Source organism: Acartia tonsa, chromosome 5 (genome assembly GCF_053477335.1).
Source record: "Acartia tonsa isolate MP-2025a chromosome 5, ASM5347733v1, whole genome shotgun sequence".
NCBI lineage: Eukaryota > Metazoa > Arthropoda > Copepoda > Calanoida > Acartiidae > Acartia > Acartia tonsa.
The window spans coordinates 6,527,480-6,599,568 of NC_137264.1; the positions used below are offsets into that span (position 1 = coordinate 6,527,480).

The 72,089-nt window shown below is 31.1% G+C and overlaps 1 protein-coding gene across 1 annotated transcript; it reads right to left on the reverse strand.

Moving 5' to 3' along the window:
- Positions 1 to 9,597: 9,597 nt before the first annotated feature.
- Positions 9,598 to 40,711, reverse strand: LOC145320231 (signal peptide, CUB and EGF-like domain-containing protein 2). Its single transcript, XM_080162664.1, has 16 exons — positions 40,651 to 40,711; positions 33,407 to 33,505; positions 33,135 to 33,250; positions 27,517 to 27,563; positions 23,430 to 23,465; positions 21,942 to 22,001; positions 21,451 to 21,512; positions 20,523 to 20,596; positions 17,461 to 17,491; positions 17,025 to 17,093; positions 16,445 to 16,529; positions 15,221 to 15,307; positions 12,149 to 12,241; positions 11,735 to 11,820; positions 11,138 to 11,220; positions 9,598 to 10,289 (listed from the first exon to the last, which is right to left on the reverse strand). The coding sequence occupies exons 1-16, from the start codon at positions 40,654 to 40,656 to the stop codon at positions 10,229 to 10,231; spliced, it is 1,095 nt and encodes a 364-aa protein (XP_080018790.1). The 5' UTR covers positions 40,657 to 40,711; the 3' UTR covers positions 9,598 to 10,228.
- Positions 40,712 to 72,089: the final 31,378 nt, after the last annotated feature.

Below are 72,089 nucleotides of genomic sequence, written 5' to 3' on the forward strand. Positions count from 1 at the left end.
TATGTCTATACATCTATAACATGATAATGGAGATGACTTTTCATTAGACTCATCATTTCAATGAACAAATAAGAGAATGATTACATCAAGTAGATTCTTTTGTTCAAATAACTAAAAAAATATGCCTTTCTGACAATCATTGTAAAAAGTTTAATTATTATAATATTTCATCTGATTTTGTTGTTGTATTAAACCAAAGTAAACTTAAAGAAAGGGGAGAAGACCTAAGCATAAATTGTGGCAATTCAGATTTGCCACGGAAACGAAACAACAAAGAGAGGGGTAGGTTTCTGGTAAAATCCGTAAATGTTATGTGCTATAAGTTAAAAACAGTAGTAGAACGATAAAAATTTATGTTAACTTTAAAAAAAAAATTTGTCTATAGTTCTTTTCAATAAGAAATACACATATTTAGTGAATATTATCGTTCTACTACTATTTTGAAGCCTTAAAACACACACCTTTACGGATTCTACCAGAAACCTACCCCTCTCTTTTCAAATAATAACGAGTATAAGATGCATCATGATTAAATAGAAACATAGAGATTCGAACAAGGACTTTTTTCTATAACACATTAACAACAATTTAGATAAAAATTCTCCGTCTAGTAATATTTACAAAAAGAATTGGTTTAATTTTAAAATGTGGCTTTTTGCAAGGGTACTCGATCGGGCAGACTGTCATAATAATGAATTGACGGACGCTTGGACATAACCTTGTTGTAGAGTAGCTTTGCTATAAAGAATTAGTTGAAATGTTGCAACGCTATAATTGAGTGGTCTAAATATCTAAATATATTGAGATATAAAGTTTACAATAACAAACACATGACACATCACACACTTATACACACACATACACACACACACACATACTCACACACACACATACCCACACACACATACCCACACACAAACATACTTACATACATTTGTTTACACTTTAATATTAGACCGATTATAGATAGACCTACACTTTAATATTAGACCTATCATAGATAGACCAATAATAAAATAGAAGAATTTTTAAGTAAAAATTGTGGCTATTCCTATATGTTCAAGATCTTACTTCATTGTTACAGAAATCATCATGCTAGATTTATAATCAAGAAGATCATTTTAATAAGTAAAACCTTATGATGAGTTACGAAAGATAAAAAAAAATTAAAGAAAGCTGTAATTTTAATATTACTTACTCTATTATAATAAATCGCACACAGATAAACACACACACACACAAACTTAATATAATATAATATTTGTTGGTCAATATGTTTAGTAGTAAAATTTGAACAATATTAATATGGCTTTGTTCTACTAGTACCAAGGACAAACATACTTTGCCATATTTTATTATGATTTGGTCTTGAATTTAAGGAATAAAGATAGAATAAATTATATCAATACCTGAGCTGGATCTTTAAATCATTTTAGTGGTGAGCCAGATCGGGGTAAGCCAACTTTCCACCAATGAGAGCACAGCATTTTATGAAATGCCGCGCTGTGATTAGCTGAAATTCGGCCTACCCCGATCTGGCTTACCACTAAAATGATTTAAAGATCCAGCTATGAAAATTGTATTTAAATAATTATAAAAAGATATTGATCATCCTCATGTTTGGTTTTAGATTGGTAAGATGATTCTACATTTAAGACCAGCACCTACAAGCCTCGCTTTAAAGAAATGTAAATAACAAACGCTTTACTCAAGTCAAACTACATTAAATTAGTATGTTGCATTAGATCATATATCAATATCTATTTAAATTTAAGTATTAGATAATTATTAGATATTACAAAAGTATTCAAAGTTTTGAGCTAAAGAAGAAGAGAGAGCATATTTAAAAAAATTAAAGCATAGGTCCAATTTCCCTCCCGAGACAGCGTAAAGTTTCACAAAAAAATGACGTCATACGATAAAATAACAAATGAGAGGCCAGCATAAATTTTACCATTGGTCAATTACAGTGTATACTGGCCTCTCGTTGGTCAACTTTATAGTATGACGTCATTTTTTGGTGCTTTCCCTCCCCTCCCTCCATGGCTATTAGAATCCGTTTATTTTCATTCTTATAGCTTCATTTGAACTACAAAAACACATTACACACAGTCAAACACATGCACACACACACACACACACACACACACATTCAAAATATCAACTTAAAAATGTTCCAAAATTTTTGAATTATTAAAAATCCATTTGCATACATTTTACATAATTGAGATACAAGAAAACAATAAAAGACTTTTATAGCTGTGAAAAAGGGGTTAACATTTAAATTCAACATTTTAAATTGCCTTCTCTTGTAAATGTCTTTATTCCAGGATTTAAGGGAAAGATATTTATCTAAAAATTTTTGACTTGAAATTGTTTTAAATAGTAGGTTTTTAAAGCTAGTAAAAGTGGCTGACTCAGTTTATGAAGTCAAAAAAGATTAACTAATGAGAGGCCAGTATATACTGTAATTGACCAATGGTAAAATTTATAGTGGCTTCTCATTTGTTAATTTTTTTGACGTCATAATCTGAGTTAGCCACTTCTACTTGCTTCTAGAATTTTACTTAAACAGAGTGACATACGGACGTGTGGACGTGACTATTTTCAGAGAAACTACAAGTTAATAATATAATTCAAAATTTTCCGGATCAGCAAAGAAATTAAGCAAAATTGCACATTTGAAACCATAAATTATTAAGTTATCTAGCAAATAAGTCATATTTACCAGTTTATACCAACAACGAAATTAATTCATGAAAAATAAAGAAACCTTTACGTGATTTTCAGCTGTAGTTGCGGGTCATCACATAGTAGAATTGACGACCTTTTTATCTGCCCCTCAAATATTATTTGGATTTATTTCGCTTATACCTGTGTTTATTTACTTATCAAAGCTACAAAAATTTGAGTTGGTCCCTCCATTCAGAACGGATATAGCTTTCTCGTTAATTTAGGCATGTTAGAATTGTACTATCGATTTCAATACTGATTCTTAGGACAATAAAGTACAATGAAAATAACGAAGCATCAAAATAATTAAGTCCTAAAAATGTAAGTATGTCTTTAGACATTATCCTCTATTTAAGATGTTTTTCAACAACAGTTTTATTTAGACTTTTATACATTTATACTCTGATAATTCAGTTCTGATACTCTACAAGTGTTATTGTTTGTTTGTGCTATGGATGTTGTCATCCTTGTTCATAATATAAGCTTGTTATTTCTGAACATAATTGTCCTAGTCAAACATAATTTTAACTATTCCTTTATTTCTGGTATATTGAAAGCGAGCACAACACCTATTAGAGACACACCCAGGGTTAAAGGTATAGGTAAAAGAAAAACTGAACTAAATTCAAAATCAAGCCTTGGTTAGTTTAAAACATGTTGGGGATAAATCTGGAACAGAATTATTTATATTTTATTTGCTAATTAAATTTATTTGCCTTAGTTAAGGGATAAGTTTAAGTAATACGGACAGCGATAGAGTTTGTATTGATTTACAAAGTTTGTACGTTGAAAATTGTTGTTTGTATTTTTGGTCTTAGGAATTTGGTATTTGGAACGCATATCTACGATTTTAAACTTTATGATGTGATTTGATCAAACATTTTGTAAGTCTTCAATCTGGCATGTTATCTGTAATTATCATTAAATTGATTTGAAAGATTTAGAATTAGCTACATTATCAAGGCTTTGAAATCAAACAACATTATTGTCCTAGTAATCATTTTTCTAAAAATTAGATAAATAGGAAGTTCAGACTTTCTGGTAACGATTATAGATTCTACCTTATTGTTACAGGACTCATCATCCAAAGTGTGAAATAGAAAGGACGGTTCTTGCTTACATGTGGTAGACTGGAGCACCGGAACCCCTCCACCCGCTTAATTTTGAAAAAAAATCAAAAATAAGGGGGGAGGGGGGTAGTTCCCCCAACCCCGTAATTTTGAAAAAATCAAAAATTCTAATATGCTTAAAAAACGAAAAGAGCTAACTGTCAATGACTGATGGAATTACAAACCCTAATTATAGCTTTTAAAAACAAATGCATTGCCCTAAGCGATCCCGTTTGAATTTGAGGGTATAATTATATGAATGGGGCAATAAATATCTCTTATTGTACATAATAGTCTACATTTAAATCCATCCACCAAGATTTCTCTAATCTAATTGAATTCAGGAATCTACGGATTGGTAAAAAACAAGGTTTAAAAAAATAAATATATCTATAATACAAAGTAGCTTGATGTCTGTCCGTCCATCTGTCTGTCAGTCTGTCCGTCCCTAAGGATCTCGGTAACCACTGAACCGATTGGATTCTACTCTTCAGGAAATATACCTACAGGTCCTGTGGTGGTTTTAGGCTATTTTCTTCAGGGATGGGACACCCACAACCCCCAAAAATAAAAATCCTCCACCATTAAAAATCTCTAATTCTTTTTTTAAAATTACCCAAAGCTCCTAGAGGTTAAGGGGCGAAGCCGCTAGTATTTGTTTAATCTCTTAAAAGCTTTGCTTTACTGGGAAGCTTATGTAGCGTGACAGACTAACCTTTAGAGTAGCTGAACTCCCCAGATTATGATTTTTCCTCGTATAATATTTTGTTGTAGTTTTATTATTATCATTGTAATTTATATTTAGCGTTAATGCTTATTCTTTCCCCAAATATACCAAAGAAAGGAACATTCGTTAACACCTTTTTAACCCAACCTAACTATTGTAATCTGTATACATCTAATCTAATATTGTTTGTGCTTGCCTAAAATAACATACCACTCTGTAACCTGTGTTATTGGTTTGAAGCTAAGCTTCTCTAAAAAAAACTAGCCGTTAGCGATTACCGTACAGCGTGTCCCCCATCACGCTCCTGACATTCCACTTAGAAATAGTCCTTTTGGGGCAAAGTTTTTTATATTTTCAAGAATTGTGAAAAATTTGTACTTTTGATCTATCTGTGTCCGGCTGACTGTTTGTCGCAAAAGATCTCAGCAACTTTTTTACCTAGAAGGTTCTCTTTTGGCAAGAAAGTTATTTTTACTTGCCCTGTTATGCTCTTTTGGGGATGTGACAATGGACTTCTAAGAAAATACAGTTTTCAATAAAAGCTGTGGACGAGGCTGTTGAAACATTAAATGTATAATTAATCAAAATAACTACCTTACTACAGTGCAGTGTTGAAAACCTTTTTCGTCAGCTAGCAAAATGCTTTCTGCTCTTTTCTATCAACTTGGCTGTGTGAATATTCCCGACGCTATTGGCTGATTTTCAATAACCCAATTTAAAGCCTAAACAAGGTCAATGAAATGGGAAAATACAGTTATGTAACTCAATTTTTTTACTTTAAAGTTGAATGACTTTAAAAAAAATTTAAAACTAATCTAGATTTTAATTAATAACTAAAGTAGAATAAATGTTAAAACTAAAAGTTTTACACCATTAAAGATATAAAGAGTTTCTTTTTTTTACATATCCTTTTTTCTCATTAATGAAATTGGTCCTTACCCTCTCTTTCTCTTTAAAACCAATCCAACACTTTCCTGTAAACAATAAATATAGAAGTCTAGATGAACATTGCCTTTATTGGATCAATAGTGTCACAGTTAAGGAACAATCCAACAATATAATTGGTAAAAGGTGTACATATTTAGGAAACTACGAGCAGATTTTAAGTCAGCTATAAACTATTAGTTTTTAAAAGCGAAGCTTTTCTATAATTGTTAAAAGTTAAGCTTTTCTATAATTGTTAAAAGCTAAGCTTTTCTATAATTAGGGTCGGTCAGTCCGTCCGTAAGTCATTCCAGAACGGATAGCTTTTTTCATTAATGTAGTCATGTTAGAATTGTCATATCGATTTCAAACTTTGCATGATGATTCCTGTAGTAGTTAGGTACGATTTAGAAAGCGTAGCAACTCTATACTCGTTACCAGAATGTCCGTACGTCCATTTTAAACATGTTGATTTTTTTTATTGTTTTAACAACAAATTTTTATGTGATCTAATAATCCGATTGATCTGATTTTTGGATTTTTGATTCCTATTACAATAAGGTACAATATTTTGAGCGAAGCATCTCTATAATCAATTCCTAAAAATTAAATAAAAATTTCTGGTGCTGCCATTTTATGTGAAGTTTTTTTCCAAACGTTTTTTTTGGGGGGGGGGGGAAATTTTCATTTTTTGAGGGGTTGGGGTTGTCCGACCTCCCAAGAAAATAGCTTAAACCACCACAGGACCAATAGGTATATACCCTGAAGAGTAGAATCCGATCGCTTCTGTGGTTACCGAGATCCTAAGGGACGGACGGACAGACATTAAGCTACTTTGTATTATAGATATAAGACTTCGTCTGCTAAAATATGTAATTTAGACAGATTGTTGTTTCTGATTAAACATCTTGGGTAATAAATCTATTTTGTGGAATAAACACAGTAGAAAACAATAGAGTTTCCTTAAGTTACTCTATAAATCCAAATTTTCTGTATGTTTATTTATCAAAACTATGTAAGAATTTCAATTTTCTAAGCAGTATATTCGCTGTTCGCTGTTCTAAATGAATAAACGAAAAACTACCCCCTTGTTTTCCAATAATAAAAAGCGAGGGGGGGGGGGGGTGTGTGATCAACAGTTACTTTGAAGTAAAAATTCTTAAGTTTGTTGTTGTTTAAATTCTGTTTTTGTTTTATTTTATAACACTGTGATCTTTGACAGGGAGGGAGGAAACATTAAACTATAAATTATACTTTTATTCTCTCATTCATTGGCTTAAAAATTGTGTATAATTTTATTATATTTTGATTAGTATTTTCATTGTACATTCACTTTACATGTAAACCAATCAATCCTCCATTGTCTTATCCCTTGATATTCCTGGATCTATGCACAGCCACCACTTATGTTCTGTTCTCATTTCAAATTGAATATTCTCTCCCTCTCGGGGAGGTATATTCTACAAAGAAGGACAATTTTGTTCATAGTAAAGTAAATTAAACGAGGGGCCAACAGCTACATTTTATTTTTACCCTCAGCCGCCTTTAAAACTCAGTGACATCGACCCTTTATAATTTTAAAAATCAGCTGAAATTTTAAACCTGGCCAAAATATGGCAATTCCTTTTTTTAAAATTTGTTCAAAGCATACAAACGTTTTTAAATTTAAGGCTTAGTCTCTGCTGCTGAGCCCTACATTTACCAAATGGCAAAGAACCTGTTGTATTGGGTCATTAGTATGTCAGCTGATAGCTACTTATACATCGATTAAGTTCAACCTAAAAATTTTTTTATAGGAAGAAAAATAGATTTGAAAAGCAATCTTGAATTATTGCATCTTTAAATCTTTCTAATTACAAACAAGAAAGTTTTTTTAGAAAATGATCGGATTAGTCAGGATTAATGACATGGTGATGTAAAGACGTACAACCAGACCCTAAGAAACTCCGCTTCTCTTTAGTCACAACACAGGAATGACATAGATTAAAATCATAATTGCTCCAATCTACAAAAATATGATCACAAATAAAAGCAAACAGGTTGCCGTCACAGGGAATCTTTATAAGACTTAAGAAGCCCATCTCAATTTGTGTTCAATTGCAGCCTATTAATCTTTACTTTATGTGTCAAGAACCTTTATGACTGCTAAAATTAGATTTATGAATACATCTTCCTTGCTCCTCTATGAAATCTTCATTATACTTTTTATTTTGCCCCCATGCATTAAAACAATTCTGGTTTTAATCATTAATTGAAATTTAGGTTATAATTTGTGTATATTCGTTAGTATGTTAGGAGGTTATTACATTATTGATTTGAATATGCTTTAAAAATTAGTCTAAACAATCCTTTCTCTATTATAAGCCACATTTTTTATTCACAACAAAACAAAAAACAAACTTAGATTTTATTTTAATTTACAAAACCTTTAAATGTTCAGTTTTGTAATAAAGTACATTATATTTAATTAGTTTTATTCAAAAAAGTTTTAACTTACATGCTTTGTAAACTATGAGTCACCTAAATAATTTAGCTTAATACTGATTGGTTATATAAAACAAACTTTTTGTATTTTTTTAAAAGCGAAGTATTCACTAATTAAACCTGCTTCCGTTCGCCGTTTTGTCCGTTTGTCCGTAACAGATTACGACAAATTTAAATAGGCATGCTAGAATTTTAAACACCATGACAATATAAAACAGGATATTAAAATGATTTTAACAATATAATGTTATTTAGGTACATTGACTCCATAAGTATTATCAGAAAATCTGAATTTTTATTTTTTATTTTTATTTAAGTTTGCCTTTAGAAGCTTCGAGTTAGTTTGTTCTATGAACCTAGAGGCAAATATAGAATAGATCTGATTATAAATATTCGCTCTTAACACGAAAATGATTGTGATTATAAAAGTTTTTTGTTATAATTACTGGGGATCAAAGTTTTCGGCTAATTATCTGGGATTCAGGGATTAGACAATGGTAGCAAATTACAAATACAAATTAAGTACAAAACAGTAAGTACTGAGTAAAAATATTTTCAATTGAAGAAAAATATCTTTCATTGGCTTTTCCCTGTATTCCTCACCATCTATATTAGTAATTAAAATCCGCTGGATTTCAACCGGTTCTCAGCTATACTGAAAAATCATGTATAGCATCGTCTTGCAGACGATTTGCTAAAAATATTCAATAAAATCGGGATTAACTAAATGTTATCTTATAATTTTTATTTTAATATCCGCGGAAAGGTGTCTATAATACGATGCCATAAATAACTATTAAAATACCACTGACCTATCCCTATATTCCTCACTAATTCTCTGTTGAGTAGCAGTTATATAATAGACAAACAGGAAACAAGTACAAAACACATAAAACAAGGAGAACAATATCTAAAGGTAGCAAAGCACAAAAGAAATCATGAATAGATAAACAGAAGTTATAGAACAGAGGTTCAAGTGCCATGACTAGAAAAAAGAGTTGGATAGTAAATATGTAGATATATATGTCTTTTGTAGCGTAACCGACAAACCAACTCTCATATACTGGATGCAAATTGATATGGGGCATCATATAAAAACTCAGCAGCCTATCTTTAATAGATCCTGAGATAATCATGTTTACTATAAACTGTTTGGACGGATAGACGGACGACATTTTGAACTGTAGAGTTTCTTCTCTAAGAGATAGACTAAACTACATAACTTTTGTGTCACTTTTGAGGAAGACGATTCCTATATGACGTCATATAAAGGGAAAAGAATAAGGGAAGGGGAGAAGAAAATCTTTTCAAAGGGGATGGGAGAAAAGGGAATCGTCTTCCTCAAAAGTGACAGAAAAGTTATGTAGTTTAGTCTTTCTCCTTCTTTAAAAAGTAAGTAAAAGTTCAGCCTACCCTCCCACCCTCTACACCCAATGCAAAACTGATCATAAAATTTCTAAAATGGAGACAACCATCTCCACCTCATCTTTCAATTATTTTCAATTCATGGTGACCTGTTTGTAGCCAGCCCCCCGCACAAACTCGAGATAAAGGGCTTGAATAAAAAACTATACTATCAAAATGACTGTTTCATAATGATTTATGTAACCTAAAAAATCATTTAATTAATAATAACTTTATTTATTTATTTACTGAATAACAATCGTAAATAATTTAATATTTATTATAAATAATATTCATCCTATTTATTATTTAAATGTAACTTTGCTTTCAAAACAAAATAAAATTATTTTTAAACAAACACTAAATAATTTGAAGAGATTCTTAGTAATAGATAACATTTTAAATAAAATATCTACTTATTTACATATTTTAGTTAATTTTGTTTTCAATTGAAAAAAACCCTAGAATTTATTTAAATTTTGATAAAACAAATTTTTTTAATAGAAATCAATTTTAATATGTACATAGTATTTAAAATAAATTAAGGTAACTGTAGATTATTTTATTAATTTCTCATGATAGATTCCATATGTTTTTTTTCATCAATTTCAATTTTTACAGTCCAAAAAATAACATATATTTGAAAAGGAATTTATTATAACAAACTATTTGATCTAATAAAGATGTTTTTTTTACTTTGGCTCAAGATTTAAAAGAAATTAATGAGTAATTATAAAGTAAATTGTTATTATTAAAAATCTTAAAAGGCAGCATATTAGAATATTATTTTAAAACCCCCAAAAATGTTAAAGAACAATACATTTGATTAAAATTAAATGCTTGGAATTTAACTTTTAAGTTTGTTTGAATTATTTTCTTCTAAAACTTCAATCACTGGTTTGCTGTGCCTAGAAGAAGAATCAATTAATTATAAGTAAAGATAATTTCAATTTTTTTATTTTAACATGTTCTATTTTGTTGGCTTAAAACTTTGGGAACTTATATTAAATTTTAATTGGTTATTATTAAGGAAAAGGGAATGTAATTCTGACAAATAATTCTAAGTGAAAATTTCCCCACAACCCCCGTCCCTTATTCTCTCCTTCTTCTTACCCACTTCCCTTCAGTTAAATAAAAAACAAGTTTTACGCCAAACTATACGCCAACAAAATATTTAATTTTCGGCAATTTCAAATGGACTGAACAACTCCTGACTCTGGTTATTACGTATTTTGGAGTCAAAAATCAAACATGTGACGTCATAAAAATGAGGGAGATAAGAGGAGAAGTGGGAAAGAAAACCCCTAAAAAAGAGATGGATAATCACTCATTTTTTTATGACGTCACATGTCTTATTTTTGAGTTACACTCTCCGTTTACATTATTAGAAACCAGAGGTGGATTCTTAAAAAAAATTTGCCCCTCTAATCACTTAGTGGGGCAAAATTGTTTTCGTGAAAAATCCACCAAAATCACATTAAAAATCTACAAAAATGAAACAAAATCATAGAAGGGTTATTAACATATGATTTTGTTTCATTTTTGTAGATTTTTAATGTGATTTTGGTGGATTTTACACGAAAACAAGTTTGCCCCACTAAGCAATTAGTGGGGCAAATTTTTTAAAAGAATTCACCTCAGCAGTGCCTAAACTTTACTACCCTACTTTTAGCTTATATTTAGGATTATTGGAAGTGTACAACACTTTATTGTCCATTGTCTTAACCCTGGCTGCTGGAGACCCACCAGACCTTACCTGTTTTGTATGGAGGCTTGTTTTTCTTCCTGAGAGCTGGGATATGTTGGATTTAACAGAAGTAGCAATCGGGATAATAATATCTTGAAACAAATAACAAATGTATTTCAAAGTGGTGAATTATTTTAGGTAGCATTAATTTGTTGCTTTTCCTTAAAGTGTCAATTTAAAATAGCGGAGTGGGGTCCTAGGCTTAGCCCCTTCGAAGGGGCTCTAACCCTGAAGGGCTATACCTGCGGTGGCCTAACTCTATTAGGCTACCTATTACTCAATATAGACGACAAAGCCCAAATTGCGTCAAAAAACATCCATGTGACGTCATAAAAATTTGGGATTATCAATCTCTTTTTTTAGGGTTTTTTTTCCCACTTCTCCTCTCATTTTCCTCATTTTTATCACGTCACAAGGATCATTTTTGACACAAATTAGGCTTTGTCAATATAGACTAACCTTTCATGACACAAATCAATAAATAAATAAAAAACTACCCACCCCCAATATTTTCTATTTTTTTTCAAAATTAGCTTTCTATGCTTCATTAAGCACTTTGAGGGACACCACTGGTATGCCAGTCCATAAGCAAAATATATATTTTACCTTATCATCTGGGCTCAGAACTTTGTCTTGTGGGTTATCAAAACTTGATATCTCTCCTGTACTAATCACGGCATCCACTAGGTATCCTGTAATAAGATATCTAATTATCTATCTGGGTATCAAAACTTGATATCTCTCCTGTACTAATCACGGCATCCACTAGGTATCCTGTAATAAGATATATAATTATCTATCTGGGTATCAAAACTTGATATCTCTCCTGTACTAATCACTGCATCCAATAGGTATCCTGTAACAAGATATCTAATTATCTATCTGGGTATCAAAACTTGATATCTCTTCTGTACTTATCACTGCATCCACTAGGTATCCTGTAACAAGATATCTTTAAGTATATCAATCTACAAAACTATAAATCTATCCATCTAATCATAGATCTATAAAATTATCTACCTAATTCTTCATCCACAGAAAGTGCAGTTAGTTGGAAGCCAGTAGCAGAGGCCTCACCACTTGAAAACTCCACCCACAGGTTCCCAGAGTGACCTTAACAATCAATCAATCAAGTTTCTAAGTGAACACTTCAAAGGAAACTTCTAGACATTAAGCTTTAGGTTTCCATAAGCAAAAATGATCAAAATTTTCAATTGTACATAATTTTAAAAGGATGAATTTATCTAAACGGACATACAAAAGGAAATTGTTTTACATATTAATTGTACTTTATTGATTATGAAATAGAATCTTTCAAATAATGACTTTCGTACTGTCCCATTTAACAACTAAGTATGTGGAAAAGTTTTTAAAGTAGAGAAAGCGCCCTGAGTAGAATACGGAAAATGATATCCTTAAACGCTGAAAATACAAATCTTTTCTATAATATAAGCTTTAGTATAGATATGACAAAATTATCCATTAAATCTAAAATTTGTCGACTGCCATTAAATGTGCTAATTGATTTATCTTTTAAACAAATTTAAATTAAGGTGAAAGGGTTAGTTGCGGTGCTACCCTGTACCAAATATCACCTAACTAACCCTAAGTTAGAACTACCCCCATCCTAAATTTTTGTACTCGAATAGTCACTTTGAGGGAATTAGCCGATTAATTTGAACCTATTAGAATATATCTAAAATAATTGAATAAACTATAAGCTTCATGTTCTTAAATTTAATTAATTCAATGTTCCTAATTATATATCTCTGTGTGTGTGTGTTTGTGTGTGTATGTGTATCCTCGCATTTAAAGTGCAAAAAATAACAATTTTCTGCAAAAGTGTTGCTTCAACATGAAGAGCAAATATGGCATAGGTTTTTTTTTTAAATTCTGCAAAATTATAAATTAGCGAAATAGCACTGGTGGCTTAGCTACTAGACTTCAGGGGCTTGCCCAGAATGTAAACCCTATAATTAATAATTGATAAAAATAAAATTTTGTTTATGATTATAGATCTTACTGTCAATATGTTCATTTTTAGTCGATAGGGAAGCAGTTCTTTTGGAGAGATATATCCCCTCAACATCAAAGAAGTGCAGACTCGAGTCTAGAGGTTAGTAAGATCGAGGTACTAATGGAATGTCAGACATCTTTCTATTTTGGAAAATAGAAATGCTTCCTTCTTTTCTTTTTTGTTTTTGAACCATTATATCTCTTTTCTTTTTCATTGCTCCTTTTTTTCTCACTCTTTCTCTTTCTTTTCTCTTTTATTCTTCAAATATCTCCATTTTGTCTTTGCTCTCTTCCTTTTTTTCTTCAACATTTTTGTTTTCCTTCCTCTTATTCATATTTTAAACTATTGCCCCATTTTAACAAATTGATTATGATAATTGAAAATAATAACTTTACTTCTTTACTGACCTCTAATATAATCATATTACTAATTACTAGTTATGCACTTAATTATAATTATCTAATTAACCTTTCATATACTTTCTTTCAATATTAATTTTACATAATGCAACCTTTCTCGAGGGAGACTGAGCTGCAGCCTCCCGTTTTTTTTTCAAGACATTCCATAGCTGCAGTCAAAAAGACCTTTTTTGTTAAAAAGCTACTCTATAATTCACTTTTTCTGTCCGTCCTTAAAGCTACGGATGAAATGTTATTTCCTCGGCTGCTATTGAAGGTAGACAGCTGTATTTTTTAGTTAAGATTCCTAAGACGTATGCGTATCTTATCTATATATTTTTATAATTGGCTGTCGCTCATGCTTTAAAAGACAAAAGCCTTATTTTTTAAAGGTTTCGTGCATTTCTTTGAGGTATTGCATATTCTCACTTTTTTCTCTTTGTTATGAGACCTGAACATCTGCTTTTAAACCTACTACGTCCATTTTCTAATTCAATGATTTTTCAATACTTCGCTAATTATGGATGTTGTCATCCCTGTATCTCTCTAAATTTCGCAGCTTCACTTCGATGAACGAAAATAGTCAGCTGCCAAGTGAAGCTTTCGCTGTTTAAGTTATGCCCCTTTTTCTCTTGCTAAATTTTCCATTCTGCAAGATGCTTAATACTTAGTAAAGATTTTTTATAAAACCACCAATCATAGATTTTAAAAGATAAAATTTATTTGTACACTCACGCATTGCCATCGTTCCAGACTAGTAAATACATATACATACACACACACACACACACACACACAAACACACATTTGGAACTGTATTTTTGTTACATACATACTTTAAAAAAGCTAGAATAACAAAAAAAATTCATTGTTGTTGTTCTTAAAAATGATTTATATTGTTATGTCCATAATTGTCTTTTTTAATATTATAATTAACATTCTGTTGTATTGTTTTGACACTAATTCTTAGTGCATTGCTTCAGCTCATAATTAAAGATAATTAATCAAATTTTCTTCATAAAATAATCTCATAGCCCCTTTTTCACCCAACATTGTTACCCCTTTTTTTGCATTACCCCTTGTTTTCTCTTTATATCCTTGAAATTAATTAATATGACATGATTGCTTTAGCTGTAGACTTCACAAGGGAAGGGTGTGTTGGTCAAGGTTTCAAGATCGAAAGGGTTAATTATATTGAGTTAACATAAAATTAAAGCAATTATGTTTGCAATTTAAATTTTTAATATAATTGTGCAGATTTGATAGAAATCCATCAATAAATAAACTACATATAATGTAATATAATTAAATTTCTTCATATAATTTTTTTGGCTACTCCATTAATATAAAGAAAAAATGAACATTTTGACCATTTAAACTTAAACTAATCTGCACTTTGATCTTTTTAATTTATTGTTTTCTATGTTATAGTTTGAGAATTTTAATTTATATTATATTATATAGAGCAGTTAGAGCTTATCAAAGCCTTTGATAGTAAATTATTCACAATTTTTTTAACTACTTCTGAACAAAATCTAAGAACTGGGAGAAAAAAGATATCCCAGAATTTTGATAATAAAAAAACAAATATTACACTTAATGTAAGTTTCTGTCATTTTTTTATTTCTGTTTTTCAGAGAAACATTACTTTGGTCATGAATTAACAATTAATTATACCTGTAACAATATAAGGTTCCTTTCTGGAGCTACACGAGTCCAGAACTGGTTTAGAGTCCTGTCGAATTACCAGTTTAGCTGAACAATCTGAAATACAATTTTTGTTACTTTAAAAGGTTTAAACAAACATACAAAAATTTAAATAGTTAACAATCTTTTTTGTCATTAGATTACAAAAACTTAAGTGATACATAAAAGTTATTAATTCTTATTTTCTAAAAGAAAAACCTTAATCCAATAAAACTTCCACCCATTTCTTATCCCTCAAAAAAAACTATATATAACAAGATTAATGCTTTTTACTCTGTTGTAAATAATCAGTATGTATATTTATAAGTATATTATCGACATATTTATAATCCCACTTAGCATCACAACTTTGGCACTTTTTATCTTTTTATATACATACATAATACATATTAGGTAATATTACTGTATATTTTTTAGAAGTAACGCTACTCTACAAGTATTTTAGGTTAGTCAGTTAGTTAAATCCCAATCCTCAATTTTATTTACGAGAAAGCCTAAGATACTGCTAAAATGCGTGTGACGTCATAAAAATTCACCTCTTTTTGGGGGGTTTCCTTTCCCACTTCTCCTCTCATTCTTCCCTTTTTATGACGGCACACGTGACATTTTAGTAGTATTTTAGACTTTTTCTTATTTACTTTTATTTACATTTTATTTTAGGTATTTTACTAAAAATAAATTTCAAAACTTTAAAAGTCTAAAAATTAAACCCATAGTCTTCTATGTATATTAACTGCGTTATTACTAAGCCCTGCATGCGTTTACGTGTACAATTACTGGTTCTTATTATCAAATTTATGCTTTTGTTTCTGTCTTGCATATTTTGCATATCATTTCCTTCTAGCTAATCCTATGGGTATCCTATTTAAGTACTAACCGAACCTTTCTTTTTGGAAGTGAAATACTGCTCCCCGGAGTCATAAAAGCCCTTAATTAATCCTACAATTTTTCTTCCCCCAGCATCAAACAACTGTCTACTTACAAAACGACGCATACATACTCGACATACTAACCCAGTAAGACGTTAGTAGCATCTGATTTTCATTGTAATCAACCCCACAGAGCTCCTGGCTTTGTTTCCATATACCATACGGGGTTATTAGCTGGACTTAACCAACCCTGCGGGGTTCTAAGCTGTATTTTAACCAACCCTGCGGGCTTAGCTGTGTTTTATAAACCCTGCATGAATCCTACCTGGTGGAAGAGAAAGTTGTGGTAGAATGAGGATAACCCGTTTGCTGTGTCCAGGTCTCACCCTCCACCGACATGATATTGTTGACTATAACAAGAACAATTATGTCTACAAGTAGCACAGCAATAACAAGCTGATTGTAATATTGTAATAAATAAATAATTAACAAAATGACAACATCAGGATCAAATGTTTAGATGTCATTAAAAAATCAAAAAGTGATAATGTGAGGAAAATAAGAAACTTTAATAAAAAATATTTATGTGTGTTTTTGAAGTTATTTTTTAAAGAACAGTCGATTATTATAAATTCCTTGGCCCAAAACAGGCGCAATTCATTACCATCCACAGCTAGAACTTTAAATCAAAGAGTTGGTTGTCATCTAAGAAGTTTGACCACGTAATAATTCACTGTATTTTCAGAGATACATCAAAATGAGACTTAAAGGTGTATCCTATCTTCCATAGGTTATCTAATATCCATGTCGATCAAATGTTAAAAATAAAAGTTATAGGATCTGTGTCTGTCTGGGTCGACTTTCACCCCACCTCTAATGCCTCTAGTGTTAAATTAATTACTTACTGGAAATTCTCTTGGAAAATTAGGGGACTCCATTATTCCAACCCCTTCTCGTGTATAAAATGGACACTCCTAAAATAGCAAAATAATGAGGGTAATTCAAACAGGAAAAAACAAAACAAATATTATACAAAAATAAGAATGATGAACAAATGTGAAACATTGACTTAAAAATCTTCCATTTTTCTCGCCAGTTTTCTGTCAACTTTTACATGCTTGATAATTATTTCAAATTAGCAACTTACTCTTAGGCGTAATGTTCCTTGAGTTTAAAATAAAAATAAACGCAATAAATAAAGTTTCGTGATAAACTCGCCATAAATAATTATTTATCACATCGTCTTATAGACAGCTTTCCGCGGATATTATAATTAAAGGATTAAAGCTAGTTTTTTTGTAGCTAGGGGCGGTTTCGAAGCCATACTGAAAAAAAGTTTACCTGACTTTTACAGTCGGATAGTTTTGAAGCACCTGATTATAAAGAAGACATCAATAATAATATACGTAATTTTCTATTTATCATCAATTTTAGGATTTTTTTCTTTTAAACAATTTGTCTACAATGAACACGAACCCCAATTGGTTACGTCGATTTTGAGATGTGAAGGGGAATAATTAAAAGACAAATTTACATCCAAAAACCTTTTAAATTAATGTTACATATTTCTACATTATATTTTCGTTTTTTTTCTTTTTCTTTTACATTTTTGTTCTTAAGAAACTATTTTTTTGTCTAAGTAGGTAATTGTAATGTTTAATTAAAATGTATCTTTTTGTTCAAAATATAAATTATTCTTTTTTAAATATGCACGCACACACATTCATATTTATTGATAAAAAAAAACTGGGGTTTAGTCTTTTGTGCAATTCCCAGTGCATATATTTTACCAGGGTTTAAGGGCCAGGAATGTACCTAAACATGTCTACATAACTTTTTTTAGATTTGGTCAAGCACACAACAACCTAGCTTCCTTTTTTTAGTTCATTTATATTTGCAGTAAGAAAGAAATAAACAAAAAACAACTGGTTTAACAGCCTTGTTAAACAAAATATTTAATCAAATACAGCCACTTTTTGAATTTCAAAATTCAGCATCTGGTATGTTAACTAAGCCAGCTTTACTAACACAAAATTTTTGTCATCTACAATTATTTCGAACACAGAGCAACGAAAACTAATTTACTAATTTGAATGTTATGGTATTGCTTTTACATGATTGGCTAAAATTTACAAGGTGGTCTTTAAAGATAGGTTAAAGAATAATATAATGCTGATTCTAATTTGATAATTTTGTTGATGATTTTAAATGCCTTATCTTATGTTATTCTGCCATATTTAACACCTAATTGGTTGATATCATAATTATTAATTTTAAATAACTTTTGCATTTCCCTTTATCCACATATTTTTCTCTCTGTCTTTCTCTGTACCATCTCTCTTTCTCTTTTTATTCCATCAGAAAAATGATGTATGTTTGCTTTCACCTTCAGCTAGGCTTCTTACAAAATAATATCTGTGCCGTTCAAAATCTCTTAAACTACAGGTTTCGGGAATAGTCCTGTTCGTGGCAACGCCCCTGAAGGGGCGATTCGTCGTATTTTTTAAATGGGTTTTGATAGGTTATTTTAGGTTCAGGTGATTGCCCCACAGGATTAGCAATTGGCTCCGCAAGTTTAGATCCCCCCGCAGCGGCTAGAAATAGAAGAAAAGCTACTGTGAAAAAAAACTAAAAATCGCCCCTTAAGGAGCGTTGCCACGAAAGGGACTATACCCCAGGTTTCAATTTTTAAAGAGGTTAGATGACTAATTCTGTCCTATTTTTTAAGATCTAGGGCCCAACAACTGATCGTAATCCAACTGAAAACCGAAAAAAAAATTAACGTTTGATAACCTAATATTCAGCTGCAAGTATTGCATAAAAAGTATGGATTTTATGTGATGTTCTTATCAGTCTTTGTAAAAAAAGTATTGATTTATCATTATAAACCTTAACTGTTTTATAAATCTTTTTTTATGAAATTCTAAAATGATTAAAAATCTATTTTCTGTGTAACAATAAAAATCATAATCTCATTTTCTTAGAAAAGTTTTAATATTTTAATTTTCAGTTAATTCACATAATGGAATTTTTGCAAATTTTTTAACGAGCTAAACCTAAAATTAATTTCCATTCTTAAAAAGAAAATTCTAATAATTTTTATACCTAAATGATTATCATTTTTTAACTTTTGAAGTATAATAAAAAAGGAACTCAAAAAAGGATTTTTTTAAGGTTAACAAGTGATTATATTTGAAGGGAAGAATTGAATTAGGTAGGCATGTTAAAATTATCTTATTGATTTAAAACTTTGAAAGAGGGCTCCTGAAACAGTTAGGAATAAAGTAGCAAACCATTTTTAACCATGAAGTCTGTGGGTTTTGGACGAGTACATTATTCAAACCCAGAATTTTGTAAATCCAATAAATTTGATTTTATACATAAAGAATCCTGGAGTGAGTAGGAATAATTGTTCTAACCCTATTCAAATGCATCCAAAATATTGAAATAGAAGTTTAGAAATCAAAACTGAGGATAAACTCGGATAGGTAGCAAGAAACAGAAAAAAGTTGATTCCTTAAAATAACTAAAATTTTTAATGCTACAGTAATGAATTTATTTTTACAAGTTTCTTACACCAGATTAACATATACTCTAATGAAGAGAAACTTTTAGCTGGCTAAAATAACTATCCCCTCCACAACCTTTACCCCATCCCATCCCCCCTTACTGGATGAACGAACTGACCAATGAATTAGTCCATGTTAGGAAGCTACATTCCTGATTAAAAAACAATTTTTATAAAATCATATCTCTGTTTTTATAATGTAAGAATATGTAAATATGTTTAACCTTTTTTTTACTATACACAATTCCTTATTTTCTTTTTATTAAAGATTATCTTAACTGTAAACTTATTGGAAGTATAGTATACAATAAAACTATAAAAATACAGAACAGACTATTTTATCGTCCATTGTATTATCCCTTGATACCTGTAAGAGTTAGTCTTCCATCATGTTAAATATTCTGCATATGACTGAAAAGTTTGAGGCTTTTTATCTACAATATTAACTTAGCCAAATCAGGTCATACAAAACCAAATTTTATATAAACCCATGAGACCCTTTCTTAAATTTATTTGGATTCTAACAAATGTTTTTGCTTCTAATATAACTAATCTAGGAAGAATTTATCATTAATCTGTGTTCTTTTGAATTAAACCAGGTGATTGAAAAACAGACCGAGCACAGAATATGTAAAGAAAAGGCAAGCAGTTGCAGATAAAATTCTGGTATGCCATATAATGTCTATATATTTGCGGCGGTAGCTGTTAAAAGATTGACCATTTAAGGTTTAGACTGTGGTTGTAGGGCTTGTTTTTTTGTTATTCCTGTAAAATAAAATCTACATTGCTTCATATTTCTTGTTAAATTGGGATTAATAACGCAGTTGATGTTTTTCCTTGTGAATCAGTAGTGGTATTAGCAGGACAGGGCCAACAACTTGTCTGTCCCCAGTGAGGCTGGTAGCTTCCCTGATAAATAGAAATAGATGTAAGTCAATGGATATATTAATAAATTAATTTATGGCTAGTCGGAGAGATAGATGAATTCCTAGTTGTATAAATTTATGGACTTATAGTTAGATAGATGGATGGATAGGTAATGTTAAAGATATAGACAGACAGACAGGTAGATAATTTACGTAGGTGGATAAACAGAAACAAGTATGAAAAGTTAGAGGGATTTATAGAATAATGAACAACTATTTATTTATAAATAGATAGATAGATAGATAGATAGATAGATAGATAGATAGATAGATAGATAGATAGATAGATAGATAGATAGATAGATAGATAGATAGATAGATAGATAGATAGATAGATAGATAGATAGATAGATAGATAGATAGATAGATAGATAGATAGATAGATAGATAGATAGATAGATAGATAGATAGATAGATAGATAGATAGATAGATAGATAGATAGATATATAGATAGATAGATAGATAGATAGATAGATAGATAGATGGATGGATAGATAGATAGATAGATAGATAGATAGATAGATAGATAGATAGATAGATAGATAGATAGATAGATAGATAGATAGATAGATAGATAGATAGATAGATAGATAGATAGATAGATAGATAGATAGATAGATAGATAGATAGATAGATAGATAGATAGATAGATAGATAGATAGATAGATAGATAGATAGATAGATAGATAGATAGATAGATAGATAGATAGATAGATAGATAGATAGATAGATAGATAGATAGATAGATAGATAGATAGATAGATAGATAGATAGATAGATAGATAGATAGATAGATAGATAGATAGATAGATAGATAGAAAGAAAGATAGATATACCTGTGGACAAGGACGACACTCAGCATAGACGCAGTCATAGAACTCTCCAACTTTACAAGGAACTGAAAAAAGAGAAGTATATTCACAAGTAGCGTAGCCATGTAAGAGTCCCAATACTATAAAGTTGTTTGTTTATTGTCCACTAAGATTTCGTAAACGCCTTGAATGATCGAGTCCAGGACAGGTTTTTTTGGCGAGAGGTCACCCAAGGACGTCCAAACTTTTTTTGGGGTGGGGGGAGCCAGTGTACAAAATTCAAGTTTGGGTGGTTAGTTCAAATTTTATTTGAAGGCGGGGTAAATTTGAGATATTTATAAATTCACCCCAAAAAATCATTTAGTATGCAATTGGTTTGTCAAATACTGTGAAAGGTTTTAATGGATGATTTTTAAAAATGTTTCTTGTTTAGGATATTTTCGACTGTCGGTCAGTCAAACATACGGACAAATGGATGCAATTAGATAGCTGCGCTGAAAGGACAATTTTGTTACCTGCAACTAAACATGGAGTAGTGTAGGAAAAGCCTAAATTCTTGTCTTTTATAACAGGCTCTAAAACAAGAACAGATTAATATAAGCAAACCATTGTAAAGCTTTTAAGTTTTGAGTTGTACTTGAGCGTTACGGACTGACGGACGGACAGTTACTCAAAGTGGATTTTTTTAGCTTCACTAAAGAAAAAATATAATAAATTTATTATTTATAATCTTAAAAACACTGAGATAAAATAATTGTTATTACTTTATTTCTCTGTCTTAATTCTTTTCTTTTATTCTTCAGAAGAAGAATTGTATTAATCCATTTACTAACAATTTCCTCTTTTTATTAAGATTTTATAAACTTTATTTTATAAGCCCAGCAGTGTTTTTTCTCGTTTTCTCTTCATAATTTTTCCAAATTCATTATGTTAAAATCATTTATTAACCAATATAATGAAAAGAATATACATATTTATATTCAAATTTTTTAAAATGTTTTTTAGAATTAAAATCAATGATTTTTCTTATTTTCATTTAATTAGGAAAATCATAAAAAAAATAATTTTGAGAATCGTATAAAGTACTATATGGTGGTTCTTTGTGCAGGTATTAACTATAAATTGCTTTGTCATATCTAGTGTTTTTTTCATAAAACATATGTATATAAGAAATAACCAGGAAGGGAGAGGGGGACATCGGACCAAAAATGACACTAATACCCTTTGTAATCACGTTATTACATTCGTTGGCTCGTTGGCACTTTTTTGAATTTTACATTTTGAATGGTTGGTTTCAAATTTTTCAACTTGTAATTTTAATATTTTTTGCTTATCGTCATTTGGGATTTATGCCAAATTATAGCGGCTTCGCCCCTAGCCTCTAGGGGCTTTGCCCCAAGAGGTTTAATCAAACCAATTTTTCATATTTTAGATTTAAAGATAAAAATATAAATTTTTTTGGGGGGGTGACAAATTTTTTTTTTTTGGGGGGGGGGGGTAGTCGACCCCACTATTTTAATTTTAGTTTTAAAAAGAAAAAAAAAATTGAGGGGGTTCGGGGTGTCCCACCCCCTCAAGAAAATAGTTATAAACCTTCCCGGGACCTATAAGAAGCTACCCTGTAAAGGAGAACCCGATTGGTTCAGCGGTTAGCGAGATCCTTCGCTACAAACAAACAGACAAACAGACACACAGACAAACACACAGACAAACAGACAGACATCGTTCTACTTTGTATTATAGATTGTAATAACCCTTAAAATCCCTGAAAATAACAATACTCACAAAACTTTAATTGTAATACTGTTGCCGATATAAACCCTTAAGATTAATTATTAACATAATAAGTCTTTCCTATCCACCTCTCCTCTCATTTATGACGTCACATGGCTGATTTTTGGATCACTTTGTCCCACTACGCTTTTAAATTTAATAACATTTAGTATGGATGTACCATAGTTATAGAGTAACTAAGCTCCAAAAATAAAATAAGATCAAGTTACCTTTTTCGGAGGTGGTGGATTGAAGAAATGGAAAATCTAATCCAATATTAAACACTCATAAATCTTTTTCAAAATTGAAAAATTAAATTTTTTCAATTTCTTATATCGAAAATTTTCTTATTGTTTGATCTGGGTTAATCCTATTATAAAATAGATCTCTGTAACCGCTAAACTAATTCATATATATACCTTTCTGGAAAATTAGAAATCCTTACCTAGGCTTCAAAAGCAAAAGAAAACTATTTAGATATTTCAAATTCAATACACTTTATGTGAATATAAAATAAATAGACTTGTAATTCCAAAGACAAATAGCTCAGTATTGGTCCAGGTCAGGTTTAATATTCCATTCATCACCTAAACAGAATGAACAGGACAATGTAAGGCATATACTAAAATTAGGGAGGGGAAGAAATTCTTTTCTGTTTTTTACTTTAGATTAGGTTAGTTTTCATTGGGTTATTGATAGCTCCGCAGGGTGAAGGCAACGTTGGAATAGGCCACACAAAGTTAGGTTCCTCGCAGAAACGTTAAAAAACTAGCCCCCTCCCATTTTCCATTTATATAAAAATTTAAGGTGGGTTTTGAGTGCTAGTTAGGAGCTTAGAGAGAAAACGCCAAAATATTTGTTTTTTAAAAGATGCCAGAAAAGGATTCTACTTAGAATTGCTGACAGGGTTGTCCAACCAATTGACATTCATGAAAACATGGTTTTTAAACTTTGGGCACTAGATTTACAAACCATTGTCCCCTCCCTCCTTCCCTGGAATTTATGCATATCTTTTAGTTTGTTTATGATGTGCATATAATATAAACATATAAAACATCTTCTAGATGAACTCAATGGCCAGAGGTAAACAGGAAACAGGCATGAACGAATAGTCAAACAGGTTTAAAATTAGTTTTTAAAACCAGCTCAAAATTTATTTTTTTAAATATAAAAGTAGACATTCCACTCAATAGCTGACTTTTCTGTCTGTCTGTAATGCTACTATCTCTATATAACTCATATCAATTCTTTATTTTTAACCTCTTTTCTCTCTCAATTACATAAAATCATCTTAAATTTTTTAACTTTCTTATTCCTTACCCCTGAGAGGAGCAAGAGAGTAAATTAACTTGATGAATTGATGTGTTCCTTCAACTTTACTAATATACTTTATTAGATTATTATTTATAAAAATTATATAATCAGGCTTTTTTACATTTGTCATTGTGTGTGTCTTTTGGAACTTCTTTTCCTGGTAGTATATTTACTAATATTGTCATGTTTAAGTATTTTGAAAGTTAAGAAATCAACCTCCCCAAGAAAAAGAGGGATTTAACACTAGTGCATAAATAAATAAATATCTGAGAAAATTATTATCTTTACATAAATGATTTCCAAAACGTACAAAGTTAAATTTTTTACTGTTTCTTTTAATTCCTTTAAACTTTTAGAAAAAAGGTTGCATTCTTGCTTTACTGTTTAATCAAATATTTGTTTTTTGTTTGCTAATAAATAATTATGGTTTGATTTGATGATATAATTTGATGGATCTAAACCTGGGGACCTTTCTGTCATGCAAACATTCATTTACATTAAAAATAAAAATAACTTTTTCATAATCTTTTTTGTGTACTTGTACTTTAAAGTTTATTCTATACACTTAAGTAAAAGGATGTTTGTCTATATGCCACATTGTCAATTAAGATATCATAAATGGCTAGACTGATTGTAGAAGATTATTATCATTAACAAATGTTTTTTTGGGGGGATAACTTGCCTTTTTCATAACAAAACAAATTAGTTTTGAAGATTATTGAACTATAAAAAAACAACACTTATTAGGAGTAGTTATGCTTTTTTTTACTTATTGTTAATTTAATTACTAACAAATTTAGGTTTTCAGCAATGTCTTTTTTTGTTAAAGCTAAGACTCATTAACAAGTTTATTTTTCATAAAATAAAAACAATATATTTTCTTCCTTTATAGACATTAAGTAAAAATTTTTGCCACCAGCTAATTATTTAGACACATAGCTAGAAAACTTTATGGAGGTCCCAAGGGTCATATAAATGATGAGAAATCATGAAAACAAATTTTAATAGGTTAAAAAAGTAAAAACTATATACATTTATTTTTTCAAAAAGGTGTAAAAAGTTTAAAAGAATCAATTTTTTATGAATAAAAGGACAAAGTAAATAATTGTAATGTAAAGAATGGAAGGAAGAAAAGATGACAAATTTGATTATACTACTCAAGCAAATCTGCACTAGGCACTGTGTTCATTCAAAATTACAAAATATTTCAATCTAATTTTATGCTAATAACATATCACGATTTCAAACTTGACAAAGCCCAAATTGTGTTAAAATTGTGTCAAAAATGACCCATGTGACGTAATAAAATAAGGGAGATGAGAGGAGAAGCTGGAAAGAAAACTCCTAAAATAGAGATGGATAATCCCTCATTTTTATTACGTTACATTGATCATTTTTGACACAATTTAGGCTTTGTATTCATTTAAACTTATTTTATTTGCATATTAAATCACTTGCGGTTACGCCCATAGAGGACTTTAGGAGTAATTGAGGAAGAATTGGTAGTCGACCCTTCGCTTTTAATTTTAGGGAAAATAAGTAAAAAAAAATAGTTTGGGTCTAGTATTTTTCTTGGGATAATAAAAGTTCCCTTTTCCAAAATAGTTATAAACCTACGATTGTACCTATAAGAAGAGGTTAGGGGCGAAGCCGCTAGTGTTTTATATAAGGATAACTTAGACATATACAGAACCACCCCTCCCTCCAAACCAAAGACTAACATTAAGCTTCTGTATAAAAGTAAAGCTATTATTCCAGCTGTATATTAAATCTTACTAAACACACATACACACAACTATATATCCTTTTTTGTCGCAAACCGGTGAAACGATATGGTTCTCCTTTACAGTGATTATTCTGATAGGTCTAGAGGCTAATTATTTTAGAACTAAGTCTGGGTATAGTTTTAGGCTATTTTTCTGCCCTTCAATATCCATTCCAATATAGAGCCCTTTGATGCTAGGGGCGCAGTGGCTAGTATTATTATAAAGTGTAATTATTTTTGTAATGAAATTGAAATTAAATTTTATTTGTTGTCAAAGTGAAAGAAATTATAGTCACATTGCAAAAACACTATGGAAATCTAAAGGGGAGGAGCGAAGCAAATATATACATTGCAATAATATACTGTGCAAAATTTCCCACGAGTACAATTCAGGTTTATAGACCACACACAGTGGTGTGTACACAAGTATGCAGAAAAATTTCTAGAAAAAAATAGAAAGCTTTCTTGCCAAGAATTTAAGTAGTCAAAACTTTTTTCTATTGTTATATTAAGATGTACTGCAGTTATAAAATTATTGAACCTTCACTTTGACAGTAAATCAGTTATGGCTACGTTGAAAATAACAGCTATGACAAATTTAAACAGACACTATAGCTAACAATTTATGCAACAAAGTTTAGTTTAAATACAGGAAATTATCAAAATGAGAGTAACTTTAAAAATAAGCTTTTTAAAGTATTTGCTATAATTTTCGTTTGGTTGGACTGTAAGACCACTGAAATATCAAGGGATGACAACTTTATATTGGTCTTGAAAGAACTTTTCAATATAAAAAGATTTACTTTTTATTCAAAGATAATTTTCAGACGACGCTTTTCCTCTTTTTATATTAATTTTAAATTAAAAAGAAATCCACGATATATGAATTAAGTTTAAATAATAAAAACAACAAATAAAAAGCAAGAATTTTATGATTTAAAAGTAGAACTTTATTTTAAAACTAAGTTTGGTATCAATTCCAGAATAATTTTTATCAATCTTTTCAATAATACAAGAATTGTTATTTATCGCACCGTTATAGATAGCTTTCTGCGGATATTAGAATAAAAATTATAAGATTAATACCATTTTTTAGCCGGGGCCTTTGTGGAAAATTGTCTTTAATACAATGCTACAAATGATTGTTTAGTATGGCTGTGAACCGGTTCTCATCCAGCGGATATTAACCGGTTTGGAAGCCATACTGGAAATTATTTTATGTCTTGTGTTTAAAATTCCTGTAGTAATTTGTGCATCAACTGGATTGTTCCGCGTTGGGGGTTTCCTAAAATCAAATAAATTAATTTCTCGTATTCATTTGAATCCAGTGGATAGGAACCGGTTCTCATGAATACGAAAAAACTATGTCTAGCATCGTATTATATCCAGTTTTCTACGAATATAGAAATGTACAATCATAAGATTAAAACTAGTTTTTTAGCCGGTGCCTTCGGCACCACGGGGATAAAAAAAAACTAGTTTTAATCTTATAATTGTACATTCTATATCCGCGGAAAGCCGTTTATAATACGATACGAGAAATAACTATTCTCGTATTCATTCGAATCCGGTGGATAGGAACCGGTTCTCATCAATACGAAAAAAACTATGTCTAGCACCGTATCATAACCAGTTTTCTACGAATATAAAAATGTACAATCATAAGATTAAAACTAGTTTTTTTAGCCCGTGCCTTCGGCATCTCGGGGCTAAAAAACTGGTTTTAATTTTATAATTGTACATTTTATATCCGCGGAAAGCCGTTTATAATACGATGCGAGAAATAACTATTAAAAACTAATATGAAGTTTGTTTGGCTTTTATCATCTTATCGAGGTAAGATCCTCTTTTAAATTCAAAAGATCTTTTAATTCTTATGAATGTGTTGGAAGCTTTTTATAGTGAAAATAAAAATGACGTCATACTGACCTGCCATTGGTAATTTAGTCTGTGTATTGGCCTATCATATTGTATGACGTCATTTTTTATAGGCACTATAAAGAAAAGAGCTTAAATGTTTTGCTTTAACACTTAGAAATATTAAATTAAATAACAATCCACCCTTTAATTGTATGACCTTTGTCTGGAAGTCGTAACTACGTATAGTATTGAGCTGGGCTTGTTTAGGGTTAAAGCATTCCCCTCCGCTTACTCTTACAGCGTCTAGTATGGCGTGGCAAATCAAGACTCGAACTTAATACCTCCCCGACGACAAGCAGGCACGCATCCATTTACAGTAATGCTGCTTGTCTTTTTTGTTTGCAATTTAAGATCTCCATTTTAAATCGTTTTGGTTTAAATAAATACAGAATTTATTCTATACCTACTGAAAATATGCATTTATTTGGATCTTGAATACATAGAAAATCTGAGATATTTTGACATTTATTTTATTTTATTTTCCGGGCTTGATTGATTAGAAAATCAAAAGGTAGAAAATCTATCAGGTGGAATTTAAAAATTTAAGTTTTAAGAGATAGAAATTACAAAAAGGAAATAACTAAGATATGGCTTTATATATATACTAGTGGCTACGCCCCTAGAAGCCTCTAGGGGCACTGGTAGGAGGGGGAAAAGTTGACCTTATCCCATTTTAAATTTAAGTTTCAAAAGAGTTAAAAAAAACATTTTTTTGGGGAGGGGGGTGTAGAACCCTCCCAAAAATAGTTAAAAACCTTCCCAGAACCTATAAGAAGCTTCACTGTAAAGGAGAACAATATCGGTTCAGCGGTTAGCGAGATCCTGTGGGACAGACAAAAAACGTTTACTACTTTATATAATAGGATAGATAGAGAGTTAATGAAAGAGAGATTACGGGAGGGAGAGAGAGAGAGAGAGAGAGAGAGAGAGAGAGAGAGAGAGAGAGAGAGAGAGAGATAGAGAGAGAGTGTGTAAAAGAGAGATAGCGAGAGATAGGGACATAAGATAGATAGCTAGATAGATAGAAAGAGAAAGAGGGAGATAGAGATAGATAGATAGATTATTAGATAGATAGAGAAAGAGAGGGGATATATAGAAACTGTAAAGATAGAGAGAGGGATAGATAGATAGATGAGGAAAAGAGAAAAAGAGAGTAAAATAACTAAACTAATATAGCAAGTTTTGACATTTAAATACAGAAGTATTGGTTAAATTCACCAATAATTGATAGTATTGTAATTTTAATTTACTACAGTTCATTTAGTATTATTTTGCTAAGAAAATAAAAATTTAATCAAAGTTAAGTAAGATGATATTAGTTATTTATTGTATCGTGTTACAGACAGCTTTCCGAGGATATTAATATGAAAAATTGTAAAATTAAAACCAGCTTTGTTAGCCCCGAGGGTCAGGGGACCGGCTAACAAAACAAATTGTTAACTTTAGGATTTTCATTTCATAATTTGTGTAAAATTGCCTGTAATACGAAGCTATACATAATTTTTTAGTATTAGTGATTTCATGTATGTAATTTTTATATAACTCCACTTTATTCTCATTTCAGATATAATTTTTAGGGAAATCAGTACAATAACAGAAGCAAAACATTTGACTATGTCCTTATTATATCAATTTTACAACCAAAAATATTGGACAACCTTTAATGTGGTTTGACTGGCCTTAACTTGACAAAAATATACCCCTCCCCTCCACCATAATTAATAAACAATTATGCCCTTGAGTTGTGGCAAATCTGACCTACTTAAACACACTTGAAACTATGGATAAAGAAAGATATTCATTTTATCATTGATATTTTGACATCGAGTGATTTACATAGCAAAAATATAGAGAAAATCTGATCCCCATATTCATAAATGTTATGGTTTTCAATCTTACAATCCTTATAAAAAAGTAACAAGATGTGTGTTTGTGTGTATGTACCTAAATATCTCGCTAACCGCTGAACCGATCGGGTTCTCCTTAACAGGGTGCTTCTTATAGGTCCCGGGATGGTTTATAACTATTTTGGGTGAGGGTACCACCACCCTTTCAAGAGAAATCGTCCCTAGAAAAAATACCCCCAATTTTTTTTTTTTAATTTTTTGTTTAAAATCTAAAATAAGAAAATGGGTTATCAAATTCAACTCCCTCCTCCTCAAGTGCCCTAGAGGCCTCTATAGGCGTAGCCGCTAGTAATGGATAAAATATTACTTGGATGTTACACCAGATTTTCATTTCTAATAAAGTGAAACACGCAGTGGGCTAGAGCAACGAATTTCCCCCTTCCATTTCGTTACACCATCCCCTACTGGAAGAACGAACTGACCAATAAATGAGCTCCATGTTAGCAGGCTAAATTAACGACAATCTTATCCCCTGTCACAATATCCAAATTAGAAATGTTCAAAGTTAATAAAGCCAGAACTATGGTTTTTCCAAAATGTACTTGTTGATTGATTAGCTATAGTTTCTTAGAGTTTAGACCTAAGTAGACACTTTTGTATAGCCACTAGGGATATCAAATTCCATGTTCAAGCACATTATGACTTGACCAACTGTCTCATGAGAGCTCATCAATATTACTTCACTCTCGCCGATTATGACAGGTGTCCCAAAGTAAGTCACCGTAATGAATGACGCTCTCCGAAGAGAAGCTTGGAATAAGGGTAGTACTGATACTATGTATATGACTATTGAGTATCCAAACTTACTCAATAATCCCCTTCTTACAAAAACAGTGGAAGTTGCGTGATTATTATTGCGAATGAGAAATTCGAGTCAACACATGGAGAATTGAACTCGAACTCACACCACTGTAGCTCAGTGTACTGCCACGACGCCTTTAAAAAACGTACTTGTTCTTAAATTTACCTAATCCCTTATCCCTGCATAACACACACATGTTGTCTTCATCAACTCAACACGTCCTTTGCTTACTTGGCTACTTCGATGCTGTGGCCAACTTTTAAAGTTTGGTCGCCTCATACAGATTTTACTTTTATGTACTTTGTCTTAAAGCTACATTGGATGGTGGCTACTCAAACTTTAGTTATATATAAATTAATTGGATTGCAAGGAAGTACTAATTTCGGACCATGGAAAGAAAGCGAAGTAGCGGGTTATGTCGTAGTTTACAGTAGCTTTTGATAGTTTATTTTAGATTAGGTAAAAGTTAATTATTGTCCCACAGGGATAGATCCTCCCGCAGGGGCCAGAAATAGGAGAAAAGCTACTGAGAAAATAAGACGAAACACGCTACGTTGCTTTCTTTCCATGATCCCAAAGTGCTTTTGAAAAGTTTAAATTTCAATGTAAACTAATTTTAAAAAGCATACTCTAATTGCTTATATGTACAATTAATGTAAAAAAAAGTCCCTTAAGTGACTTAATGATATTTACTTGCTTTGCTTAAACAATAGTAATACAGATTTTAAAATTATAAAATTAAGTTTGCCATGCACATTCTGTACAAAATATAATCTTTTGTGGTTGATTGTTGTGTGTAATGCTTGTTAGTTAACTTTACTGATGTTGCTAACCAAAATAAAATCTTAATTTACAGGAAAAAGATTAGTTGCAACTACAAGGATAAGGTATAGTTGCTGTCAAATCTAATACTAATTTAAAAACTTTTCATAAAAAAAATATTCTTAATTTTTTTTTGTTATTTTTGTTGATAAAAAAGAGATGATTATATCATAAGCTTTATAGTAATTTTGCAATACATATATAATACTAGCGGCTTCGCCCCTAGCCTCTAGGGGCTTTGTCCCAAGAGGTAATTAAAAAAAAATAAGTATTTCTGGTGCTGCAATTTTATGTGAAGTAGTTTCTCAAGAAAATATTTTTTTTTTTTTGGGGGGTAAATTTCAATTTTTGGGGGGGTTGGGGGTGTCCCACCCCCCAAGAAAATAGCTTAAAACCACCACAGGACTAATAAGTATATACCCTAAAGATTAGAATTCGATCGGTTCAGTGGTTACCGAGATCTTATGGGACGGACAGACAGACGGACAGACATACGGACAGACGGGCGGACAGACAGACGGACATACATCAAGCTACTTTGTATTATAGATTAATTAAACAAAATCAGTAGAATGAAAATAAAGTTGTATAATGCAATAATCAAATTATGCAATGATGTCCTGTGTTGAAGATTAAAATTTAAAGGCTAGAAATGAATGTTACCAAAAACTATGAAAGAAACATTGACCCTAAACTATTTATAATAAAGAAATCTTTACTTTTGGTCTAGACTTTACTGGTTGCACTTGTAATTCTAGTTTATAAAACTTCACAATCATATTTTTGGTAAATTATTCAGGTTTGATACATAAACACGCTCATTCAACTTAATTCACTGTAAAATTTTTTTATCTGTGAAAGATCTCTTTCTTTCCCATATAAAATTCTTTCTTTTTTCATCAAATAAAAGGTTCTTTATATTTCTTTTTTTTTATTTCCAGATACTAAACAATTTGATAACAATTTGCAAATATATAAATTTAAGGATTGAACTGAATGTTAAATCAGTGGGGACTAAAATTGACCAACCCATGAGCACTCAACTCCCTTGAGAGAGATCTAATAAAAAACTTTACTATGTGTGAGTGTGTGTGTGTGTTTGAAAAGTTACCCTAAATTGCAAACTCAATTTTTGTGTTAGCTGTGTTTAAGTGTGAGAAAATCAGTGAAAAACAAGGATTAGAGGTTTCATTAGAAGCAAAGTAAAAAGAAATATTTCATTATCTTAATTGTCTTTTGGAATTATTTATGAGTTAGATAGTTTCATTCTTACATAAAATTGATAATTTGTAATTAAAATTCTTTTATGCGCATATAATTAATAATTAGGACACAAAAAGAATTTATTTTGTAATTTTCTTAACTTTTGATGTAAAATATTAATAATATTATTCAATTTCTTTACCTTAATAGTAAAGACACATTTAATGAGAAAGAAGCCAGAAGTCCCACATAGAGTAGAACTATGACCACCAAATACCACTTTCTTCCCAATCTTTGTCTGTGCAGTTCTTGTTCAAGCTAAAATTAAAAAAGATAAATTAAATATTCATAAAATCAAAGCATAATTAAGATTTATATGAAGTCAAATTGTATTAATATTTTTCGGAAATAACCCAAAATTTCATAGATTTTTCAATATTTATTTATATATTAAAAATATTCCTAAGATGTTACCTCAAAAAGTCTTCTGGTAAGCTGTGCCCTCTCCTCGCTCCAGGAAGGGGATGAAGAAAGGTTGGCTGACTCCTCACCCCACAAATCTGGAGATTTCACCTGAAAAAAAAGTAGACTCTGAGGTTTTAAGTTTGAGTCTGCTAGAAAATATAGACATTAAATGTACTTACTGATGTTATGGCAGGTGCTATATATGAATAGTTATCGTAGTTATAAAGATTAAATTAAGAAAAGATACATTAATGACATACAGACAAAAGTTAGCAATCAAAGGGTTGATTGACATTAGATATTACTTTACCTAACTCCCTTTGGTGATAGGCCAACCCTAACAGTTAACTGTGTGATTCAATTCATTGAAAAAAGTTTTCAAGTAAAAAAAGTTGAAATGGTCATTGTTGTTCAATATACAAGACAGATAATACTTTTTCTCGTATTCATTCGAATCCGGTGGATAGGAACCGGTTCTCATCCATACGAAAAAACTATGTCTAACATCGTATTATATCCAGTTTTCTACGAATATAGAAATATACAATCATAAGAATAAAACCAGTTTTTTTAGCCGGTGCCTTCGGCACCTCGGGGCTAAAAAAACTGGTTTTAATCTTATTATTGTACATTCTATATCCGCGGAAAGCTGTTTATAATACGATGCGAGAAATAACTAATATAACAATTTTGTAACAAGATATGTTATCTCTCAAGAAAATTGTATTGTTGAGTATTACATTACTGTTTTGTGTTTTCTGGAGTATAAAGATTTAAATCTTAAATATTTGAAGATAAAATAATATTTGTTTTAGAATTCACTTTAAGAAACTTTTAAATATGATGACTTCTCTTTTAATTAAGCATTAACACACTATCTTTATATAAAGAATTGGTAATTAACAAAAATAAAATGCCTAAGATGGAATGAAAATAAATTGTTTTTGGAATCATTTTGAAGTTAGACTCTTTATAGACTAAAATGCATTGTAAAACATGTTTATTGCACTCCAAAATAGGAAAATAGTTATTTCTCGCATCGTATTATAAACAGCTTTTCACGGATATAGAATGTACAATTATAAGATTAAAACCAGTTTTCTTTAGCCCTGAGGTTAAATCTTATGATTGTACATTTTTATATTCGTAGAAAGCTGGATATACTACATAGTTTTTTAGTATGGATGAGAACCGTTTCTTATCCACCAGATTTGAATGAATAAGATAAAAATATTTTCTGTTATCTTAATAAATGACTTGAATTGTTAAGTTGTATCCTTGACACTTCCTGTGAATTATGATCATCATCTTAGTCTCAAGTTTCAGTCAATTCAGGAATATTAGGATAGGTATACAAGAATAGTTATTTCTCGCATCGTATTATAAACAGCATTCCGCGGATATAGAATGTACATTTTTATATTCGTAGAAAGCTGGATATAATACGATGCTAGACATAGTTTTTTTTCGTATGGATAAGGACCAGTTCCTATCCACCGGATTCGAATGAATACGCGAAAGATGATTAAAATTATAAATAAAAGAAATAGTATTAAAATATCAAAATTGTAAAGGTTACAGTCTCTCTTTTACATCACAGTTTTAGGGTAATGATAATTAGTTTTAGAACAAATCAGTTACTGAAAAGGTAAGGATTTAGACTAATACCGGTCCTAGGACAAACGCAGGAGCCGAGAACGTCGGAGTGGACAAACATAGGAGTTGACACTTAACCTAACCTAACCTATTTTAGACCATCTTATAGGTTTTTAAAATACCTAACCACTGCGGGGGGCTTATTTGTACATTCATATCTTAACCTAACCTAATCTGTATAGAAATACTTAATTAAATTAAAAATTTAACACTCCTGCGTTTGTCCACTCCGACGTTTAGGACTCCTTCGTTTGTCCTGGAACCCTAATACCTTCCTAATTTAAACCTTTTAAGTACAAGGTAAATAAGATTACTTAAGGTAAAATAAAAATTATAAAACTTCTCCACTGCCAAAGTGTTTTGGGTTATACAATTCTTTGTTTTTTTTAGTGTAGACAAGTCAAATTAAAATTTTTATCAAAATGCCCTTTGTTAGAATTGACCTAAAGCCATAGTATAATTATTTATTCCATTTTCTAAATTAACCGAGAAATGAAAAATGTATTAGTTACTTATCGCATCACATTATAGACATCTTTTCGCGGATATCAAAAAACGAAAAATTATAAGATCAAAACTGGTTTTAATTTCATGATTTGTATTTGATATTCGTGGAAAATTGCTGTAATACGATGCTATACATGATTTTTTAGTATGGCTGAGAACTGGTTCTTTTAATTGGTTTCAAAGCCATACTGGAAATGTTTATTATATGGAGTTTTTTATTGTGACCCACCCTCCCTGTACACCATGTAAAGTCTCACTAGTCTGATGTAAAAGACTTTGCAAAGAAAAGAAAACTTTGTTTCTGTGCACAGGACATGAAAAGGAAAGTTTTTTTCTAAACAGGACGATTATGTCTTAAAATGGTAATTTTTTTTTTAATTCCAGGTTAAAAAGTGGAGAAAAGGGCAAAAATAGTGCTGAAAGTTTGCAAAATTAAAAATATTGGGATTAACTAGTTAGTAAAATAATTATTTAAATTGAATATAAGAGAGTAAAAAAAAGTCAAGAAATGGTTGTCAGGAATGGTTGTCTAACTTTTTATGTTTGTGACGTAACAAAATCCATCTCTTTTTTTAAGGGTTTCCTTTCCCACCTCCCCTCTCATCCTTCGATTTTTGTTACGTCACAAAGTAAAAAAGTTAGACACTATTACTAGGTTCGTTGTCAGTCTTAAAATAAAAAAGGTCATCATAATTAAAAATTAAGATTATAATATGAAATAAGGAACTTTAATTGTTGTTTAGAATTGAAATGTATGTCACTGTAGAATACTATCACACCATTGTTGAACAAAGTGTAAATGACTACCTTATCCAAGAAAGCAAGGATATGGGTTCTAATAAAAAATAAATACAACTCTAGAGAATTGAAATATAATATATCACATTGCATGTAATTTGTTGACCAACTCCAAATAAAGATTAGCGTTCATAACCGGAGCTTAATACTAATTACTATAACAATATTTAAGTATGGCAATTATCCTACCTCTATCTCAATAGTTTGACTTGTAGAGAAAATTTTTGTATATTTGTCATTAAGACAGCCATAAATCTAAGAATATTCAATTCAAAGCTTTCATCCTTATAATAAAGTAACAGGATGTGTGTCTGTCTGTGTGTCTGTACCGAAGGATCTCGCTAACCGCTGAACCGATCGGATTCTCCTTAATGGGGTAGCTTCTCATAGGTCCCGGGAAGGTTTATAAATATTTTGGAGGTGGGTACCACCACCCTCCCAAGAGAAATCACATAAAAATAAAATTTTTTTTATCTAAAGAGACTTATACGCAACATAGCTAGGAGTCGTAGAAACTACATTGATAGGTATCGTATTATTAAAAAAACATTTAAAGTGCCACTAGAGGCTTCTAGGGGCGAAGCCGCTAGTAACTTAATATTGCATTAATTTCCTTTTCATTGACGTTTGCTTTTTAAAACTTATTCTATAAATATACCTCTTTCCTGGTCTGCTAATTTTTCTCTTTTTTCATTTATCATTTTTTTACTATTTTTTACTATGCACCTTTCACCTTCTTCTTTAACTTTCTTTAAACTTATTCCTAGTTGCAAAGATTGTATTTTTCAATTTTATAAATATATACATAATATGCACTTTAAATTAAGTTAATATTCGCTATTTAGCAATGTTAGAATGGTTCTAAAGATTTCAAACCTTGTGTAGAGATTTTTGAATGTTGTTTTTTAGAAATAATAGATTTAATTTTGCAATAGTAGCATTCATTTTTTCTCTTTGAAACATTTTCAAAAAGATGAGCATTATTCTTTTTTTTTACAAACTTAGAGTTTTCTATTTCTATTATATAAAAAGTGCTGCCAAATCCAATCTATAATTGTTAATGTTCGTTTGTATGATTCTTTTATTTTATGAATGAAAGAAAATAAATTGTAACTTTATTAAAATGATAAAAGATTTGTCATTTTTCCTAACTTCTTGTAATATATGTGATACACTGACGGACTTACTGTGGTTATAAAGTAGCTACGCTACTAAATAAAAACAAGGATGACAACATCCCTAAAAGCAAAGCTTTGAAACGGTAAGTCAAACGAACATTAACACTTGTATAGTGTCAGAATTGAATAATCAGAATATAAATGTATAAAGGTCAAAGAAAAATTGTAAGTAAATTTGTTGAAAAACTGCTTTGATACGGGATAATTTTTATGGACATACTTACATTTTCAGGATTTGATTATAGAGGTGCTTCTTTTATTATAACATTGTACTTTGTAACCTAGGAATAAGTATTTTAAACATCAGACCAATCGGATAATTTTATCTCAAAAAAATTTGTTGTTAAAAAGTTAAAAAGCAACATGTTTAAAATGAACGTACGGACTTTCTGATAAAGATTATAGAGTTGCTTCTAACTCGTACCTAACTTCAGTAGCAATCATCATTCAAAGTTTGAAATCGATAGGACAATTCTAACATGCCTAAATTAACTAAAATAGTTATCCGTTACGTACGAACGTTCGGACGTACGGACGGAGCGACCCTAATTATAGAAAAGCTTTGCTTTCAAAAAATTTTATTTGTGTCTAAGTTGTTGATATTTAAAAATGTGTACATTCATAAGTTTAGACTCTGATACTAGTCAACTTCTTTAGTAAAAGTTTAATTTTCCCATTGAAACTTAGTAGTTTTCAAGGAGGGAAGGGATTGGTCAACGTTTTTCTAATTTTTCATAATTCTTTAATTTTCTTAATTTATTTAAGAAGATTTTAATGTTTTAATGAAAGTCTAGGTTTTTGTAAGTGTAATTTATTGGCTTCATTGTGGGATTTCCAATTCTCTAACATAATGCACAAGAGTTTTTGTAGCTTAAAATGTAAAATTTGAATCTATTTCCCATACTTTTTTCTCTGATGTTTCAGAAATATACAAAACAACTTTTAGGAATAAAACTTAAAAATTTAAGCTATTCATTTCATGTAAAAACTATATAAGCAATAAAAAATTATTTTGGTTTAATGAAAATTAAAGTTAAAATTATGTAAAAGCGACATATCCCTAAATTTAGCTATTTTGCTTCGGGTTAGAGTTAAGGAGAGTGTTTATACATTACTGTACTGCAAGTTTTTACACTAGTTAATATACTTTTGGCAGTCAGGATTATTTACATTTTAGACTCTTGCTCCAAATATAAAGTTGCAGTTGGTTGCTGTTTTAGTGTCATTATTTTAATTAGCCTAAAATATTACTTAATTAATTAACAGGAAAACAAGAATGACAACATCCATAAAAGCGAAGCTCTGAAACGGTAGGACAAACGAACATTAACGCATAGGGAGTGTTTAAACTGAATAATCAGAATATAAATGTATAAAAATTCGAGATAAAATTGTAAGCAAATTTGATGAAAAACTTCTAAAATGTAGGATAATATTCAATGACATACTTACATTTTTAAGATTTGATTATAGAGATGCTTCACTAATAACATTGTACTTTGATGTTCTAGGAATCAGTATTACAAAAATGAGATCAATCGGATGATTATTGATTATATCACATAAAAGTTTATTGTTAAAAAAGTCAAAATCAATATGTTTAAAATGGACGTAGGGACATTCTGGTAACGATTATAGAGTTGCTACGCTTTCTGAATCGTACCTAACTTCTAGATAAATCATTATGCAAAATTTGATATCGATTCGACAATTCTAACATGCCTAAATTAAAGAAAAAATTTTCCATTCCGGACGGACGGACCTACCCTAATTATAAAAAAGGTTCGTTATAAAATTCTAGTTTTTTATTAGTATCTTCTACGTACTGGCAGGAATAAAGGCACACCTTCAGATGAAAAGTTTATAAGAATTCAAGTTGATGAGACAGAAAATTCCTCTTTCATCTTAGCAGCGACTAGGACACAGGGATGAGTTAATATAATATCTTCTTTAAAACCAGTTATAAATAATATTTTGATACTTTGATCAAGTAATATTATTGGTCAAAGGACCCCGCTGAATTAAATGTAAATCTAACCAAATATTTTTTGCTTTCTGAATTGCTCAACAATTACATAACTTTTCATTGACATATACCTCCATCCTTGCTTTTTAGCAGCATAAGATTTTACAAGAAAAATTATGTCAAATCTACCAAGAAGTTAGGTATTAAGAATCTGTAATATTTCTGGCTTAAATAAAATCTAAATACTAGAGTCAGTTCATTTTTTAGGCTGAACAATATTTCAAAAAACTTTATTAGCTTTTTATGTCGGAATTTCTTTGTCGGTGCGTCTTCGGCTTGAAAAGTGTGAAACACAAATAATTCAGACAAACTTTTTAGAAACCACTGTTTTGGAGTTAAATTGGACAATATGAATGACATAGTATCATTAAAAAATTCTAAGCTTTAAAAGAAGTAAAAAATCATGATTTTTATTTAAAAATTTTTTTTAAAAAAATCAATATGACGTCTCTTATCCCTGATAAAAACTTAAATATTTTGTTGAGCAACTATACGCATTAATAAATCCAAATATGAATTTCAAACTTTTCAACAAAATTCATTTGAGGTTCATTTTGATAATCTGACAAAGATAAATTTAACTTTAAATAAGTGAAATAAAAAAATGTAATATATCCTAATAATAAGTAAAAGGTTGTCTTTCTGTACCGAAGGATCTCGCTAACTACCAAACCGATACGGTTCTCCTTTACAGTGTAGCTTCTCATAGTCCTAGGAAGGTTCATAACTATTTTGGGGGAGGATACCACCACCCTCCCATGAGAAATCGCAAAAAATAACTAACCCCGAAAATATTTTTTAGTAAACAGTTGATCTTAACATATATAAATTGAAAAGAAATCATTTTACATGTCTCAAAAGGCCACTAGGGGCTTACCCGCTATTGTATTCTTATATTAATAAAAATATTTTCCAATAACAAAAGAGTTGTTTTGGTTGAATTTTTTCTTGGTCCCATTTGACCAATCAGAAGTTTTACTGTAATGAGAACCATATCTGTCCAGTGGTTAGTGAGAAACTTCGCTGTACAAAGACAGACAAAAAGACATCCTTTTACTTTTATTGATGGTATAATATGAACAACCTACCTTCATAATTGCTAGTCACTTGGTAAAGGGATTTTCGTCTATATCTTCCATTTTATTATCTGAAAAATATGAATTTAAGTTTTATTGAAAAAAAAACATTGTAAATGTTATTTCATATTAAGTGATTTATTTACTATACTGACTGAATTTTTCTAAAGTTAAAAATTAAACTTGATTTATCTATAAACGTTAGATATTTTTTAGATAAAATAGTTTTCCTTCAGATGCACCATGACCAATTTAGGAGGTGCGGAAAATGTCATGTGTGACGTCATAAAAAATCCATCTCTTTCCCACTTCTCCTCTCAGCCTTCCTTTTTAGACGTATTTTTATGACGTCACACATGACACTTTCTGTAACTCCCCAATCTACAAATAAGTTTATAAGTTTATGTATTATAAAAATTACCTCAAGACTTGCATAAACATGATTGATAATCATAGCTTTGGCATCTGACTTTGACTAATTATATTATTACATAAGTAAATAGTCTGGATTAATATCAAATATAGTTATGAAATTATATATATTTATAGAAACAGATATAAACAAGAAGACAATATTAATATTTCGCGCAGCTAACAGAAAAATAAAAGAAATGCATGAATAGCAGTGAGGAAAGGGACATTTGGCTGTGAATTACGCTGGCATCCAAAGCTTTAATAGCCTGATTTCTTATTGGATGGCTTGAAAGCATTGGAACTTTTTAAAAATCTTGATTGATTGGATCAAACAATCACTGTCTAAACTTTTTTACCACTAATTTTGATCTAGAGAGGAGTAATTTCGTGATTGATCAAAATTATATCGTACACTGTCTATCCCTAATTAAGACTAAGACACATACCTAATTGTAGAGTAGCTGGAACAAAATATCATCGAATATTTTACTAATATCTAACTACTAACATGAAGTACACATTTGCCCATTATGTAATTTGTAATTAGGCATTTGATTCTACCATTTCAAAATACTTTCACCTTCCTAGATTTTTGCTTATTTCTTATGTTTTGATGATACTATAATACTTTATGTGAAACTGTGTTTATTAGTCAGGCTAACAATGAAAACAAACATATTAACAAAATTGTACAGAAAAGCATTGCTACCTCAAAATATTAGTTTTGATGGGCTTTAAAACACTTGTTCTACGTAAAACTTAAGACATAACTTAATTTTTCATATTGATTTTCCTGTATCAATGATTTTACATTAATAAAGTTGAAAAAAATATAAATCAGATAAATCATAGGGAGTAGAATATATATACATCAAACTTAGAAAACTTTGAATTAAATTCTTGAGAACTCTAATAAACAATATTCCTGATTTTCATCTTTTATTGATTAGTCTAGCAATCACACAGAAAAATGGATAGACAAATTACCAAAATACTATGAATTCGATTATATGAACGATTACTTTAAATTACTTACTAGCGGCTTCGCCCCTAGACTTTAGGGGCTTTGCCCCAAAAGATATAATTACATCTTTTATTACCTAGAGATTTTTTCAGTTTTTTGGGGGGGTCGGGGGTGTCAAACCCCCCAAGAAAATAGCCAAAAAGCACCACAGGACCAGTAGGTATATTCCCTGAAAAGTAAAATCCAATCAGTTCAGTGGTTACCGAGATCTCTTAAGGGACAGACGTACAGACATCATTCTACTTTGTATTATATATTACCACGCTCCACCACCAACCCTAAAAATAGAAAAATATTTATGAGGAAAATTATGAAAGGATTATTATGTACATTAGTCAACGAGTTTTTATATGAACAACATGCCAAAAACTGTATAGATAGCATACGCCTTCAACAGTAGGAGAAGTTATGCAGATTTTGCTTGTCTGTTTAATGTTGGATTATCTAATACATATCCCTTTACACCTGCTAAAATACTTAGTATAGCTCCATATCAAAAGTTTGGAAAGTGTCCAAACTGATTTTCCCACAGATCGCTCTTCACCAAGAGTTCAGACGTGGAGGGGCAGGTACAAGTTTCAACGAAAACAAGTTCCACCACAAAGTTTAGTCAAGCACAAATATAAATTGAAAATAATGGGGGGGGGGGTGGGGGGTTAGGGTCTGTTTTCAGTGTTTTATTTTAGATTAGGGTAGGTTATACATATTTAGGGTACAGGGTAGCCACCCCCACTGGGTTAGGACCCCGCAAGTATGGGCACAATAAGGTTATATTTTCTCGCATGGGTCAGTTATATGAAAAAAATAATGGTTGAAGAGATTGTGCCACTTTGAGGAAAAGCAAAAAATTTTTCACAATATTTGTACCTGTATTCATGTCTCTGTCATTCAGACATTCTTCGAGACTTAGGCAACAAATATTTATTATAGGTTCATCATAAAATATTTACATTAATAAAGTAAAAAAACGTTTCAATCCTTTACCAGAATCTTTACTACTGGCCCTATAGAGTTGCTACGCTTCTTTGATGATTCTTTATCTAACACAACTAACAAACAAACGACTTTTAACTAGATGTTCTAACTGCAGATGGCAATGAGTTGTTCCTTTTTTAGACCAAGTCATTCCCCCTAAGAGTTAAGACTCTAGGGGCTAGGTGACGCTTCGGGTACTAGACCTCCACGCACCTTGAAACATAAATGCAATACTTATGATTGCGTTGTAAAGCGTCCATTCACCCATCAGACAACCAACTCTCTGAGATGCACGACCTTTGTCTGAGAAGTCCAAACTGTGCATGGTAGCGAGTTGCGCCTGTTTTGGGCCAAGGCATTCCCCCCACTCTAACTATTTACGTCACGCAAATGACATAGTAGCAGTGGGAACCATTTTTAACGTTTTTAGTTATGACGCGGTGTTGGACCGAGATTCGAACCTATCACCATCCCGACGACGAGCGGATGCGCTACGTATTAAGCCACTGTCGCGGGTTAATTCCCCCTACTTTACTATTAATGTCGCGCATATGACAAAGGTGATTTTAACGCTTCTAATTATGATGTGGTATAGGCCAAGATTAGAATCAATCACCTCCCCAACGACGAACAAATGCTATAATCGATTGTATTTTTCTAAATAACTAAATGATGCTATTTATTTTTTTTATTGATTTATATGTCACAAGAATTTTTCTTAAATTCCTTCACAAAACTTTGAACAAAAATTAAACTTTAAGTTTTTGACATTTTAACTTTTTCTCAAAAATGGTAAATTCGAAAATAAATATTTTAGATATTTCTAAATATAAATATATTTCTTGCATCGAAACTACTCTGTATAATAATTTGGTTTTCCATGTTTTCTTTTGTCATCTTGCTAATAGCGTAGCTACTCTATACTTAGAGTATTTCTGTCTGTACGTCTATTTGTACGTCACTCAGAGAAAAAAAAATCACCCCAACAAAAAAAATTAACTTTTCATCTGAGGGCGTAGCCGATAGCACAAATTTAAAGTAGCTTCCTTATACTAAAATAGGTTGACTTTACATGAGAATACAATGATACATATTTACTAAAATGACCCTAATAATTCTTTTTATTTGAGGAAGAATATCTTATTTATCATTTTATGAATAGAACACAGATAAGTAGAAAAAATACATTTAGGATGCTTTTTACATTTCATGTTTTCTGTCTGTCTTGGAGATCTTTTCCACCATACGGTTATCAATGAAAGTCTTTAATATCGTATTGATTTAAATTTTATTTAGAATTTAAATAATTTGGGCGATAAGTAGAATAGAATTTATAGAATAGAATTTATTAACTAATGCAATACATTTAAATTGTTAAATATACATATAAAGTAAGGTATTTTTTTAAGTGGAAAAAGGGTATATTTATGTCTTGAAATACAATCCTTCTTTGATTTACATTTTAATAATTAATATAAATAAAAAATATAATTCAAATATTTAAGCTTTTTTATGTCATTTTCATTCATTCAGTTTTGTAAAGAGTCCAAGCACCTCTAGAAATCATATTTCTGTAAAGTGACCAACCATCCAAAGCTCTGAATATTTAAATTTACAATTCCCCCCATCTTATTCCTGATTGAACATTCTCATATTATTCGTCCCATATCCCGGAATTACTTATGTTTTTTTTTATCTCTAATCCCTGAAAGGGGCAAGTGTTAATGGAGTGAGGTCCATTATATTTTCCTCTCAAATAAGAAATATTTTATCAGAATTGTAACGCCAGATCACAGAATCAAAGTTCTACAAGAATAATTTTCATACAAATATTTCTAGTCCTCAATGTATATCCTATTATACATATAACGTGGAATTTAAGATATCAATAACTACTCAACCGATTAAGTTCTCCATTTAAAGAAAGCTTTACATAGGTCCCGGTGTGGTTTAGGCTATTAGGCTACCTTGAGATCCACGGGGCAAAGTAGCTAAAAATGACAGGATCCTTCCAAGAAAAATCACCCCACGAAAAAATGCCCCTCCCCCCCCCCCCGAAAAAAATATGGAGTATAGTCCGTTTCGTGATAACGCCCCTTAAGGGGCTTTTCATCGTATTTTCACAGTACCTTTAGATAGGTAATTTTAGGTTAGGTTAGGTGATCACCCAACAGGGTTTGGTAATTGGTTCCGTAAGGTTAGAGCCCCCCGCATGGGCTAGAAATAGGGTAAAACCTACTGAAAAATACGACTAAACGCCCCTTAAGAAGCGTTGCCACGAAAGGGACTATGCCCAAAATTTGTTCTTTTTTAATCATCGGTATCTGTCGTTCTACAACTGATGAATATTGGATGAAATGAATCTATAGTGATTATTATTTTTACCATTTTCTTCTTTTTATTCAGAAATGATAACATCATTTACATATAATACTGGGAAGGGAATATAAACTAGGATGGGAAGGTTATTGGAATCTTCAAAACTTGTTAAATACATAACAGTTTTTCGTATGATAGGCTACGCCACTAGAGGTCAACATGGCCTTAATGGGTGGGGGTTAAGTCGACCCAACCCCCCCATTTTTCAACTTTAGTTTTAAAAATATAAAGTAAAAACAATTTTTGGAGTAAGGGGGTGTTTTTTCTAGGTGCGGTTTTTATTTGGAGGGTTGTGGTAGCCTGCCCCAAAATAGTCATAAACCATTTCAGAACCGCTGAGAAACTACATTGTAAAGGAGAACCATATCGTTTCAGCGGTGAGCGAGATCGTTCGATACACACAAATAAAGTTAATTTTAAATAAGTATCAAACTATTTCTTCTCTTTTTTGTTAAAAATCATAGTTTTGAAGATACTAATTTTTGTAATCTATTAAAATTAGTTTCCTATTCGTCTATTCAAAGAAAATCAGCAAAAGTGTAAAGAAATATAACTAGACTTTTAATGAGAGTATTTGTAAAAGAACTTTAATGTACAGCAAAATGTTAAACGACAGCTACTCTTTAATTTGGAAATGTAAGTAAGTCAGTAATCTAATTGGAACTTTAGATTAATCAAACGCTTTGCGAATATCATACTGATTTTATACAAAATCGAAAACTTTTTACATTGCGAACGAGGAAAAAAGACTTATATTTCAAGCCAGAAAAAGCTAAAACAAGCCATTTGAGAGATGCTATGGTACACACAACCAGAACGATGCCATATTTTCCTCACTTTCTACTTGAAGAAATAGGTGCAACATTGAAACTAAAAGTATTTGAAAGTTTTTATTTGGATATTTTGCCAGGAGACATATAGAGGCACATTTACATTGAAAAATAAAACTATTTACAATTTTAACAAGGAACAAAACATTAAAAACAAAAAATCAAAAGAAGTTGATTATTTTATTACTGAAGGAAAAAGGCATTTCTTTTTAGATCAAAATAGAGTTCAGTTAACCATCGGAATTTAAATTAATCCTTCAGCTGGGCGTGAAAATGTTACGCAACTAATAGTAACCCCCAACTTGTATTTTTCTTGAAATGAGGAAAGATGTTATTTTTGGCAGCTCTGCAAAAATGTTCTCAAAATGCCAAATTGAGCACTAGCCACTCGCCTCACTAAAATAGAAATAAGGAGGGGGGGGGGGGGGGAGGTGGGATATTTCCCGCTTGTTTCTTTATTATATCAAGTCAGGTTAGGTTAGGATATTTTTGGTGCTGAGTAATAAGTAATAGAAATAAGGAGGGGGGGGGGGGGTGGGGGAGGTGGGATATTTCCCACTTGTTTCTTTATTATATCAAGTCAGGTTAGGTTAGGATATTTTTGGTGCTGAGTAGCCCCGCAGGGGATAGCCAGAGGAAAAAAATTCAACTCTTCCACTCATTTTTTATCAAAGTAGGGAGGAGGGGGGGGGGGTTTCAGTGCTCTATATGCACTTTGAGGGAAAGAAATGCATGATTATTATGAAAGACTCCTTGTTTCTTATGCTTTAATTTTCTTGATATAAGAAGAGATTAGAATTGTAGAAAAGGTTTGGTAACTGAAAGTATGATACATTTACGACTTTAAAACTTTATTTACATTGGTATTGAAAACTTGGTATTTTGGAAAAAGGGATGGGTCAATGAAAGAAAATCTCAAATTACCAAAAGTTCTTTAAAGTTTTGTTGTTAACGTTTAAGCACTTTGTCGATAATTTTATATGTGCTTGCAGCTTGAGCTTTGGCAAAATTGGTACCTGCTACTGTTCGTACAACACGTATGGTACGAATAGTAAAGTTATATAATGTCATGTTCATACATATGTAACAAACTTTTCATTTTTTAGTTATTTCATTATATGATATGATAAAGTCAGTCTAACAATTCTAAAATTTGACTAAACATAAGTATTATGTGATTTATTTCAAATAATCAAATCAATTTTATTTCAATTTTATAAGTTATCTTTCAAACTTTTGGCTTCTAGAGTATCAACATGAGAATTTTTAAATTTAAAAGATTTATTTCAAAGTAAATTATAAAATTCTTCTCTCTCTCTCTCTCTCTCTCTCTCTCTCTCTCTCTCTCTCTCTCTCTCTCTCTCTCTCTCTCTCTCTCTCTCTCTCTCGCTTTTTCTCTCTCTCTAGTATTACCTAAATACTTTTGAAAGTTTTCAAAAGTTTTGTAAAATAACTCATGTCTTGTTTAAAAATGCCATTTATAGCCCTTATTCCAAAGAAAATGATAATAACTTAATAATTTCAATAAAAAAAAGAAATTAAATTTACAAAATAATTCAACTTAAGTTATTCATTTACAATACCTACCCAAAATTTATGTTCTTATAGTTAAATTATATTTTTGTGTTCTAATTCTTTTTTAAAAACTAACGGGTGCGCCCCTAGCATATAGGGGATTCCATATTCGAAGGAATATTGAAGGGCAGAAAAATAGCCTTAAAACAAACTTATCCAGACTTTTTTATAAAAATAGAATAGCCTGAAACCATCCCGAGAACTATAAGTAGCTTCGCTGTAAATGAGGACCATATCGGTTCAGCGGTTAGCGAGATCCTTCGCTACAGACAAAGAAAATCTTACTACTTTATATATTAGGATTACTAGTTTGGAATTCCTTCCTTAATTTTTAAGATTTACCCAAATCATGAATGCAGTTAATTTCTTCTCGTTAAAAGATAAACTAAAATATTCTTTATATAAATTGCTTTGGATTATTCTTTGTGGGAAATTATTTTATTTTTCATTTACTTATCCTTGTGTCTCCTGTCTAAACAATGATGAAAGATGTTAAAGATATTATTCTTGGCAAAATAGTTGGAAAATCAGTCATAATTCCCAGTGTGTCTGTCTGGATATATAGATATCTATCTATCTTATTATCTATCTAAATATTAAGAATATCAGTCATAATTCCTAGTGTGGGTGTCTGGATATATAGATATCTATCTATCTTATTATCTATCTAAATATTAAGAATATCAGTCATAATTCCTAGTGTATATATCTGGATATATAGATATCTATCTATCTTATTATCTATCTAAATATTAAGAATATCAGTCATAATTCCTAGTGTGGTTGTCTGGATATATAGATATCTATCTATCTTATTATCTATCTAAATATTAAGAATATCTTATTATATATCTAAATATTAAGAATATCAGTCATAATTCCTAGTGTGTATGTCTGGATATATAGATATCTATCTATCTTATTATCTATCTAAATATTAAGAATATCTTATTATATATCTAAATATTAAGAATATCAGTCATAATTCCTAGTGTGGTTGTCTGGATATATAGATATCTATCTATCTTATTATCTATCTAAATATTAAGAATATCTTATTATCTATCTAAATATTAAGAATATCAGTCATAATTCCTAGTGTGTATGTCTGGATATATAGATATCTATCTATCTTATTATCTATCTAAATATTAAGAATATCAGTCATAATTCCTAGTGTTTCTGTCTGGATATATAGATATCTATCTATCTTATTATCTATCTAAATATTAAGAATATCTTATTATCTATCTAAATATTAAGAATATCAGTCATAATTCCTAGTGTGTATGTCTGGATATATAGATATCTATCTATCTTATTATCTATCTTAAAATTAAGAATATCAGTCATAATTCCTAGTGTGTATGTCTTGATATATAGATATCTATCTATCTTATTATCTATCTTAATATTAAGAATATCAGTCATAATTCCTAGTGTGTATGTCTTGATATATAGATATCTATCTATCTTATTATCTATCTAAATATTAAGAATATCAGTCATAATTCCTAGTGTGTATGTCTTGATATATAGATATCTATCTATCTTATTATCTATCTAAATATTAAGAATATCAGTCATAATTCCTAGTGTGTATGTCTGGATATATAGATATCTATCTATCTTATTATCTATCTAAATATTAAGAATATCAGTCATAATTCCTAGTGTGTATATCTGGATATATAGATATCTATCTATCTTATTATCTATCTAAATATTAAGAATATCAGTCATAATTCCTAGTGTGTATGTCTGGATATATAGATATCTATCTATCTTATTATCTATCTAAATATTAAGAATATCAGTCATAATTCCTAGTGTGTATATCTGGATATATAGATATCTATCTATCTTATTATCTATCTAAATATTAAGAATATCAGTCATAATTCCTAGTGTGGGTGTCTGGATATATACAGGGTGCGCCACATATCTAGGGACTTTTTCTAAATTGTAAACAAATGAACATAAAATCCTCAATTTTAAAGATTTTATTAAATTTTTAAAAATGGGGAGCAAATTAGGTATATGACTATTAGATCATTGAATAAAATCGCCGCCCACATCAATCACCGCCTCTACCCACCTCCTCAACCGCCGGCAGGCCAAGGTCAGAATGTAATTGTCCAAGCTGGGGAAGTTCTCCTTGATAGTGGCAATGAGGGAGGTCTTTATGGTATGGGTACGTCTATTGGTGCAAGCTTCAAAGTAGCCCAAGGTCCAAAAGTCCATTGAATTAAGATCGGGCTGCTGGGAGGCCCCATTTCCTTAGGAATGTGAGTAACCGCAGGATCCAAATTCACCCAACTTTCAAGCTACCCTTTGACATGGAGGCTCTTATTTGGACCACAGTTGAGTTAGAACGACTTTCTATACCTTTTTGGAAATGGCAGGAAGATTCATCTAGGGTTGTCATCGTAATTCATAGTCTAAAATGAGTTTTAAGTTCCATATGGGTCTCTGATGTCGAGAAACGAGAAATTTTCACGATTTTACACGATTTTTGACGTTTTTGACATCTCTAAATCTGCCATGTTTCATTTTGCCGGAGTACTAAAGCCAAGCCATTTTATATAAAGAGCTGTAGTCTTTTCTAGTGTCTTACTTATGTATCTAACAGTATTCCCAGCAAGTTGCATAACTCTAGCTCATCTACAGATGGGCTGAGGTACGATTTAGTGGGCCATAGTTGAGAATCCAGATTATACCACCGGCGCACTTTGAATCTGCCTTGTTGAACATAAGCGCGGCCAGCTCGGAGTACGAGCCCATCTTCGCCCAAAGATTTTTTGTGCTAAAAGGTCATTACCTAAGGTTTTTATAGTGGGGTTAAACGTCCTGATTGGTCAAGTAGTTTTGACGCCATGGCCGTTTTAAAAAAGTCCCTAGATATGTGGCGCACCCTGTAGATATCTATCTATCTTATTATCTATCTAAATATTAAGAATATCAGTCATAATTCCTAGTGTGTATGTCTTGATATATAGATATCTATCTATCTTATTATCTATCTAAATATTAAGAATATCTTATTATCTATCTAAATATTAAGAATATCAGTCATAATTCTTAGTGTGTATGTCTGGATATATAGATATCTATCTATCTTATTATCTATCTAAATATTAAGAATATCAGTCATAATTCCTAGTGTGTATATCTGGATATATAGATATCTATCTATCTTATTATCTATCTAAATATTAAGAATATCAGTCATAATTCCTAGTGTGTATGTCTGGATATATAGATATCTATCTATCTTATTATCTATCTAAATATTAAGAATATCAGTCATAATTCCTAGTGTGTATGTCTTGATATATAGATATCTATCTATCTTATTATCTATCTAAATATTAAGAATATCTTATTATCTATCTAAATATTAAGAATATCAGTCATAATTCTTAGTGTGTATGTCTGGATATATAGATATCTATCTATCTTATTATCTATCTTAATATTAAGAATATCAGTCATAATTCCTAGTGTGTATATCTGGATATATAGATATCTATCTATCTTATTATCTATCTAAATATTAAGAATATCAGTCATAATTCCTAGTGTATATATCTGGATATATAGATATCTATCTATCTTATTATCTATCTTAATATTAAGAATATCAGTCATAATTCTTAGTGTGTATGTCTGGATATATAGATATCTATCTATCTTATTATCTATCTAAATATTAAGAATATCAGTCATAATTCCTAGTGTGTCTGTCTGGATATATAGATATCTATCTATCTTATTATCTATCTAAATATTAAGAATATCAGTCATAATTCCTAGTGTGTATGTCTGGATATATAGATATCTATCTATCTTATTATCTATCTAAATATTAAGAATATCAGTCATAATTCCTAGTGTGTATGTCTGGATATATAGATATCTATCTATCTAAATATTAAGAATATCAGTCATAATTCTTAGTGTGTATGTCTGGATATATAGATATCTATCTATCTTATTATCTATCTAAATTTGACGAATATGAGAAAGACTAAACTGCATCACTTTTGAGAAAGACGATTCCCCTTTTCTCCCATCTCGTTTGAAAAGATTTTCTTCACCCCTTCCCTTTTTCGTTCTCGAAATGTATATGACGTCACAGGAATCGTCTTTCTCAAAAGTGACACAAAAGTTATGCAGTTTAGTCTTTCTTGACGAATATTAGTCATACAAAGTAAATTTTTTGTATAATGATTGTCTATTCCTTTCTACTATAAGTAGCAAGCTAGAAAAACATTCTATTGGACAGTAAAGAGGTGCCACAAAAGTTAAAAATTTAACATTTTCAAACCCTTAATTTTTACCATATTTTTTGTAAATTTTTATTTGCATATTTTAACAAAATAAAGTAAGTTTTTTTGTTTATTTACTTTTGCGATTTGCGCTTGACGTAAAAACTTCTATTTGGTAAATATATTTAGTTTTTCAATGTAAATAGTAACTTTCAACATACAAATCTAGAAACTTTAAAATTTAATCTTCAAATAAATTCAACTTATTTTTACCTTTTTTATTTTTTTTTTGTAGGATCCCCGTCTAAGATTTCCCCCCCACTTTCCATCAAATGTAAATAATAAGATTTATTCATAAAAAGAAATAAAAGAATATTCTTCAAATTCTCAGTAAACATTATATGTTAGCATCGTTTTAGCTGTTTTAAACCTTGTACATATCCTATTGGATAGATTATAATCTAAAGCCTTTCACCCGTAGCTGAGGTATTTTCAAAGTTTTCTTAGTATAAAAAAAACTGCATGCAAATATTGCGGCAGATGCTTAAAACGGCCTAAAAACTAGAAAATATTTGCACAATGATATTGCAGGCTTTTGGTGAATTGGGCCCCGATAAAGAAAGACTAATTTGGTGAAAATGGGATGGACATCTTATTATATCATTCATGGGCAAGGTTCGGGGATAGAACTACGGAAGAAAAACTTAACGAGGGCATTTGATCCTTTTCCAAAATTCCAAATGAAGCTAGTTGATATCATAGAGAATAATAAAACCAGCCAGTAAAAGTCTGATTTTTAAAGTAAAGTAATTAAGAAGTTGTTCTTTTGTCATAGAATCTTTAAAAATAAGAGTTTGAATCTTCATAGAAACACTTCGTAGGTTTCAAAGGCAGAGCTTACCTGTGTGTGTCCTAAAACTTACTGGCAATTGATTTAGAATATACGTGGATGATACAACAGGAGAAAAATTGTCTCGTCAATTTAGGTTGCAATTTTCATATTATTTGTAAGGGGAGGAAAAGTAAAGGCCAAGGGATCATTTACCTGACGAAAACCCTTTCACTAGACATTAACTTCGAGGAAGATTGGTAAGCTTCTTTATCCTATGTTTTTAGTGTTCGTATGTCTATCTGATATTTTTTTGTGTGAAAATTTTCATTCCTGTTATTATATTTACTTTTTATCTAAATTATATATGAACCAAATTTGTGTCTACTCTTATCTCACACATCTATATATCTCTATAAGGTTGGATTTAAACATTTCTACTCATCAAAGTCTTACAAATTTTAGACGTTCATACAAACTTGTAAAAATACTAATGAATAATAAAGCATTTCATTTAAGGGTTAGTCTATAATCTGCTATTTAGCTTTGTGTAAAACAACAAGGATAGTGCAATCGTAGATATTTTTATCTTACATTCCAAAAATTAAAAAAATAAAATACTATGAAGGTTAAATTGAAAGAAGAAGAATGAAGCAAGAAAAACTGTATTTAACATTACTCTAGAGCTGAAATTAATGTCCCAAAAGGCATCTTGGGGAGAGTCTCTATCCTGCCCAACTTTCTATTTAAGTTATAAAAAGAAAAAGTAAAAAAGAACTGTGGAGAAAGGCATTTTTTACTGAGGCGATTTTTTTGGGAAAAGTGGAGGTTCCAGGGTAATCATATCGGTCCAGCAGTTAGCGAGATCTTTCGGTATAAACAAGACAGATAGACACATAGTCATCCTGTTTCTTTTATTTCAGGATATATTGTAGATATTGTTGCAACGCCCAAAATTTTGGAGGAAGGATTTCAGATCAAAGATTAATTTGATTTAAAAGTTGATTATATAAATTCTATCACATTACTGTTATACTTTAATCTTTACAGATAGTAGTTGTAAGTGACCAAAATATTAGGATTTAATGCATTTTTGAATTTAGCAAAGCTTTTGACGATAATTTAATATACTACACACCAATTCAGGAATCATGAGGGAAAAGACAATGGAAATTGATATAAAATCTCAATTATGATGGACAAAATTACCTCTTAGTTTTTTTAGGGTTTCAATATAATTTTTGGTACATTGTCCACTCCCTGACATTAATCGATGAAGAACAACGTTAAAAGCGTCGAATCTCTAGATTAAAGTATATGAAGTACAAGGATTAACATCGAATTAATATTGAAATTTCTAAATAGTATTGTGATAGTTCAGCATCAAAAGTAACTTTGTCGTTTTTCTGATAAATGTTGTCACCTTTGTTTTTAATCTTTTAATTATTATTACTTTTACTTATATAAAAGTAACAGAATGTCTTTGTGTGTTGCTTAAGATCCAGGAAGGGTCAATAACTATTTTGTGGGAGTGTACCACCAACCCCAAGAGAAATCGCCCCTGGAAAAACCTTCCCCCAAATATTTTTCTTTTAAAAACTAAAATTAAAAGTTTAGGGTCGACTCCTTCCACCCCACCCTTCTCTTTACTCATGTGCCCCTTTAGGCCTCTAGGGGTGTATCTGATACATGCATAAGTAAGTATTCATAATGAATAAAAAAGTAATTATTTAGCTTATTGTCTATGTATGACAATTGGCACCTAATCAATAGGAAGTGAAAGTAAAATGTCAAAATTAGACGCACACACTAGAGTATTTATCCCACAAACATTGCTAGGTTGAACAATAAAACACCTACTCCCCCCCCCCTCAATTTCCCCTAGGAGGTTGTTAAAACCTGAATATATCCAAATGTAGATAACTGTAAATCGTATACATACAGTGAAGTTTCAGCTTCCATTAGGTCATGCAAACATTTTAAAAATTCTAATAAGGTGGAGGGCGACTCCACACTCACAAGAGAATTTGCCAAATGAGAACAATGATACCCACCCCCCTAAATTGATTTTAAAACGAAAATTTTATCAGTTTGAACAATCCTCTTCCTACTAGAGTCGTTAGGGGCGCAGCAACCCATATTATTAAATTAAGAAACTGAAGAAGGTAAATAGTTTTTTTTAAATTGGAAACAAGATTTAAAGGTTGGATTTATAAATGTTTTTTTGGTTTTTTAAAACTAATTCTTTTACAATTATTTAACCATCCTTTTCATCAATACAAGAATAGTTATTTATCGCATCGTATTATAGACAGTTTCCGTGGATAAAAAAACAGATTTGATAGTCCGGAGGGGCCGAAGGCAAACAAACTCATATTAATTTCATGATTTATTTCAATATTCGTGGAAAACTGTCTATAATATGATTCTACACGATTTTTCAGTATGGCCGAGAAGCTGTTCTAATCCAGCGGACATAAATAGGGTTCGAAGCCATATTGGAATATTAATTATCTATAATACAAAGTAGAACGATGTCTGTTTGTCTGTTTGTAACAAAGGATCTCACTAACAGCTGAACCGATCGGGTTCTCATTAACAGGGTAGCTTCTCATAGGTCCCGGGAAGGTTTATGACTATTTTCTCGAGGGGTGGGACACCCCCAACCCCCCCAAAAAAATGAAAAATACCCCCCCCCCAAAAAAAAATAAATTTCTTTCAAATCTAAAATACGAAAAATTAGGTTGATATATCCTCTTGGGGCAAAGCCCCTATGGGCTAGGGGCGAAGTCGCTAGTACTCTATTTATTAAAGTCTATTATAAGTCAAGAATGGGTCAATGTCAGAAATATAAAACTAATGCTACTACAATCTTATCTTAAATATACAGACACTAGTTAGTGAAATAATCTTAATCTGTTCAATTTAATAACAAGGATGGCAACATACACTAAGATCAAATATATATGATATTTGGAAGCACAATGAAACTTTTATTGAAGAATCTCTTGAAATTTGAGTTAACAAAGTTTTAACAAAAATCGTCAAAGGTCACTTATCAAATAATTCTAGTCAACTCGTTTACAAATATTTGAATAGACATTCAAAAAATTTTCAATGCTCCTTTCTGTATAAAATATAATTAAAGAAAAGCTTTATATTTATTTTCATACAAGAAATTTTGATACAATTAAAAGCCAACTCTCACTATTAGATTATTTAGGTTTAATAGTTTGAAAATTGAAGCTGTTTATAGTGCCTACAAAATATGACATCATACAATACAATGAAAGACCAACACACAGACTAAATTAACAGTAGCAGGGCAGTATACATTTTAATTAACCAATGGCAGACCAGAATGACGTCATTTTATAATGACACTATTGAAAGCTTCTAATAATTTTAATCAACTCGTTTACAAATATTTGAACATTTCAGAAATTTCCAATGCTCATTTCTGTATAAAATATAATTTAAAAAAAAATGTTTTACATTCATTTTTATGCAAGAAATTTTGATACAATTAAAAGCCAACTCGCACTAATAGATTATTTAGGTTTAATAGTTTGAAAATTGAAGCTCTTTATAGTGCCTATAAAAATGGCGTCATATAGTACCAATGTTAAGCCAATACACAGACTAAATTAACAGTAGCAGGGCAGTATACATTTTAATTAACCAATGGCAGACCAGTATGACGTCATTTTTTATATAGACACTATTAAAAGTTTCTAATAATTTTAATCAACTCGTTTACAAATATTTGAAAAGACATTTTAAAAATTTGCAATGCTTCTTTCTGTATAAAATAGACCAAAAAAGACCAACACATACTAAATTACCATAACCGGCCAGGATGACGTAATTTTTTAGGCACTATAAAATGCATCTTAAAAATTATTTAAATGCAAAAGTACACATTGTTCCTATTAAAATCTTACTTTTTAAAGCTACAGACATAACTAAATACTAAATTGTTCTTCTATTAATAGTAACCTTAATAATAAACCTTTTACATGTGTACTTCTGAAAACTTTCTGGTAACTTTTATCTATTTAATGGGGCATGATATATTATTCTAAAACATACCACAGTGCAAATGAAGGTGCTTTGACTTTTGTGTCAGAACCTAAATTGGGACATAGTGCATTTCATTACCCTAGGTTAGGTAACTTCATTTCACTTTTCAATAAAATCTAAAATGCAGCCGTTTTTGAGAAAATTAGATTTGAAAATTTCAAGTTAAATTTTCACCCACTAGGAGTTACCGCAAAATCATGACAAGAAAAGCAAAGATTATTTATTTAACATTTTGAACAAGTTTGCTTTTATAAAGTTCTTCATAAAACCACTCTGAAGTGAGTTAATTAATGGCCATTTTTATCAATTGCTTTGCTAAGGTCACGGAAATTCAGCCTTAAATAAATCATATATAGAGAGGTTTTATGCCTGACTTTATAAAAGCAAAGTTGTTCAAAATGTTAAATAAATAATCTTTGCTTTTCTTGTCGTGATTATGCGGTAACTCCTAGTAGGTGAAAATTGAACTTGAAATCTTTAAATCTAATTTTCTCAAAAACGGCTGCATTTTAGATTTAATTGAAAAGTGAAATGAAGTTACCTAACCTAGGGTAATGGAATGCACTATGTCCCAATTTAGGTTCTGACACTAAAGTCAAATCACCTTCGAAGGCACTGTGATACATATACGAACACGAATAGATATTCCAAAAAAGAAAAAAATGTACATAGACAATTAAAAGCTTAATCTATTAACACATATAACAAATATAATACAAAGTAGAACGATGTCTGTCTGTTTGTCTGTGTGTCTGTGTGTCTGTGTGTCTGTTTGTCTGTTTGTTTGTAGCGAAGGATCTCGCTAACCGCTGAACCGATCGGGTTCTCCTTTACAGGGTAGCTTCTCATAGGTCCCAGGAAGGTTTATAACTATTTTCTTGGGGGGTGGGACACCCCCAACCCCCCAAAAAATTTAAAATATTCCCCACCAAAAAAATTTTTTTTTTCTTTTTAAAACCAAAATTAAAATAGTGGGGTCGACTACCCCCCCCACCCCATAAAAAAAAATTCCCCCCCCCAAAGAAATTTTTTTTTAGATTTATTTTTAAAAAAGAGGCTAGGGGCGAAGCCGCTAGTAACAAATATTTTAAGAAGAAACTCCAAAGATCTGGGCAGGGCACATTTGACTGTATATTAAACTGGTACCCAAAGTTTTTTTTTAAACACAGGCACAAAAACCTTAGGGACTTTTATCAAATCTTGACAAATGTTCTAATCGAGCCCTCCCCTTTCAATATTAATTTTAAAAAAGCAAGTTATTATTTTTTTTTTTTGGGGTGGGGGGGTATTGAGGGATTTTTTCTTGGTAGATTTTTTTTCTTGAGAGGCGAGGGCTACCCTCCCCTCAAAACAGCTATAAACCTTCCCAGGACCAGATGCTACACTGTTTAGCAGAACCATATCGGTTCATTGGTTAGTGAGATCCTTTGGCACACACAAATAGACAGACAAACATAGATCATGTTATTTTTATACAAGGATTTATCGCAACTTATCATAAGCAGCTTTCCGCAAATATCAAAATGAAAAATTAAAAGATTAAAAGTTTTGTTTGCCCAGAGGGGCCGATGATTTGCATGATTTTTCAGTAAAGGGGCGTCGTAGCTCAGTGGTAACGCACTGAGTTACGGTGATGAGAGTTCGAGTTCTAGTCCCCATGTGGCAACTCGAATTTCTCAGTTGAATACATTCACGCAACTTCCCCTGGTTGTGTAAGAAGGGGGTTATTGAGTAAGTTTGGATACTTAATAGTCAAGTACATAATATCAGTACTACCCTTATCCCAAGCTCCTCTGCGGAGAGCGTCATTCATTACGGTGACTTAATTTGGGACACCTGCCATACTCGGCGAGGGTGAGGTAATAATAAGTAGCTCTCATGAGATAGCGGGTCAAGTCATAATGTGCTTGAACGTGGAGCTTGATAGCCCTAGTGGCTATACAAAAGTGTCTCAGCCTACTCCATGACTACTTAGTTCCAAACCCTAAGAGACTATGGCTAATCAATCAATCAATCAATGATTTTTCAGTATAGCCAAGAACCGGTTCTGGTTCTAATTCTGCGGATATTAATCGGTTTCGAAGCTATACCGGAAATTCAAGACAAAATCTTTATTATTCCAAATACATTTACCTGTCGGTAGATATAAACAAAGTAAGTCAAAGTCAAAGGGATAAGTTCTAAAGTTATAAAACCACATCTCTCAGCATATAATATATATTCCCAGGTACATATATAGAGATAGGATAATGAGTAAGAAAAAAAGTATTAAGTCAGTTATAAGTAGGAGGGTCATTTTTTTTACAGGATGTTAGCGGGCAAACCGTCCAATGTTCGATCATAGTAGTGAATGGCCTTTAAACATGTTATTCACAAAGACGCACATAATTCGCGTGACTGAGGAAAACTCGCGCAAATTTGGATTTTTTCAGGCATTTACGTGCACTAGGAGCTATTACAGATTATATTTAGGACTTTTTTGCGCGTTATGATGATGTACGAACGTAGGCTAAATTTAGGGTTGGGCCGGATATCCAGTTTGACCGAATATTCAGCCATTTTCAATATCCGACCGGATATTGAGACTTTCCGGATATCCAGCTGATTTCTAATGCCGGATATCCGGTAATTTACCAAATATCGGGCAGTTTTAAATATCCGGCCGGATGCCGGATATCCGGTATAAAAAAGTATCCGGTAAAACCCTAAGGCTAATACATTCTGGCGTTTTGCCGCCCTCTGTCAATGCCAAAAAAGGTCTATTTACAGGGAAAAATGAATTATTTATCTTTTATTTACCCCTGCATCCCTCCATATCTCTTAAGTCTGTATACATATTTAGCTCCCTTTTCCTATTTAGCTCTTGAATAGATTTTATCAAAATTATTTTTATGACTACCAAAAATGCTTCTAAGCCATATCCGCAATTTGCATTTACAACAATGTTTTTTTTCCATTCTTAATTCTTTCTTTTGTACAAATATAGCATCAAAATGTTCTTTATTATTAGCAAAGGTACTCTATAATTCACTTTGTCTGTCCGCCCGTCCGTAAACCTATTGGAGAATGTGATATTCTTAGCTGATATTTAAGATATACTGCTGATTGTTTGTTACTTACCACTAACTAACCAAAGAACATCCAGTACACATCTTACTTGGTCTATCAGTCTGTCATGCTCCATCATACATTTAAATTCATTTATTTTATCAAAACTCATGAAAACTTTAATTAAATTACTTGGAAATAGTCCCATTCGTGGCAACGCCCCTTAAGGGGCGATTCGTCGTATTTTTAAAATGGCTTTTGAATGGTTATTTTAGGTTAGGTTAGGTTATATTGGGTTAGGTGATTGCCCCAAAGGGTTAGGCAATTGGCCCTGCAGGGTTATAGCCCCCCGCAGGGGCTAGAAATAGGAGAAAAGCTACTGTGAAAAAAAACTAAGAATCGCCCCTTAAGGAGCGTTGCCATGAAAGGGACTATACCAAATTATTTATTATAATTTACATTCTTTATATTATTTAAGACCACTAAACAAACATCTTCTTTAAAACTCAATCTGTCCCTTTCTGTTTTATTTTGTGCTTCGATACTTATGTATATTTCATACATACATTCTTATTTTTCATGAGAATCTATTTTTGTCCTACTTGAATAAAAAGGGTAAGATCCAATCCACGTGGTATCAACTTATTTTTACCCACAAAAATCCAACCTCCCTTGTCAGATTTTCTCGGCTGTTATTTAAGATAACCAGCTGAAATTTTTGGTTTTTCGGTATTTTTTACTTAGTCTGCGGCAACTGTTACTTAAGCACAAGCGCGGGTGGTTGCTGGTAACTAATAACAATGCTGCTATGCTCCTTGACGCCGAACGAATAGTTGTTACTTGAGCTTTAGAGCTTTTATTTCGGCAGTAGCTGCATCTTTTTCTTTTAAAGCTGGGTGGTTTGTGTAGCTGTTGCTGAGTCTGACTTATTTTTCACTCAGCTGCGGGGTTGGATGTAGCTGTGTCTTCCATACCCTTTCTTTAATTCTCTTTCATACTATACAAGTGAGCCTTAAAGTGGTATTTTTATGTGGTCTGATTTCAAGTTTACCTACAATGCTGTTGTTATGTTTTGCCTGCAAAAGAACTTGTTTTTCAACAAGGATGACATCCATATACAGATTTAAATAATTCATAACACGAACTAAATTGACCGAAAGAAGTGTGTTATTTATGTACATTGGTTGGACTAATCTAAATAGCAAAATACATTCTATCTATGATAGCAGTTCAGATATAGACCGAAGGACAGAATGACGTGGATTTTGGGGGATTTTCACAATGACTTACGGACACCCCCAATGATGATAAACAAAATTATCCCTTGTTTAGATTAATATTCATTTAAAAGATGTTACACTAGTTTTAAACCAACCAATATAAATTTAATAAAAGTACCCAAAGTTCTTTAGCCAATGAATAAGATAACGTGGTTATAAAACTGTGAACACAGTAATAGTGTCTGACTGATTATGACGTACCAAAAATATTAGCCAATGAGAGGCCACTATAAATTTTACCATTGGTCAATAACGGCCTCTCATTGGCTAATTTTTATTTTGTTACGTCATAATCAGTCAGACACTATTACTGTGTTCTAAAACTGTGGGAATCAGAGTAGTTTTCTAGACCAATGTTCCTTCCCTCATGGATTTTGGGGGATTTAATCGAACACCAAGATGTGCACTTACTAATGATAATACTCAAATTTCCTTGGGAAAAAGCATATACAGACACAGGTGTGGACCATGGTGATTAGGTATATCTTTCTATCTAATTATCTAGGCATATTAATATAAGAAACAATTTACTTTTTTTTATTTATGTATTTATAGAGTTCTAATTCGAAACTTTTTATTGTAGGGATTTTTATGTCTAAGAAACAGAAATTTTAAATCCTTATTTTTTAATTTTAAATTATCCTTTCCGGAAACAATTGTCTATTAAACATGAAAATTTAATGAAAATTTAGTAAAAAATGGTATAAAATGTAAAATATTTCTTTTTAATCACAGAAAAAAATACATCATTTTCATTTTTTATTGATTTAATACTCAAACTTCTCAACTCTTTAAAAAATTCCTCAAACAGTCTTTTTGGCATTTCATATTAACTGTACTGAAGATGAAAAATGACCAGTGACCAGTGACTTTGTCAGTCTTATATACTCTAATTTGGATATTTATTATCATACATATAAACACAGGTTATTTCTTTAGCTTTTTATTGATGGAATACAATTGTTTCACTATTATCAGTTCCAATTAAGGTGTATAAAATAAGAGTTAAAAAAATATATATGTCCTTGCATTTTAATCCTTTTAATAGAAAGAATTATGTGTTAGAAATTTGTACCCCCTGCAGGGTTTTTTACAACTTATATCCTACATGGGCTTGGAGGGGATTAGCATCTTTATATAATTTTCTCAACTTTAATTTAAGAGAGACAGCAATAGGCATAGTTTAAAAATCGAATTCTAACAATTGAGGTTTTTTTTTCTATGAGGCTTAAGATTTCATAAATATCTGAACCGATTGAGTTCTCTAATTCAGCATCTACTCTATATTTCAATTTATCTGTTTGTGCTGCTTGTGGCATTAAACAGCTTCAATACTATTTTTTTCATCCTTGTTGTACACAGTGCATTCGAAGATGCTTTGATTTTTGTCTCAGAACCTAAATTGGGACAAAGTGCATTTCAATACCTTAGGTTAGGTAACTTCATTTCACTTTTCAATAAAATCTAAAATGCAGTCGTTTTTTGAGAAAATTAGATTTGAAAATTTCAAGTTCAATTTTCATCCTCTAGGAGTTACCGCACAATCATGACAAGAAAAGCAAAGAATATTTATTTAAAATTTTGAACAAGTTTGCTTTTATAAAGTTATTCATAAAACCACTCCTGAAAAGAGTTGATTCATGGCCATTTTTATCAGTTGCTTTGCTAAGGTCACGGAAATTCAGCCTTAAATAAATCATATATAGAGAGGTTTTATGAAAGACTTCATAAAAAAAAACAAAGTTGTTTAAAATTTTAAATAAATAATCTTTGCTTTTCTTGTCATGATTATGCGGTAACTTCTAGGGGATGAAAATTGAACTTGAAATTTTCAAATCTAATTTTCTGAAAAACGGCTACATTTTAGATTTTATTAAAAAGGGAAATGAAGTTACCTAACCTAGGGTAATGAAATGCACTAGATCCCAATTTAGGTTCTGACACAAAAGTCAAGGCACCTTCGAACGCACTGTGTGTATATCAAATACAAATATAACCACTGATAAATATTTCGTCTACTTATTTTTTTCTTTTTTCTTGTTCTAAAAAAGTTTCTTATTTAACTTTTTTCCTACTTTTGTTTCGCAGCGTAATTATCACAAAACAAGGAATAATATGTTCATTGTTAATAAGTAGCGCAACAATAATAATCTACCTATAATTTTTTTGTTACAAATAATGTATGGAATGGAAGATGAGATTTTTATTATCAAAAAAGAAAGTCACTTTTAATGAAGATATGGGAAGTGTCATTTGTGACGTCATAAAATAAATCTAAAAAGGAAGGATGAGATGACAAGTGGGAATGAAAACACATAAAAAAAAGAGATTTAGTCGTATTTTCATGACGTCACACATGACACTTATCTCCGTATCTCCCCATGTATGATATCAATACATCTCCTAACCCAGGTTCTATAATATTTTAAGCGTCTTTTTATAAGGACTAAAAAATGATCACCTGCCATACTTGGCAAGGGTAATGTATTTACTAGCAGGTTGCATAAGACTTATTGTACTTGAAGCGGGGTTTGAACATGCCATAATACTATTAATATGATCTCGTGCTATTTCATGATTTCGTAGGTCTATTTCATGGAAACTATGGCTAATCAAACTAGCAAAACGTTGTAAAGAAAAGATATATCCTAGTTATGGTGCAGATGCGCTAATAACAAGAAAGTTAATATTCATAGCAGAGAAATACGGATATCCCTATATAATAAAGTAAATAAGTTTGAGAGTTTTTTATGCTAATTTTTATTCAGGTTAGGTTAAGTTAAGGTGAAAAGAGTCCGTAGGGGTAAAAACCCGTACGAATAGGCTTCAACCCCCCCACCCCCATAAGGATAGAAATTAAAAATTAAAATCAAATGTTAAAAAAGAGGGTAATGATGGTGATCCAAAAATGGGTTTTAGTGAAAGTACTGAAATCTTTTTACCAAGACATGTATGAAAATCATGTCCATTAGCTTATTATGCTTATATTGAATACACTAAGGATAATCAGAATAAGAATCATTGCTCTTAATATCATATGCCTTAAACTTACTGACTAACATATCCATAACAAAGCTTCGCTGATAGGTAGAGTAGTAATAAGTTAAGTTTGTATTTGTCTTACCTAAATGTACTAAAAATAATCTTTTTTCCTTTTTCTACAACCATAAATAAACTTTTTGATAATTTCTCATTAGTTTAATTTTTAACCTGGATTCTGAATGTAAATATTTATATTTGAATAAATAGACGAAATAGAAGAAATATTCTTGTAATAACTAGTTAAATTATTATGGAAGAAATAAAAAATATTATCCATATGTCATTTTTATTTGACATTTAGAACATTAATAATGTTATTTGATCACTTTAATCACATATAAAATCACTTACTCCCAGGATTGGGCAAGATTTGGGTTTGCAAAGCTGTACCTATTTTCACTTCTGTAAGGCAACTCGCCTGAAAAATCTAAACTTCAACAAGTTCGAGAGAAAGAGAGAGAGAGATAGAGAGAGAGAGAGAGAGAGAGAGAGAGAGAGAGAGAGAGAGAGAGAGAGAGAGAGAGAGAAAGAGAGAGAGAGAGAGAGAGAGAGAGAGAGAGAGAGAGAGAGAGAGAGAGAAAGATAGATAGAGAGAGAGAGAATGAGATTTAGAGAAGAAATAACATCTCAATAGGCAACCCAACGGAAACCAAAGCAAGAAAAAGCCCGGGAAAACCTCTGTTGGCGAGGGGGCCTCCCAACGGAGATTTAACAGAGACAAACTTAGTAGGAGGGGGTGAGGAGGGGGTAGTGGGATGAAAAACAATGGGAGGGAAGCTAAGTCAGATTGGTCTCACCCGGAACTTTACAAAAAGTTTTTAAAGCTTATTTTCTTCTCGGTCCTTTCCAAAGTTTTGCATTTAACAGCACAATATCAATCCTTACAAGGCTTTAATATATTTGTGTTACAATTGGTTTTATAACTATAGGACCATTCTATTGTTGGGCATGTGTAAGGTTAGCTGGACATCTATATTACCAAGAACAATAGAAATATTTTTCGGGGCCACTTTGGGGGTTTGGGTTCCCCCTCTGGGGGAGGGTGGCCGCCAGAATAATAGAGAAGATAAGATGTTGATACAATTTAACAAAAATTATACCGATAGAATTTTATTTAGCTAAATTTCTTTTATTATTAGCAAAGCTATTTTATAATACAGTACGTTCATAACGCTATGGTGGAACTACGATTTGATTAGCTAAACCTCTTATTTTGCCTATCTATGAAGTACTAGGTTGTTTGTATGTTTTAGTGTAATAAGTATAGGCAAGATAGCTGCTAGTATAAGTATAGGCAAGTTAGCTGCTAGTTAGGTAGAGTTAATAATAAGATTTTCTAGGATTTCTTTATAACAACTTTGTTTTAACACCGGAATAAGGGACTTGAGTATTCAATAGGTAAGATAGAGAGAGAGAGAGAGAGAGAGAGAGAGAGAGAGAGAGAGAGAGAGAGAGAGAGAGAGAGAGAGAGAGAGAGAGAGAGAGAAAGAGAGAGAGAGAGAGAGAGAGAGAGAGAGAGAGAGAGAGAGAGAGAGAGAGAGAGAAAGAGAGAGAGAGAGAGAGAAAGAGAGAGAGAGAGAGAAAGAGAGTTTGAAGAAATTAACTTACTCTGGTTGTTTGTCTTTCCAATTAGGTGTAATCCAATCCGTGGCAATATACAGGGGTGGCAAATATTCAAGACATAAGGGATATGACAATTTAAATTAAATAAAATTCAATTTCTCGTATTCATTCGAATCCGGTGGATAGGAACCGGTTCTCATCCTTACGAAAGAACTATGTCTAGCATCGTATTATATCCAGCTTTCTACGAATAAAAACCTCAGGGCTAAAACACTGGTTTTAATCTTAAAATTGTACATTCTATATCCGCGGAAAGCTGTTTATAATACGATGCGAGAAATAACTATTATGTAACCTAAATGAAGGGTCATCTAGCTTCTTTAGTTTTGTTGGCATTTACTTAACAAAAATCAAGGCATAATGAGGACATGCATACATTTTATTAATTGATTATAGAGTAGCTTAGCTTATAGCATTGTGCCTCATCTTCGTAGGAATTACCATAGAAACAATCAAAATGATAAAACAATCATATGTTAAAAGTAGGCGTAAAAATAGCTTACCAATAAACATGTTCAAAATGACCCTATGGACGTTCTGCTAATTTATTTATACAGTTGTCGAATTTTACCATTTTATGATAAAAATCATCAGATCTGATTGGATGTACTGACCCTAACTGTAGAAAACCGCCATCATTCAAAATTGTAATTTTATCTTTTGGATAATAGAAAGAAAACGAAGTAGTGAGTTTCGGCGTATTTTCACAGTAGCTTTTTATAAGGTTAGGTTATGTAAATGTTATCGATTGCCCCGAAGGGTTAGGAAATTGGCCCCACAGGGTTAGAGCCATTGCAAAAGCTATAAATAGGTGAAACTCTACTGTGAAAATACGACGAAAAACGCTACTTTTCATGATCTTGTCTTTTTAATGATTATGAATCGTTGATATGTCAACGCTATTTTCTCAATAATCGTCTTTTGTCAGAACTGCACACAGCATCCCTGTGCATCCATGGGAAGAAAGAAAATGACTCTAGGGGTGTTTGCTGATGTGGGACAAATTTGCTATTATATACTCATTGATATCCCAAGTAGCGAAGCTATTCTACAATTCAATATGTCCGTAAGTCACCTACGTTTAGGGGAAAACGAGAATTTATCTTCTGCAAAATGTAAAAAAAATTAAGTGAATTCGTTTTCATAAATTTATTTTTGATTTAGATTACCTTTTCAGTGTGTCTATTCATGATTGTTTTTGCTTCGCTACTTATGGATGTTGTCATCCTTGTAGTTCTTATTTTTTAAGCGTAATTTTTCTTTTACAAAGGTTCTCAATTTCTGATAACTCGTTTATTCAATATATAATCAGTTTTAAAATAATGAGAAAAAACAATGTTAAAATAATAAGATAAATCTTAAATAAATAGACAATTATCAGCAAAAAGTGAAGTGTTTTGTTGTAGTTTCAAAACAAAAGAGGGATTAGTTTAACAAAACAATGTACTTGATGCTCTTATTTGCAGTTTAGCATTACAGTAAAACACCAGAAGGGGAAGAGGTTTAATTAATAACTATATCTCCCCATCGCAATGACCTTGTTCCGACTCTATTTTTGGTCAACCAATTATGTTGGAAATATTAACACAGCCAAGTAGCAGAAAACAATATGCTAGCAGACGAAAAAAGTTATTGAAATAGTGGGGCAGGTAGTTATATGTATATACATCTATACTATAGATCTGTTAGTTTAGGTACGAATTTAGTCAGGTTCTGTCTGTTTATCAATTATAGTAGATTAAGTGCCCCAAGAGGCCTCTAACGGCGCAGCCACTAGTCTTGAAAAAGATTATTTTTCTTAAATCATTAAAGTACATAATATAATCTCTTGCAATAAAACAATACAAAATCTTGATTAGAGCAAAACATTTATAAAATAGAATAGCCATCTTTTTATATAAATTATAATCAATTTCTTATTATGAAATCATAAGAAAAGAAATTAATTGAAAACAAACAATGTATTTTCAAGTAAATATGTAGATTCATTCGAGGATTTTTACTTTTCGAAACCATTCTGTTATAAATATTGTAAGATGTACATATATGTGTGTCACAAAAAGTCTCGCGAACAGCCTTATCGATTGGTCTTCCTTTGGCAGAAAAGCTACATATAGGATAGGTTAACATTGTTATGTTGAAAGACCCCTCCCCTAAATAAGTCCATCTTTCCTTCTCATTAAAAAAAGATTAATTTAAAGATCCTGGATAATACAAAAGGAGGGTAACCCCTCCTTCTCACCCCTAGCAATGTTGTTCTCTAAATGCCCAACGAAAAGGGTTAAATATGAACTTAATTTGAAATTGATTTCTACATCAAAAGAACAAATAATCAAATGAAAAAGTTGTGTGAAAGTACAAGAAATAGTTAGTAAAGAAATGGTAAAAAGTTATGATTGAAAGATTTTTACAATAACAAGAAAAAATGTGTACAAAGGAATTCTGAAATTAAATTTCTTTCCTCAAATTGTGTTTTAAACTTTTAATAATTTTGTTATTTTTGCATGAAAATAGAAAAAGTCTAACATGCTATTTAGGATTTGATAAGAAACTTAAAACTTTAAAAAGATTTATTTATAAATTTTGTAAAGAGTTGCTACGCTCCTAAAATTAAGATTTGATTATAATTTGACTTCTCCCAAGAGTTAGATTCAAGGTTAAACAAAAAAAATCAATTTCTCATTCATTTGAATTAGTCCTAATTCTGTCAGACCTAGTACCATTCAATTTTATTGGTATTTAAGATTAGTCATGGTTGATATAGTTGCGACGTACCATTTTTAAGCTTCTTCTATTTAATCGTACTAAAAAGAATTGAATAATAGTTATTTTTCGCATCGTATCATAAACAGCTTTAATTGCAGAAAAGTGTTAAAAAAAACTAAATATATTTAATTGTGTCATGGTATAAAAATATTTAAAATCATGAGCAAGGATAGCCAATATATATTTATAGTAAATAATATTTGTTAATGAAAAGAAGGGCTTTAAGAAAATCAATTGAAAACATTGTGGTAAATGCCGACAATTCTACAAAAAGCAACCAATAATTGGATTCTAGATTCGTTTCTTCTGTAATAGATATCAAGGTCACGGGTGCCACAATTGAATGTTCCAAAACCCGTAAATTGAAAAATATCAATATAATACGATAGGCTTCATAAATTAGGTTATAGCTTACATACGTAACCTATTACAGGCAGCATCCTAGTTTAGGAGTGGAGATACCCGGTATCATGAAAATTAAACCCCCCCCCCCGGGGGTATGCATCTATTTTGACACCCGGTATGCATCAATTTTGACCCGGTATATATTAATTTGGTCACCCCAATTTTTTTTGCTTAAAACAGACAAATGGGTAATGAACAATACATAGTGGGTCAAAAATAAAGCATACAGGGTACAAAATTAAAGATAGGGGGTAAAAAGATAAAGGGTCAAACATATACCCCCCCCCCCCGGTATGCATCAATTTTGACCCGGTATATATTAATTTGGTCACCTCAACTTTATTGCTTAATAAGACAAATGGGTAATGAACAATGGATAGTGGGTCAAAATTAAAGCATACAGGGTATAAAATGAAAGATACGGGGTAAAAAGATAAAGGGTCAAACATATAGCTAGAGGCAAAGAAGCAAGCTATTTGCAATAAAGCAAAAAAATTGGGGTGACCAAATTGATACATACCGGGTCCAAATTGATGCATACGGGGTGTCCAAATTGATGCATACAGGGTGTCAAAATAGATGCATACCGGGGGGGGGGGGGTAAATGTTTGACCATCTATCTTAATTTTGTTGGTGTCATAGGAAAATGTTATTATAAAACTTTGGGGACTAGTGTAATAAACAGCCAATTGTCCCTCTCTCTCTATTTCTACTGGTGCAATTAATTCTTATATTAAAGTAACAGGATGTCTAACTGTCTTTCTTTTTCTCATAGAGAGATGAGACAACGGATTGTTTATTACATTTGTCCCCAATTTTTTTTTTAATAATGTTTATAAGAATTTTGGGGACCTGAGAGAATTTTTTTTGGTTGGTTTATATTAAGTTGAGTTTTCAAAGTTTAAACCACTAATCGTAATCTAAAGAAGGGTTAATTTTGTGAATCATGTACATTAATTTATTTTACATTGTCTTATCCCTTTATATACCTACTTTTTTTCTATGCAAGGATCAGCGGACCAATTTGGTTTCTTTAATTCATTGAAGCTTTGGTCTGGTTTTGAGTATTTTTAAAAGCGAAGTCGGTCCGTCTGTCCATCCGTCCGTCACGGATAGCTTTTTTCGTTAATTTAGACATGTTAGAATTGTCCTATTGATTTCAAATTTTGCATGGTGATTCCTTGAGTAGTTAGGTATGATTTAGAAAGCGTAGCAACTCTATAATCATTACCAAAATGTCCGTACGTCCATTTTAAACATGTTGATTTTTTTTACTTTTTAAAATATCTTTTTCCGTTAATTTAGGCATGTTAGAATTGTCCTATCGATTTCAAATTTTGCATGGTGATTCCTGTAATAGTTAGGTACTAGTTAGAAAGCGTAGCAACTCTATAATCATTACCAGAATGTCTGTACGTCCATTTTAAACATGTTAATTTTTTTACATTTTTAACAACAAATTTGTATGTGACCTAATTATCCGATTGGTCTGATTTTTGGTATACTGATTCCTGGAACAACAAAGTACAATATTATAAGCGAAGCAACTCTATAATCAAGTCCTAAAAATGTAAGTATGTCCATAATCATTATCCTGTATCAAGCAGTTTTTCAACAAATTTACTTACAATTTTGCTTTGACTATTATACATTCGCATTCTGATTATTCAGTTCTGACATTATACAAGTGTTAATGTCCGTTTGTCCTACCGTTTCAGAGCTTCGCTTTTATGGATGTTGTCATCCTTGTTTAAAAACAATTTCTATAAAAGTACCAAAAGTTTTTGAATACAAAAATAAGGGAGTATGTATTCAAAACTTTGGGCACTAGTATAATTAACAGTCCAATATCCCCTCCCTCCCTGTTTATAATACTGATAACCAGTGGACCTATTGGGTTTTTTATTCAATAAAGATTTTTCTCGTATTCATTCGAATCCGGTGGATATGAACCAGTTCTCATCAATATGAAAAAAACTATGTCTAGCATCGTATTATATCCAGTTTTCTACGAATATAGAAATGTACAATCATAAGATTAAAACTAGTTTTAATCTTATAATTGTACATTCTATATCCGCGGAAAGCCATTTATAATACGATACGAGAAATAACTATGAACAGTATTTTCTTAATTAACAAATCTTTATATAAAAGTAACATAATCAGTGCATATCTGTCTTTGTGTACCAAAGGATCTTGATAACCGCTGAACCGATATCCTTCTCCTTTACAGTGTAGCTTCTCATAGGTCCTGGGAAGGTTCATAACAAAACAAAACATAACATAATAACATAATAAAAAAATACACATATCCTCCCCCCCTCCAAAAAAAGATTTTACTTTATCTTTTTAATTTATAATAAACTAGCGACTTCGCCTCTAAGGGCACTTGAGATGGATAGGGAATTGACCCTCCCCCCGATTTGAATTTTAGTTTTAAAAAGATGAATTTGGAAAATGAAATGTTTTTTTTTAAGAGTGGTGCGTGGTACCCTTACACAAAATAGTTGTAAACCTTCCCAGGACCTATGAGAAGCTACACTGTCTATAACGGTTCAGTGGTTAGCAAGATCCTTCGGTACACCTAGACATACACAAATCCTTACTTTTTATATAAATAAGAAATGATTATCTAAATTCTTTAATTTAAAAAAACAAATTGGTCCACCGGTTATCATGATTTTGTATATCCGTATCATAAACAGGGAGGGAGGGGACATTGGACTGTAAATTAAACTGGTGCCCAAAGTTTTAGATACATACTCCTTTATTTATGTGCTCAAAAAACTTTTATTAGACGAAGCCCAATCTTTCCTTCTTTCGATTCCTATGACGTCATAAAAATGAGGGAGATGAGAGGAGAAGTGGGAAAGAAAACCCTTAAAAAGAGGTGGATAATCTCTC

Bases quoted from the DNA above. Each gene is read 5' to 3' on its own strand.
- LOC145320231 (XM_080162664.1), bottom strand. The intron at 27,564-33,134 runs GTAAAGAAATTG...ATTTGATTTTAG, and splicing joins AATGTGTCTTTACTATTAAG to GAAACCCCCAACGCGGAACA. The intron at 17,492-20,522 runs AAAAACATCAAC...TTTATAATCAGG, and splicing joins ACCACTACTGATTCACAAGG to TGCTTCAAAACTATCCGACT.